Genomic DNA, 72,089 nt, shown 5'->3' with positions numbered 1-72,089 from the left:
GGTAAACACAGTGGGAAATCTCCCGGGATGTCGTCCCATAGTTCCCAATAAATATGCAGTACATGGGGGATCTCCCAGAATACGTCTGTAGTCCCAAAGTAAATATGCAGTGATGGGGGATCTCCCGGAATACGTCTGTAGTCCCAAAGTAAATATACAGTGCTGGGCGCACAGAATGTCAAATAGGTAGTTAAAATACGTAAGCATGCTTTTCTAGTCTAAACTACACAATTAAACATATTAGTACAATTTAATAAGAGAAGCAATTTATGATTTAAAAAGGATAAACAAGATTTTTGCAATAATAGCCCGTGTACGTACTCGTCACCTCGCGTACACGGCGCCCACACACCAAATAATATCAAGATATCCTAAGGAAGAAGTCCCCAACACAAGGTTAGGCAAGCCACTTACCTCGAACCGCTCAAATCAACTCGATATCACGTTCTTGCTACGAGTATCCGAATCCAAATGGCCCGAATCTATTCAAAACAGTACAATATCATCAATACGCGCTAATGCAATGAATCCCACAAGAAAAACTACAAAATTAGGCTAAAATCCGAAATTGGCTCAAACCCGCCTCCCGGGCCCACGTCTCGAAACCTGACAAAATTCACAAAACTAGAATTATCAAATTTACTAAAATCCGACACCAAATGGTCCTCCAATCCACAATTCAAACTTCCAAATCCCTAGCCTCCAACTTTCAATTTCCACCTTAAATACACATTAACTAGGTGGGAAAATACATGGCAAGGCAAGATTATTGACCAAAAAGAAGCACAAGGAACTTACCTCAAGAAATGCCCCGACAATGCTCTAAAGAATTGCCCTAATCCGAGTTTGCAAAGCCAAAAATGATAAAAATCGTGAAGCCCATCGATTTTAATCACTGCCCAGGTATTTTCGCACCTGCGGAACCTGGGCTCGCACCTGCGGATGCGCTTGTGTAGAAAACGTGCGCATCCGTGCAATTCACTTGCACCCTGCCTTCACACCTACGACGAAAGGGCCGTACCTGCGAACATCCCTTCCGCTTCTGCGCATCTTGCGCATTTGCGAACAGCCTTGCGCATTTGCAGGCATATCCTCGACCAGCTGACCTCTCCACTGGACCTTTACTGAAGCAATATTCTTTGACCTAAGCTTTCTGACCTGCCTGCCCAAAATGGCTACTGGCTCCTCAACATAAGATAGATCTTTCTTTAACTAGACTGAGCTGAAATCCAATACATGAGTCGGATCACTGTGATACTTCCGGAGCATAGATACGTGGAATACCGGGTGAACTCCTGCTAGGCTGGGAGGCAAGTCAAGCTCATAAGAAACCTCCCCAACTCGCCGCAATATCTCAAAAGGACCAATGAACTTCGGGCTCAGCTTGCCCTTCTTCTCGAACCTCATGACGCCCTTCATAGGCGATACCCGAAGCAAGACTCGCTCACCAACCATAAATGCCAAATCACGAACCTTCTGATCCGCATAACTCTTTTGCCTGGACTGGGCTGTGCGAAGTCTCTCCTGAATCACCTTCACCTTATCCAGGGCATCCTGGACCAAATCCGTACCCAATAATTGAGCCTCGCCCGGCTCAAACCATCCCACTGGGGACCGGCACTGCCTACTGTACAAAGCCTCATACGGTGCCATCTGAATGCTGGACTGATAATTGTTGTTGTAAGCAAACTCTGCAAGTGGCAAGTATTGGTCCCATGACACTCCAGACTCCATCACACAAGCACGAAGCATATACTTAAGAATCTGAATCATGCACTCGGACTGCCCGTCCGTCTGAGGGTGAAGGGTTGTGCTCAACTCCTCCCTAGTACCCAACTCCTGTTGTACGGCTCTCCAAAACCGGGATGTGAACTGTGTACCTCTGTCTGAAATGATAGATACTGGAATACCATGAAGGCGGACAACTCTCTGATATAAATCTCAGCCAATCTCTCTAAAGAGTATGTAGTCAACACTAGAATGAAATGGGCTGACTTGGTCAGCCGATCCACGATCACCCAAATAACATCAAACTTTCTCAAAGTCCGAGGAAGTCCAACCACAAAGTCTGTGGTGATCCACTCCCACTGCCACTCTGGGATCTCTAACCTCTGAAGTAATCCACCCGGTCTCTGATCCTCATATTTAACCTGCTGACAGTTGAGACACTTGGCCACAAACCCAACTATATCCTTTTTCATTCTTCTCCACCAATAGTATTGCCTCAAGTCCTGGTACATCTTCGCGGCACCCAGATGAATGGAGTACCGCAAGCTATGGGCCTCCTCAAGAATCAACTCTCGAAGTCCATCTACATTGGTCACACAGATCCGGCCATGCATCCTCATCACACCGTCATCACCAATAGTCACATCTCTGGCATCACCTCGCCGAACCCTGTCCTGAAGAACTAGAAGATGAGGATCATCATACTGGTGCTCCCTGATACGGTCATAAAGAGAAGACCGAGCAACCACACAAGTTAATACCCGGCTAGGCTCTGAAATATCCAATCTCATGAACTGGCTGGCTAAGGCCTGAACATCCAAGGCTAAGGGCCTTTCAGCTGCCGGAAGATATGCCAAACTCCCCAAACTTTCTGCCCGGCGACTCAAGGCATCGACCACTACATTGGCTTTCCCCGGGTGGTACAATATAGTGATATCATAGTATTTAAGTAGCTCCAACTACCTCCGCTAACGCAAATTAAGGTCCTTCTGCCTGGACAAGTACTGCAAACTCCGGTGATCTTCAGGGCGTGAACAATAGCTTCTAACTCGAGATCATGAACTGGATAATTCTTCTCATGCACTTTCAACTGTCTAGATGCATAGGCAATCACCCTACCGTCCTGCATCAATACCGCTCCAAGGCCAATCCTCAAGGCATCACAATAGACAGTGTAGGACCCCGAACCTGTAGGCAATGCTAATACTAGGGTTGTAGTCAAAGTTGTCTTGAGCTTCTGAAAGATCTCCTCACACTCCTCGGTCCACCTGAACGGAGCACCCTTCTGGGTCAGCCTGGTCATAGGTGCTACAATGGATGAAAATCCCCCCACAAAGCGACGGTAATACCCCGCCAAACCAAGGAAACTGCGGATCTCCGTAGCTGATGATGGTCTAGGCCAACTCTGCACTGCCTCCACCTTCTTCAGATCTACCTTGATCCCATCACAAGACACTATGTGGCCCAAGAATGCCACTGAATCAAGCCAGAATTCACACTTAGAAAATTTTGCATATAATTTCTTCTCTCTCAAAGTCTGAAGCACGATCCTTAGGTGCTGCTCATGATCTTTCCGAGACCGGGAATATACCAGGATGTCATCAATAAACACAATGACGAAGGAGTCAAGATAAGGCCGGAATACATTGTGCATCAAATGCATAAAGGCTGTTGGGGCATTGGTCAGCCCAAATGACATGACAAGAAACTCATAGTGACCATATTTGGTCCTGAAAGTAGTCTTCGGGATATCCGGCTCCCGAATCTTCAATTGATGATAGCCAGAACGCAAGTCAATCTTGGAAAACACCCTAGCACCCTGTAACTGGTCAATTATGTCATCAACACGAGGCAATGGATACATGTTCTTCACTGTAACCTTGTTCAACTGCCAAGAATCAATACACATACGCATAGAGCCATCCTTCTTCTTCACAAATAAGACAGGAGCACCCCAAGGTGACATACTGGGCCGAATGAAGCACTTATCAATCAACTCCTACAACTGCTCCTTCAACTCCTTTAATTCAGGAGGAGCCATACGATATGGAGGAATAGAGATGGGCTGAGTGCCCGGCAACAAATCAATGCCAAAATCAATATCTCTGTCGGGCGGCATGCCCGGAAGATCAGCTAGAAATACATATGGGAAGTCCCTCACTACTAGAACTAACTCAACTGTAGGGGTATCAATACTGACATCTCTCACATAGGCCAAATACGCATCACACCCCTTCTCAACCATTCGCTGAGCCTAAAGAAATAAAATGACCCTGCGGGGAGTATACTCTAAGGTACCTCTCCACTCTAATCTCGGCAAGCCTGGCATAGCCAGTGTCACGGTCTTAGCGTGACAATCAAGAATAGCATAATGAGGTGACAACCAGTCCATGCCCAAGATAACATCAAAATCTACCATACTGAGTAATAACAAATCGGCTGTGGTCTCAAAACCACTAAGAGCAATCAACACATGACTGATATACACGGTCCACAACGAGAGAATCTCCCACAGGAGTAGATACATAAACAGGGGAACTCAAAGAATCTTGAGATATCCCCAAATGTGGAGCAAAATAAGAAGACACATATGAATACGTAGAGCCTGGGTCAAATAATACTGATGCATCCCTATGACAGACAGGGACGATACCTGTGATGACTGAATCTGAAGCAACGGCCTCTGAATGGGCTGGAAAGGCATAGTACCTGGCCTGGCCCCCCTCTAGGGCGACCTCGAGCTCTCGGACCTCTACCTCGAGCTGGCTGAGGAGGTGGGGTGGCAGCTGGTGCTGGAAGAATGGCCGGAGGACCTGGTGGAGCACATGGAGGCTGATAAGTTTATGGACGAACCCTCTCTCTGACTGTAGCAACCAGAGCTGGCGCATGGCGAGCTAACTCACTAAAACAGACTGCATACTCTGACACAGTCATAGCACCCTGATACAACTGCTCAAACTCTGCGCGCCAAGCATCCCTGAGGTTCTGAGGAAAATACTCACGCAAGAACATCTCTAAAAACTGAGTCCAAGTGAGTGAGGCTGCCTCGTCCAGACAAATCAGCTCATAGGCACGCCACCATTGATATGCTGCTCCCCTCAGCTGGAAAGCGGTAAAAGAAACCCCACTCATCTCCACAAATCCCATAGTGCGGAGAATACGATGACACTCCTCAAGAAAAACCAGAGCATCATCTGAAGCTAGTCCATTGAAAGTAGATGGGTGGTACTTCTTGTATCTCTCAAAACACATTCCGGATTATGCCTTAGAGTTTAAGACACTGGTCCTCCGAGAGGTTGTTTTGAGTGTGGTGACACTCGTCACCTGGTTAGAGATTGCCCCAAAGCCAGGAGGGGTGCACCTCCACAGGCTTATCAACCTCCATGTGCTCCACCGAGTCCTCCGACCATTCTTCCAGCAACAGCTGCCACCCCACCTCCTCAGCGAGCTCGAGGTGGAGGTCGGGGAGGTCGAGGTCGCCCTAGAGGGGGAGGCCAGGCCAGGTACTATGCCCTTCCAGCCCTTTTAGAGGCTGTTGCTTCAGATTCAGTCATCACAAGTAACGTCCCTGTCTGTCATAGGGATGCATCAGTATTATTTGACCCATGCTCTACGTATTCATATGTGGCTTCTTATTTTTCTCCACATTTGGGGATATCTCGGGATTCTTTGAGTTCCCCTGTTTATGTATCTACTCCCGTGGGAGATTCTCTTGTTGTGGACCGCGTGTATCGGTCGTGTTTGATTGCTCTTAGTGGTTTTGAGACCAGAGTCGATTTGTTATTACTCGGTATGGTAAATTTTGATGTTATCTTGGGAATGGACTGGTTGTCACCCCATTATGCTATTCTTGATTGTCACGCTAAGACCGTGACGCTAGCTATGCCAGGTTTGGCGAGATTTGAGTGGAGAGGTACCTTAGAGTATACTCCTCGCAGAGTCATTTCATTTCTTAGGGCTCATCGAATGGTTGAGAAGGGGTGTGATGCGTATATGGCCTATGTGAGAGATGTCAGTATTGATACCCCCACAGTTTAGTTAGTTCCAGTAGTGAGGGACTTTCCAGATGTGTTTCCAGCTGATCTTCCGGGCATGCCGCCCGATAGAGATATTGATTTCGGCATTGATTTGTTGTCGGGCACTCAGCCCATATCTATTCTTCCTTACTGTATGACTCCTCCTGAGTTAAAGGAGCAGTTGCAGGAGTTGCTTGATAAGGGTTTCATCAGGCCCAGTGTATCACCTTGGGGTGCTCCGGTCTTATTTGTAAATAAGAAGGATGGTTCTATGCGTATGTGTATTGATTATCGGCAGTTGAACAAAGTTACAGTGAAGAACAGGTATCCTTTGCCTCGCATCGATGATTTATTTGATCAGCTACAGGGTGCCAGGGTGTTTTCCAAGATTGACTTGCGTTCTGGCTATCAGCATCTAAAAAATGCAGGAGCCGGACATCCCGAAGACTGCTTTCAGGACCAGATATGGTCACTATGAGTTTCTTGTCATGTCATTTGGACTGACCAATGCCCCAGCAGCCTTTATGCATTTGATGCACAGTGTGTTCCGACCTTATCTTGATTCCTTTGTCATTGTGTTTATTGATGACATCCTGGTATATTCCCGGTCTCGGAAAGATCATGAGCAGCACCTAAGGACCGTGCTTCAGACTTTGAGGGAGAAGAAATTGTAAGCAAAATTTTCTAAGTGTGAATTCTGGCTTGATTCAGTGGCATTCTTGGGCCACGTAGTGTCTTGTGATGGGATCAAGGTAGATTCGAAGAAAGTAGAGGCAGTGCAGAGTTGGCCCAGACCGTCATCAGCTACGGAGATCCGCAGTTTCCTTGGTTTGGCGGGGTATTACCGTCGCTTTGTGGGGGGATTTTCATCCATTGCAACACCTATGACCAGGCTGACCTAGAAGGGTGCTCTGTTCAGGTGGACCGAGGAGTGTAAGGAGAGCTTTCAAAAGCTCAAGACAGCTTTGACTACAGCCCCGGTATTAGTATTGCCTACAGTTTCGGGGTCCTACACTATCTATTGTGATGCCTCAAGGATTGGCCTTAGAGCGGTATTAATGCAGGACGGTAGGGTGATTGCCTACGCATCTAGACAGTTGAAGGTGCATGAGAAGAATTATCTAGTTCACGATCTTGAGTTAGCAGGTATTGTTCACGCCTTGAAGATCTGGCGTCATGTTTTGTACGGCGTTCCCTGTGAGATTTACACTGACCATTGGAGTTTGCAGTACTTGGCTAGGCAGAAAGACCTTAATTTGCGTTAGCGGAGGTGGTTGGAACTACTTAAGGACTATGATATCACTATATTATACCACCCGGGGAAGGCCAATGTAGTGGACGACGCCTTGAGTCGCCGGGCAGAGAGTTTGGGGAGTTTGGCATATCTTCCGGCAGGTGAGAGGCCCTTAGCCTTGGATGTTCAGGCCTTAGCCAACCATTTCGTGAGATTGGATATTTCAGAGCCTAGCCGGGTATTAGTTTGTGTGGTTGCTCGATCTTATCTTTATGACCATATCAGGGAGCACCAATATGATGATCCTCATCTTCTAGTTCTCCAGGATAGGGTTTGGCGAGGTGATACCAGAGATGTGACTATTGGTGATGAAGGTGTGATGAGGATGCAGGGCTGGATCTGTGTGCCCAATGTAGATGGGTTGAGGGAGTTGATTCTCAAAGAGGCCCACAGTTCGCGGTACTCCATTCATCCCGGTGCCACGAAGATGTATCAGGATTTGAGACAACACTACTAGTGGAGGAAGATGAAGAAGGATATAGTTGGGTTTGTGGCCAAGTGTCTCAACTGTCAGTAGGTCAAATATGAGCACCAGAGGCCGGGTGGATTACTTTAGAGGTTAGAGATCCCAGAGTGGAAGTGGGAGAGGATCACCATGGACTTTGTAGTTAGACTTCCACGGACTTTGAGAAGGTTTGATGCTATTTGGGTGATCGTGGATCGGCTGACCAAGTCAGCTCATTTTATTCCAGTGTTGACCACTTATTCTTCTGAGAGGTTGGATGAGATTTATATCAGAGAGATTGTCCATCTTCACGGTATTCCAGTATCCATCATTTTAGACAGAGGTACATAGTTCACATCCCGGTATTAGAGAGCCGTACAACAGGAGTTGGGTACTAGGATGGAGCTAAGCACAACCTTTCACCCTCAGACGGACGGGTAGTCCGAGCGCACGATTCATATTCTTGAGGATATGCTTCGTGCCTGTGGCTTACAACAACAGTTACCAGTACTTGACACTTGCAGAGTTCTCTTACAACAACAGTTACCAGTCCAGCATTCAAATGGCACCATATGAGGCTTTGTATGGTAGGCGGTGTCGGTCCCCTATGGGATGATTTGAGCCGGGCGAGGCCCGATTATTGGGTACAGATTTGGTCCAAGATGCCCTGGATAAGGTGAAGGTGATTCAGAAGAGGCTTCGCACAGCCCAGTCCAGGCAGAAGAGTTATACGGACCGTAAGATTTGTGATTTGGCATTTATGGTTGGTGAGCAGGTCTTGCTTCGGGTATCGCCTATGAAGGGCATCATGAGGTTCGGGAAGAAGGGAAAGCTGAGTCCGAGGTTTATTGGTCCTTTTGAGATATTGCGGCGAGTTGGGGAGGTTGCTTATGAGCTTGCCTTGCCTCCCAGCCTAGCAGGAGTTCACCCGGTATTCCACGTGTCTATGCTCCGGAAGTATCATGGTGATCCGACTCATGTATTGGATTTCAGCTCAGTCCAGTTGGACAAAGATCTATCTTATGTTGAGGAGCCAGTAGCCATTTTGGAAAGGTAGGTCAGAAAGCTCAGGTAAAAGAATATTTCTTCAGTAAAGGTCCAGTTGAGAGGTCAGCCAGTCGAGGAGGAAACCTGGGAGACCGAGCAGGATGTGTGCAGCCAGTACCCTCATCTTTTCTCAGTTTCAGGTATGTCTTTATACTCGTTCGAGGACGAACGATTGTTTTAAGAGGGGGAGAATGTAACGACCCGACCGGTCATTTTGAGAATTTGAGCCCCGATCCCCTAATATCTGCTTTCCCCATATTTGTTTCTGCTTTTGGGATTTGCCGGAGTGTTTGGTTATGGAATTCGGGGAATTTTGGGACACTTAGTCCCTAGTTGTGAGTTTAAGCCTTAGAGTTTGGACCGTAGTCGGAACTATATGAAGACGGATCCGGAATAGAATTCTGTCGACTCTGTTAGCTCCGTTGAGTGATTTTGGGGTTAAGAACGCATCCGGAATGTGTTTTGGAGGTTTGTAGTAGATTTAGGCTTGAATTGGCGAAAGTTAGTTTTTCGGCGATTTCGGCCGATAGTGGAAATTTTGATATCGAGCTCGGAATGGAATTCCTAAAGTGGATGTAAGTTCGTAGTGTCATTTGTGACCTGTGTGTAAAATATGAGGTCATTCGGACTAGATTTTATGTGGTTCGGCGTCGTTTGTAGAATTTGGAAAATTTTAAATTCTTAGGCGTGAATCCGTGCTTAATTCATGATTTTGGTGTTGTTCGATGTGGTTTAAAAGCTCGACTAAGTTTGTATGGTGTTTTAGGAGAGGTTGCTATGTTTGGTTGAAGTCTCGGGGGCCTCGGGCGTGTTTCAGATGCTTAAAGAGAAGAAATTTGGACTTAGGAAAATCTGGTGCTTTGCTGGTTCTGGTATTTCGCACCTGCGGAGGGGAGTCCGCAGGTGCGGACTCGCAGGTGTGCTTGAGAGTTCGCAGATGCGGAAATGGACAGGGCATGTTGGGCTCGCAGGTGCGGCTGGTCATCCACAGAAGTGGAGCCGCAGATGCGGCCCAGGGGTCGCAGATGCGGACCCAGCCCAATAAGTGACTTTCGCACCTGCGTTGATTTTTCTGCAGGTGCGAGACCGCAGATACGGCCCCATGAGGGCAGATGCGAAAATCGACGGGCAAAAAAGAGGATTTCGAGGGTTTGAAATTTCATAACACAAAATTCAATTTGGAGATCGGTGGGAGACGATTTCTCGAGGGATTTTGAAGGAGAACTATTGGGTAACGAATTCTAACTCTATTTTGATCATAATACAATAATCTATTGTTGTTTTCCTCATCTAATTAAGAAAATTGAGGGTAGAAGTTTGGAAATGGGGGAAAAGGTTCCCCAATTGAAAATCTGAGATTTGAATGGGAATTTGACGTCGGATTTAGATGATTTTTGTTCGAGTGAACTCATGAGTGAATGGATGTTTATAAATTATAATTTTTACCTGATTCCGAGACGTGGGCCCAGGGTGACTTTTTGGGCGTTTTTCCTAATTTCACGCTTTAGCTTCGATTAATTAGCTAAATTAGTTACTTGTAGTTATATTTACATTATGCAATTTATTTGAAATAGATTCGGGCCATTTGGAGTCGGATACTCGTGGCAAGAACGTGATATCGAGTTGATTTGAGCGGTTCGAGGTAAGTGGCTTGCCTAACCTTGTGTTGGGGACTTTCCCCTTAGGATATTTCGATATTATTTGGTGTGTGAGCGCCGTGTACGTGAGGTGACGAGTACGTACACGGGCTGTTATTGTAAAAATCCCATTTATCCTTTTTTAATCATAAATTGTTCCTCTTATTAAATTGCACTAATATGTTTAATTGTTTAGTTTAGACTAGAAAAGCATGCTTACGTGTTTTAACTGCCTATTTGACATTCCGTGCGCCATACTCAGTTAAATCCCTATTTTCCTTGTCTGTGTTCAGTATAAACTGTATAACTCAATGCCATACCTGCCATTTCATCTTGCACTGCATATTTACTTGAAATTCAAGTGATAATTAATTTGTAAATTATTGCAAGATGCATTTGCTGACCTAAAGCTAAATGTCATATTTCAGTTGCTAATACTCCAAATAGAATAAAGTCCATGAGGGACAGAGTCTATGGCACGCAAGAAGCGTAACAGACCAATCAGTTCCAAGGATAAAACTCCTTGAAGAAGGAGATGAGTAAATGTTCAAGATGGTCATAATAAGGAGGCGAGCGCTCTAGAAGAGCACCACGACATAACACTTCATAAGACCTCATGGGAGAGGCTCAAGTACCTGAAAATAATGAGATCTTGATAAGTTATGTCTTTATTGAGTGATGATGGAACCGATGCAAAATGATTGTCTATAATGTTGTTAATATAATGTAGCGCTCAATATTATTAATATTGATGAGGATCTTGAGCTCAAATCTGTCATGAAATTTGGATAGATAAATGATTGGCTAAAATGGAAAAACGTAATTCAAGCGAAATTGGCTTCACTAGAAAAACGTGAATTTTTGAACCCGTAGTCTGAACTCCTGAAGCTGTCAAGCCAATGGGGTACAATGGGTTTTTGTGCAAAATCGAAATGAGAAAGCTGAAGTCGTAAGATATAAAGCACGACTTGTGGCACAAGGGTTTTCGTAAAGGCGTGGTATTGATTATATGGAGACATATTCTCCTGTGGTATATGTGATTATCTTCAGATATCTAATAAATCTGGCAGTCCATGAAAAGCTTGATATGTGATTACCTTCAGATATCTAATAAATATGGCAGTCCATGCAAAGCTTGATATGCGGTTAATGGATGTTGTCACATCACACTTATATGGCTCATTGCACAATGAAATTTTTATGAAAATCCCTGAAGGATTTAAGTTCCTGAAACACATAAAAGTTCAAGGGAAACTTGTTCAATAAAGTTTCGGAAATCCTTATACAGATTGAAGCAATCAGGGAGGATGTGGTACAATCGTCTTAGCGAGTATTTTCTAAAGGAAGGGTACAAAAATGACCCTATTTGCCCCTGTGTCTTTATTAAGATGTCTGGATCTGAATTTGTCATCATGACTGTGTATGTTGATGACTTGAATATCATTGGCACTTCTATAGAGCTTTGAAATGCTATAGAGTATTTGAAGAAAGAATTTGAAATGAAAGATCTTGGTAAGACAAAACTTTGTCTTGGCCTACAAATTGAACATGTAACAAATAGAATTTTTGTCCATCAATCAACATACACTAAAAAGGTTTTAAAGCGATTTTACATGGATAATGCACATCTATTCAGTACCCTAATGATTGTGAGATCGCTTGACATAAATAAAGATCCATTTCGGCCTCAATAAAATGATGAAGAGCTCGTTGGTGATGAAACTCCATATCTTAGTGCAATTGGGGCACTGATATATCTTGCCAACAATACCCGGCCAGATATTGCTTTTGCAGTAAGCTTATAAAATGATGAAGAGCTCGTTGGTGATGAAACTCCATATCTTAGTGCAATTTGGGCACTGATGTATCTTGCCAACAATACCCGGCTAGATATTGCTTTTGCAGTAAGCTTATTAGCAAGATTCAGCTCCTCTCCAAACAAGAAGATATTGGAATGGTGTTAAGCATATATTTAGATATCTTCGGGGAACTCTAGATGTGAGATTGTTTTATTCTAATGAATTTAAGTCAGAAATGATTGGCTATGCCGATGCAGATTATTTGTCTAATCAACATAAAGCCCGATCTCAAAGAGGCTATTTGTGTACATATGGAGGTACACCTATATCATGGCGTTCAATGAAACAAACAATAGTTACCACATCTTCAAATTATGCTGAGATAATAGTTATTCATGAAGCTAATCGGGAATGTATTTGGTTGAGATCAATAACTCAGCATATTCAGGAAATGTATGGTTTTCTTATGAAGAAAGATAATCCAACTACACTATATGAAGACAATTTTGCTTGCATTGCTCAACTGAAAGGAGGATACATCAAAGTAGACAGAACAAAGCACATTTCACCAAAGTTTTTTTTCACGCATGATCTTCAACAAAATGGTGAAATTAATGTTCAACAGATTCGTTCGTGTGAAAATTTGACTGATATATTCACTAAGGCATTACCAACTTCAACATTTGAAAAATTGAGACAGAATATTGGAATACGCCGTCTTCGAGAAATAAAGTGATGTTTTCATGAGGGAGAGTAAGATACGCATTGTACTCTTTTTCCCTTAGCTTAGGTTTTGTCCCACTGGGTTTTCGTGATAAGGTTTTTAATGAGGTAGCAAATAAAGCGTATTACAGATATGTGTACTCTTTTTTCTTCACTAAGATTTTTTCCCATAAGGTTTTTTCTTTGTAAGGTTTTAACGAGGTATATTATCTATGGACATCCAAGGAGGAGTATTATAAAATCTTGAATTATGGTGGATGTCCATAACCACCAAAGGAGTAATGATCACTACTCTTCTTCATTATCTCCATAACCTCCCCCATGATTTTCCTCCATAATCTTCCCATCAAATTCTTAATGACATATTCATGTAAAATATTTATGTAGTGACCATTCCACTAAATAGTGGTCATTCTACTAAATAGTGGCCATTGTACTCACTATTTTACAATAGTGATTCTTCACTTTTGATGCCTATATAAAATACTTGTAATAAATAGGAAAGACAACAAAATTGAAGAAGAAATAAAAATCTCTCATCTTTCTCTCTATATCTCTTAACTTATTTTTCCTTGTTCTATATTATTATTTTGAGCTATCGTTATCAACACGAATTGCTAAATTCCTCGTATACTTCCTATAAGAGACGAAAGCCTTCCATGGGAGCTACAATTGCTTTTGCTACCTTGCTAAGTGATAAGTTGACTGATACTTATTTGTTCTTTTCAGTTACTTTCTTTGATCTCATTTTTGGCACAACAAAGATTAGTTGGTTATGGGCCTAATGGCTCTTGAATGAATTAATATTTGGTGCAAACAACCATGTCAAATCACATGGCTAAATTGTTACTAGAAATGCATGATAAAGACAGTAGTACAGTAAGAGTATTCACATATCATCCAGTGTTGTTACAAGATGCATGTGGTATCTTAAGTTATGCTAAATGGCTTTTATAATTTAGTGATTGCATAATATAAGCTAAGGTAACTGGATATATTGACAGTTTATATATGTTTTAGTGTTATATAATATACGATTTTCGTTAAGGTATTATTTTAATTTTATAGCATATTTGTGAACTACATCGCTTTATTCACATTAATTACCAACATTACATTTATGTTTGGTTACAGATATGTTGATATCTAATTTTTGGCCAACACTACTTTTATTGCTTTTGTAATGTGGAATAATTATTTTATATTAGTTCATATGAATCATCAAATATGATAACATTAGACTGAACGATTTTATGCCTATGGTCATTATAAGTGGGTAATATTTTTAAATGCTTGAGGGTGAGCCTCAACACACTTTAGCCTATTATGCTATTGGTCGAGGGTAAGACATCGAGTTTGAGTCCTAGTGTACCACGGTGATAAGGTCATGATATTGGGTTTGAGTCCCAACATATTTAGCCTAACACGCTTTTGTATGGGGTAAGACAATGAGTTCAAGTCTCAATGCACCATATTAATGATATAATGATGAATGATGCAAAATAATGTGCTTTTGATGAAAAAAATCATAAATCTTGTCCCACTTGATTTGCCTCATTTTTGAAGTGAATGCGGTAGCAGTGCATAATAAGTCTAATGAAGACAAATGGTTGACGAATGAACGTTTGCGTGCCAAAGACCAAAATAATAATAGTCATCATTATGGTCATTGTAAAAAGGAGAACAATAATGGTTCTCAAAATAATCCTTCAAATGTGAAAGAAATATGTATCAATGTGGTTTGTAAATATGAGACACGTTCAAACGATTATAGTTCATTTATAAAAGAATACGACTTGTGATAAGCATTGTAAATGCAGACTCATTCCTGAAAGTGAATGTGAAAATATATATGTGATATAAATTTTGCATAAGAATGTGCTTATGCATGGTTGAATAAATACTACAACTCACCTCTACTGAGAGGTTTGAGATAAAGAAAGATAATGAATATTACTGTGTGGTTACATAAATATGTCATTGGTTGCTACATGTGGTACGCCAAAATATTTTTGTCGTGCCTTATAAAAGATTATTAAAGTTTAAGTTAAAGCAAGAAATGATTTTGATTATGATGATTTTGACCATGACAATTATTATGATATGATTTTCTTCGTGAATAAGACATTCACTATATAGATGGTGCGACAAAAGATCTTGTAGTACAAAAATTAATTACGAGCTTCGGAAAAATTAATTTGTTACTACCCGGATGAATAAAATTGTTCGTGACATTGATATTGTGGTAAGTCTCTAAAGAAACTTTTTGAGTTTCAAATATATTAGCTAAAGTGGTTGGTATTTGAGACTATAAATGAAAGAAAGATTAAATATCTTCATATTACAATAATTATATCGGGTAAATATGAAAGGTTACCCAGTTTTTCTTCTATTTGTACTACACAAGTATAGGCATGATGATGGAATCACATGCCACAAGTAAACTAGATGTTTACTGAAATAAATATTAGTTGGCATGACCGGTTGGCCATCCCGGTTCAATTATGATGCGGAAATTGATTGAGAATTCACATTGGCATATATTGAAGAAATAGAAGATTCTTCAAGACTTCTCTTGTGCTGCTTATTCTCATGATATACCAGTTAAGGTTGGGATTGAATCCCTTGATTTTTGGAACGAATAAAAGGTGATATATATATGGGCCCAGTTACCTACCATGTGGATCATTTACTAATATATGATTTTAATAGATGCATCTATTGTATGGTTACATGTTCGTTTGTTACCAACTTGCAGTTTGGTTTTTGCAAGGTTGTTTGCTCAAATTATTAGAGCACAATTCCAGAATATAAATTATGATAATTTATCTTGATAATGCTGGTCTAAATCCAAGTTGGTTTAAAAGAAATTGTATGCCTCCAATTATAGCTAAACCATTGGTTATGAGAATAAAACTCCCAAAAAGAAATTTGGTATGAGGTGTATTATTTAATAGACAGTGGCACTTGTACGCATCAGGAAACAAGTTATGATAAATACTCCCTATTGCAATCGGTTCAGGGTCAGGAACCAAATAATTTCCATCTAGAAATATGGATGTGCTATATGATTTTATTATGCCACCACAATGCACAAAGATGGGTTCCCAAAGAAGGTTGGGAAATGTGTTGTTGATCCCAACATTAGGGGGATAAAATGGGCAGCCGAGAAAGTGATACATGAAATGAATTATTATGAATACATATAGATCCTCGTACAAGAAAATATGAACTTGAAATTCAAGTGATAATTCATTTTCAAATTATTGTCAGATGCATTTGCTGACCTAAAGCTAAATGTCATATTTCAGTCGTTAATACTCCAAATAGAATAAAGTCCATGAGGGACAAAGTCTATGGCACGCAAGAAGCATAACAGACCAATCGGTTCCAAAGATAAAACTCCTTGAAGAAGGAGAGGAGCAAGCGTTCAAGATGGTCATAATAAGGAGGCGAGTGCTCTAGAAGTGTACCATGACATAACACTTCATAAGACCTCATGGGAGAGGCTCAAGTACCTCAAAATAATGAGATCTCGATAACTTATGTCTTTATTTAGTGATGATGGAACCGATACAAAATGATTGTTGATAATGTTGTTAATATAATGTAGCGCTCAATATTATTAATATTGATGAGGATCTTGAGCTCAAATATGTCATGAAATTTGGATAGATAAATAATTGGCCAAACTGGAAAAATGCAATTCAAGCGGAATTGGCTTCACTAGAAAAACGTGAAGGTTTTGGACCAATAGTTCGAACTCCTGAAGCTGTCAAGCCAATGGGGTACAATTGGTTTTTGTGCAAAATCGAAATGAGAATAATGAAGTCGTAAGATATAAAGCATGACTTGTGGAACAAGGGTTTTCGTAAAGGCGTGGTATTGATTATATGGAGACATATTCTCATGTGGTAGATACAATTACCTTCAGGTATCTAATAAATCTGGCAGTCCATGAAAAGCTTGATATGCGATTAATGGATGTTGTCACATCATACTTATATGGCTCATTGCACAACGAAATTTTATGAAAATCCATGAAGGATTTAAAGTTCCTGAAACACATAAAGGTTCAAGGGAAACTTGTTCAATAAAGCTTCAGAAATCCTTATATGGATTAAAACAATCATGGAGGATGTGGTACAATCACCTTAGCGAGTATTTGCTAAAGGAAGGGTACAAAAATGACCCTATTTGCCCTTGTGTCTTTATTAAGATGGCTGGATCTGAATTTGTCATCATAAATGTGTATGTTAATGACTTGAATATCATTGGGACTTCTAAAGAGCTTCGAATATTTGAAGAAAGAATTTGAAATGAAAGATCTTGGTAAGACAAAACTTTGTCTTGACCTACAAATTGAACATGTAACAAATAGAATTTTGGTCCATCAATCAACATACACTAAAAAGGTTTTAAAGCGATTTTACATGGATAATGCACACCCATTGAGTACCCCAATGGTTGTGAGATTGCTTGACATAAATAAAGATCCATTTCGGACTCAAGAAAATGATGAAGAGCTCGTTGGTGATGAAACTCCATATCTTAGTGCAATTGGGGCACTGATGTATCTTGCCAACAATACCCAGCCAAATATTGCTTTTGCAGTAAGCTTATTAGCAAGATTCAGCTCCTCCCAAACAAGAAGATATTGGAATGGTGTTAAGCATATATTTAGATATCTTCGGGGAACTCTAGATGTGAGATTGTTTTATTCTAATGAATTTAAGTCAGAAATGATTGGCTATGCTGATGCAGATTATTTGTCTAATCAACATAAATCTCGATCTCAAAGAGGCTATTTGTTTACATATGGAGGTACATATATATCATGGTGTTCAATGAAACAAACAATAGTTACCACATCTTCAAATCATGTTGAGAATATAGCTATTCATGAAGCTAGTCGGGAATGTGTTTGGTTGAGATCAATAACTCAGCATATTCAGGAAATGTGTGGTTTCCTTATGAAAAAAGATAATCCAGCTACAGCTACACTATATGAAGACAATTCCGCTTGCATTGCTCAACTGAAAGGAGGATACATCAAAAGAGACAGAACAAAGTACATTTCACCAAAGTTCTTTTTCACGCATAATCTTCAACAAAATGGTGAAATTAATGTTCAATAGATTCATTCATGTGAAAATTTGGCTGATCTGTTCACTAAGGCATTACCAACTTTAACATTTGAGAAGTTGAGACAGAAGATTAGAATACGCCGTCTTCGAAAAATAAAATGATGTTTTCATGAGGGGGAGTAAGATACGCATTGTACTCTTTTTCCTTTAGCTTAGGTTTTCTCCCACTGGGTTTTCCTGATAAGGTTTTTAACGAGGCAGCAAATAAAGCGTATTACAGATATGTGTACTCTTTTTCCTTCACTAAGATGCTTTCCCATAGGGTTTTTTCTTAGTAAGGTTTTAACGAGGCATATTATCTATGGACATCCAATAGGGAGTGTTATAAAATCTTGAATTATGGTGGATATCCATAACCACCAAAGGAATAATGATCACTACTCTTTTTCATTATCTCCATAACCTCCCCCATGATCTTTCCCATAATCTCCCTCTCAAATTCTTAATGACATATTCATGTAAAATATTTATGTAGTGACTATTCCACTCAATAGTGGCCATTCTACTTAATAGTGGCCATTCCACTCACTATTTTACAATAGTGATTCTTCACTTTTCATGCCTATATAAAGGCCATAGGGAAGACAACACAAATGAAGAAGAAATAAGAATCTATCCTCTCTTTCCCTCTATATCTCTTAGCTTGTTTTTCCTTGTTCTATATTGTTATTTTGAGCTATATTTCATAACAGAAAAAATATTTTCTAGGTAGCGTAAGATATTTTTCTATATGACGGAGATGACCATGCTAGTTTGTGTTATTTCATTAAAGGTCATTTAAAATTGGGTAAATCTTTGGGGGATCCGGGTTCAGGCACCTGGGTCCATGCATATGGCGTGTGATATAGCAAACAAAAATCTGAAAAACTTATAGGGAACTTGTGAGAAGGGGAAGTAGTAGGAGGGAAAAGGATGTGGAAATTCATAGAACAACCAAGTGTTGGGCTAAAGTGTTTGTATCACTTGTTATAAGTTATAACCTCCAAACATCTTGGAGTTGCTGATTTCTGTAGGCTTAGTTTCCATTTTTACAGTTTAAGGATGAAACTCAAATCAGTGATGATGATTGTTGAAGATGAGCAAAACACGTACTGAACGTGTCATTCTTTATCATAGAAGAATTATCTAGGGTTGTACTAGTACTAGATTAATAACTGAGACACACGTGTCACTATCTTTTTTTCATGTTTTTTTTAATATGCATCCTTTGGAAAATTAGAAAGGAAATAAATGAGATTTTTTTAGGTAGCGTCAATTTTTTTTGTATTTTTTTTGTATTGTTTTGTATGATGGAGGTGTCCATGCTAGTTTGTGTTATTTCACTGGGTAGTTGCACCAGCCATCAACACAAGTATTACATAACTGTGCTCACTTGTCCACTAATCATACCATTAAGTACTGCTAGAAACTCGATGATTGATAGTTGTTGGCTACTATTAAGTATTAATCATTCTTTACTTAACTACAAAGTTTTGTCTGTTGTAGAGTTCGAACTCGTGATGTACACCTAACATATATATCATGTATTGTGCTCTTATTACTAGATTAAAGCCTTTGGAGCTGGATAGTGATTTAGGCTGGCATGAATCTACTAAACTTTTGCGGGCATATAGAAAAAGACCTAATGAACAATAGTCATCGCTTCGCCATGACAATTCCTTATTTTTGGCGTTTTAGGGTAATAAAACAAGAATTCACGACGATTCCCAGATTTTCGTATGTTATAGTCCACGCCTTCAACATGAATTCAGGCGACCGTCTCCGAATATATCCTTAAATTTTACGGGCACATATAAAATGACCTAATGAACATTAGTCATATCTTCGTCATAACCATTTCTCATTTTTACCGTTTCGGACCATAAAATAGGAATTCAGGACGATCCCCAGATTTTCGTGTGCTATATAGTCCATGCCATCTGCATGAATTCGGGCGACCGACTACGAAACTCCTAAAATTTTACGGGCCCACCAAAAGCTACCTAATGAATAACAGTCACCATTCCTCATTTTTTGGTATTTTAGGGCCATAAAAGAGGAATTCAGGACGATTCCCGGATTTTGGTATGCATAGTCCACGCCATCTGCATGAATTCGGGCAACCGGTCCCGAATCTCCTAAAATTTTACGAGCCCATAAAAAATGACCTAATGAATAATTATTATCAATTCGTCATAGCCATTCCTCATTTTTTAACATTTTAGGACCATAAAACAAGAATTCAGGACGATTCTTGACTTTTCTTGTGCTGCCATCTGCATGAATTAGGGCGACCGGCCCCGAAACTCCTAAAATTTTACGGGCTCATAAAAATGACCTAATGAACAATAGTCATCGTTTCGCAATGATCTTTCCTCAGTTTTTGGCTTTTTAGAGCCATAAAACAAGAATTTAGGACGATTCCCAAATTTTTGTGTGGTGTAGTCCACACTATCTGCATGAACTCGGGCAACCAGCTCCTAATCTCATAAAATTTTGCGAGCCTATAAAAATGACCTAATGAACAATAGTCATTGCTTCACCATGACTGTTCCTCATTTTTTGGCATTTAGTACCATAAACAGGAATTCCAAACGATTTCGAGATTTTCGTGTGCTATAGTCCATGCCATCTGCATGAATTTGGGCGACTGGATCCGAATCGCCTAAAATATTGAGGGCCTATAAAAATGATCTAATGAACAATAATCATTATTTTCCATGACCATTCTTCATTTTTGGCATTTTGGGGCCAAAAATAGGAATTCAATACGATTCCCAGATTTTCGTGTGTTGTAATCCACGCCATCTGCATGAATTCTGGTGACGGGCTCTAAATCTCCTAAAGTTTTGTGGACCCATAAAAAATGACCTAAGGAAATATAGTCATCGCTTCGCTATAACGGATCCTCACTTTTTGGCATTTTAGAGCCATAAAACAGGAATTTCGCACGATCCCCAGATTTTTATGTGTTATAGCCCACACCATTTGCATGCATCCAAGCGACCGGATCGCCTAAAATTTTATCGGCCAATCAAAAATGAACTAAGGAACAATAGTCATCGTTTCTCCATGGTTGTTCCTCATTTTTTGACATTTTAGGGCCATAAAATAAGAATCTCTAGATTTTTGTGTGTGATAGCCCATGCCATCTCATCTATATGCATCCGGCCACCGGACCCGAATCGCCTAAAATTTTTCCAGCGCATAAAAAAGACCTAAGGAACATTACTCATCGCTTCTCCATGACTGTTCCTCATTTTTGACGTTTTAGGGCCATAAAACAGAAATTCCATACAGTCCTTAGATTTTCGTATGCTATAATATGCATCCATCCGGGTGACCGAACCTGAATCACCAAAAATTTTGTCGGCCCATCAAAAATGACATAAGGAATAATAGTCATCGCTTCACCATGATTGTTCCTCATTTTTTGGCATTTTAGGACCATAAAATAGGAATTTCGCATGATCCCCAGATTTTCGTGTGCTATAGCCTACGCCATCTGCATGCATCCGGGCGACCGGACCCGAATCGCCTAATATTTTGCTAGCCTATAAAAAATTACCTAACAAACAATAATCATCTCTTCGTCATAACCGATCCTATGTTTTTGGCTTTTTAGGCCCATAAAATAGGAATTCCGTACGATTTCCACATTTTCGTGTGCTATAGCCCACACCATCTGCATGCATCCAAGCGACCATACCCGAATCACCTAAAATTTTGTCGACTATCTAAAACAAACTAAGGAATAATATTCATCGCTTCTCCATGACCGTTCTTCATTCTTTTGGCGTTTTAAGACCATAAACATGAATTTCGTACGATCCCCATATTTTCATGTGCTACAGCTCATGCCATCTGCATGTATCCAGACGACTGGACCCGAATCGCGTAAAATCTTTCTGGCCTATAAAAAAGGACCTAAGGAACAATACTCATCGCTTCTCCATGACCGATCCTTATTTTTTGGCGTTTTAGGGCCGTAAAATAAGAATTATGTACGATCCCTAGATTTTTGTGTGTTATAACCCACATCATTTGCATGCATCCGGGAAACTGGACCCGAATCGCCTAAAATTTTATCGGCCCATCAAAAAATGACCTAAAGAAAAATACTCATCGCTTTACCATGATTGTTCCTCATTTTTTGGAATTTTAGGGTCATAAAATAGGAATCCCGTACGATCCCCATATTTTCGTGTGCTTTAAATGCATCTGGGCGACCGGACCCGAATCGCTTAAATTTTTTCCAGCCCATCCAAAATGACCTAAGGAATAATAGTTATCACTTTCCATGACTGTTTCTCGTTTTTTGGCATTTTAGGGATATAAACCGTTCCTCGTTTATTAGGTCATTTTTATGGGCTTGCAAAATTTTAAGAGATTCACAACCGGTCGCTTGAATTCACGCAGATGGCGTGGACTATAGACACGAAAATTTGAGAATCGTCTTGAATTCCTCTTTTATAGCCCTAAAGCGCCACAAAAAAGGAACAGGTATGGCGAAGCGATGATTGTTGTTCATTAGGTTATTTTTTATGGGCCCGTAAAATTTTAGGAGATTCGGGTCTGGTCGCCCGAATTCATGCAGATGGCGTAGATTATATAATACGAAAATCTAAGAATCGTCCTAAATTCCTGTTTTATGGCTCTAAAATACCAAAAAAGAGAAACGATCATGGCAAAGCGATGAGTATTGTTCATTAGGTCATTTTTGACGTCCCATAAAATTTTAGGAGATTCAAAGTCGGTCGCCCAAATTCATGCAGATGGACTGGATTATAGAACATAAAAATCTGGGAATCGTCCTAAATTCTTGTTTTGTGGCCCTAAAGTGCCAAAACCGAGAAATGATCATGGCGCAACGATGAGTATTGTCCATTAGGTCATTTTTTATGGCCCGTAAAATTTTACGAGATTCGGAGTCGATCGCCCAAATTCATGCAGATGGCGTGAAATATAGCATACAAAAATTTGGGAATTGTCTTGAATTCCTATTTTATGGTCCTAAAATTCCAAACAATGAGAAACGGTAATGGAGAAGGAATGGCTATTATTTATTAGGTTAGTTTACGACCCCGCAAAATTTTAGGAGATTCAGAGTCGGTCTAGGAATCGTACTAAATTCTTTAGATCATTTTTGATGGACCTAAAATGCCAAAAACTTAGGAACGGACATGGAGAGGCAGTGATTATTATTCCTTATGTTGTTTTTGATGGTCCGACAAAATTATAGTTTGTTCCAGTTCTGGTGGTCCAAGCCCATGCAGAAGGCGTGGGCTTAGCACACGAAAAATCTGAGAATCTTACGAAATTCCAGCTTTATGGCCTTAAAATGCCAAAATATGAGTAACGGTCATGGCGAGGTTTTGACTATTATTACTTAGGTCATTTTTGATGGTTCAACAAAATTTTAGGCAGTTCGCGTCTGATGGCCCGGGCCCATGCAGAAAGCGTGGGCTAGCACATGAAAATCTCGTAATCGGGCAGAATTCCAATATTATGGCTCTAAAACGCCAAAAAGCGAGGAACGGTCACGGAGAAGCGATGACTATTATTACTTAGGTCGCTTTTTATGATCCGGTAAAATTTTAGGTGGTCCGGATCCGGGACCCAAGACCATGTACAAGGCTTAGGCTATAGCACACGAAAATTTAGAAATCGGGAGGAATTCAATTTTTATGGCCCTAAAACGGCAAAAAATGAGTAACGATCATGGCGAGGCGATGAAAATTGTTCCTTTGGTCATTTTGGATTGTTCGGAAAAATTTTAGACGGTTCGTGTCCGATTGCCCGGGACCATGCAGAAGGCATGGGCTATAGGACACAAAATTTGGGAATCAAATAGAATTTCAGTTTTCTTGCCCTAAAATGCCAAAAACGAGTAATGGTCAAGGCGACGCAGTGACTATTGTTCCTCAGGTCATTTTTGATGTTCCGACAAAAATTTTAGGTTGTCCGGGTCTTGTGTCCTGGGCTCATGCAGAAGGTGTGGGTTATAACACATGAAAATCTAGGAATGAGGCGAAATTCTAGTTTTATGGTCCTAAAATGACAAAAAATGAGTAACGGACGAGGCGAGGCGAGGCGGTGATATTATTTTTAGGTTATTTTTTATTGTCCGGAAAAATTTTAGGCTGTACGGGTCCGGTGGCCGAGCCCATGCCGAAGGCGTGGGCTATAAAACATGAAAATTTGAGAATCGAGCGGAACTCCAATTTTATGGCCCTAAACGCCAAAAAATGAGTATCGATCATGGCGAGGCGGTGACTATTGTTCCTTAGGTTATTTTTTATGTTTAAAAATCTTTTTAGGCGGTCCAGGTCAAGTGGCTCAGGCCCATGCAAAAGGCATGGGTTATAGCATATGAAAGTCTGGGAATGAGGCGCAATTCTAGTTTTATGGCCTTAAAATGCCAAAAAACGAGTAACAGTCATGGAGAGGCGATGACTATTGTTCCTTAGGTCAGTTTTGTTGGTCAGGAAAAATTTAGGCAATCCTGGATGGGCAGCACGACCCAATGCAGAAGGCATGGGCTATAAGACACAAAAATTTGATAATCGGGTGGAATTCAAGTTTTATGGCCCTAAAACGCTAATAAACGAGTAACAGTCATGGCTCGGTGGTGATTATTGTTACTTAGGCCATTTTTATGGTCCGATAAAATTTTAGGCTGTTTCGGTTCTGTGGCCCAGGCCCATGCTGAAGGCGTGAGCTATGCACACGAAAATCTTGAAATCAGGTGAAATATCAGTTTTATGGCCCATAAACGCCAAAAAACAAGCAACGTTCATGGCGAGACAGTGACTATTGTTTCTTAGTATATTTTTATGGTCCATCAAAATTTTAGGCTGGTCCGATGGCCCGGGCCTATACAGAAGGCGTGAGCTATACTACACGAAAAATGTGATAATCGGGTGAATTCCAAATTTATGGTCCTAAAATGCCAAAACACGAGTAACGGTCATGGAAAGGTGGTGACTATTGTTCCTTAGGTCATTTTTAATGGTCCGGCAATATTTTAAGCGGTCCGGATTCGGTGGCCCTGGCCCATGCAGAAGGCATGGGCTATAGCACACGGAAATCTAGGAATCAGGCAGAATTTTAGTTTTATGGTGCTTAAATGCCAAAAAATGAGTAACGGTCATGGCGAGAAGGTGACTATTGTTCCTTAGGGTTGTTACACCCTAAACTTGGGGAGGCGTGGCCGGCACCCGGTACCATATTTGGCCCGAGCGTACCACTCTCTAACTGTGAACTCTGGAGGGGTAACTCTCAACTTAGGCCGACGAGGCCTACCTGCAAGCTAACAATACCAATCAAGGACGACGAGGCCACCATGAATGTCTACAACCAGCAATATCAAACTAACATGTACACAAGGTTGACAAGGCCACAATATCGATATACAAAATATACAAGACTCGTATGTAAGTCTCTAGAGATAACTAAACTGTATCATAGTCGGGACAAGGCCTCGACCTACCCATCAAATCTGTATATATAAAATGGACTCCAAGGTCTAGACCTGTTAAATCCAAGGAAGTGGAGCTTACCAACAAAGCTTATGTTTGGCTCTGTCTACTAAGAAGGTCTATCCAGCTGTCTATTAGGACCTGCAGGCACGAAATGCAGCGTCCCCAGTAAAAGGAACGTCAGTACGAATAATGTACTGAGTATGTAAGGCATAAAAATCAGTATATAAAAGACTTGAAAGAAACATGGAGTAAAACACTCAACCTGTAAGTCTGAATAGCTCCAAGAACAGTGAAACATTTATAATGTCATTCATATGTGTACAAATGTCGTATCATGCATAGGTATATGCGTGTATAACATCATCAACCTCTAAGGGCATCCCATCATATCATCTCGGCCTCAGTGGGCGAAATCATCAATGTATGCCAGCTGATCAGGTGGTGGTGCATATATAACGCCATAACCTTTCCCCATATCCCATGTACATATAATACAATCAAACTTCTCTATAACAGTCTCGTTTGTTCTGAATATTTTTGGATGTTATAGCGAAGTGTTGTTATAGAGAACATATATTATAACATAACATGAAAATTGGTTCCGAAAAACCTTAGCTTTTATAGTGAAGTGTTGTTATATAGGGATGCTGTTGTAGAGAGGTCTGACTGTATACGCGTATATAACGTCATCTAGTCATGGTTCAATATACATGTATAAATGAATGCAATGCATAATGAAGTAAGTCAATAAGATCTCTCGAAATGTCATAAGATCAATATGCCTTCGGTTAATATCACAAATAAACTTTATCAACTTACGTATTTTCGATACCCATGAACATACTACATGATAATAGGACATATGGGGAATCAAGAACATAGGCAGCCCAAGTACTTCTAAGAATAGAGTCATTTGTGAAAGTTGCATGTTTCGTTGTATCATATGGATCATGCCAAAAAGAAAGAAGGAATAGCCTTAACATACCTTGTCAACGAAGTTGCAACTGTTGCACAAGTCCTTGCACCTCTTACGGATGGTAATCTATATCATACAAAGGATTGGTATCAATATCGACTTCATATTCTATAGGGAAGTTCATTTAGTCATTTTATCGAACAACTTATATGCATAACTTCATAGGGTATTTTGTAGCTCCAATTCAACACGTTCTAGCACAATGATCTTCATCTTCACTCCCCCTCATCCTTATCATGATATCCATACCTTTACAATTTCATTTGGTATCTTAAAACATGTAAAAATAGCCCACACAACATAGCTCAACTTCAAGTTTCATAGTTACTAGTTCTTCAAGAATCCTCCAACAAAATTCAACCCAACACTTGTACAAACTTAAGATTAGGTTATGGAAGATGAAAATTACCTCAAATATACCAAGAACCCTCTGTTCTTAAACTCACTTCAACACCAAGTAACTTCCTAAGTCGTCACAACGAGAAGGAAATGGAGTTAATGGCAACCACGATATTCTTTACGTCGAACTTGCATGGTTTATCTTTGGATTCACCCTTGGAGAGCATCTAGGAGGTTTTATGAATTGTTTTGTTCGAGAAAAATGAGTTAAAACAACTTAGAATTGACTTATATACAAGCTGGAGTTTTACACCGATTTTGTGGGTCCCAAGGGAGCTGCTTGTGCAGTCTCGCAAAAATATGAATATCTCTCAACTCCAATGTCTTATCGACAAATGGTTTAATGCGTTAGAAACTAGACTTGTAGATATTGAATTTTGTAGGTGGAGAACCCCATAATTCAAAGTATATTGGGAGAAAAGCTCAGCTATATTTGACCTAATATTCAACACATTTATGAATGCAACTTGTGATGACCTTTGCCAACTTTTGTTCCATAACTCGCTTGACTTCAAACATAACATATGACTATCATACGACTAAAATAACTCATAACATAAATTTCTTATCATGTTAAGCACACTAGTCTCACCCGAAAAGTACACATTATAATATTCCCAACTTGTCGACTTTCGACGAAACTTATTTTCTTCAATTCGTTTAGCTTCTAAGCCTTCCAACTCTCTTGGCACTTGTTATCTATGATCTCTAATATTTGTATCCTCCAAAGTAAAATTATTAACTTACTTTATGTACTTTCAAAGATGATCTCATTTCTAAGCTTACATAAATTGACTTACGATGTACTTTTACGTACACAAATATGGGGTATAACATTTGTTTTTTATTTTATGGAAACACTTTAGGTGGTCCAGGACCGGGATTGGTGGTTTGGTCCCATACAGAAGGCATGGGCTATAGCACACAAAAATCTGAGAATTAGGTAGATTTCAATTTTATGGCCGTAAAATGCCAAAAAAACGAGTAACGGTCATGGTGAGATGGTGACTATTGTTTCTTAGGTCATTTTTGATGGTTTGGCAAAATTTAAGGCAATCCGGGTCCGGTAGCCCGGCCCCATGCAGAAGGCATGGGCTATAGGACACGAAAATCTAGGAATTAGGTGAAATTCCAGTTCCATGGCCCGAAAAAGCTAAAACATGAGTAACGGTCATGGCGAGGCGGTCTATTGTTCAATAGGTCATTTTTTATGTTTCGGCAAACTTTTATACGGTCCGGGCCCGGTGGCCCATGCCCATGCAGAAGGCGTGGGCTATAGCACATGACAATCTAGAAATCGGACGGAATTCCAATTTTATGGCCTTAAAACGCCAAAATATGAGTAACTGTTACACCCCATGTTTTTGTACGTGAAAGTACGTCGTAAGTCAATTGATGTAAGTTTGAAAATGAGATCCTGTTTGAAAGTATATAAAGTGATTTAACGATGTTGCATCCCATTTTTGCAAGCCTTTAAGAGTTATCATTCGGGGAAAAATATTTCTAAGGGGACATGTTGTTACACCTCGTACTTCAGATGTCATTATCATCATAGGATTATCTAATGTGAGCTCAAAAAGGACGAAATCCTTATACAAGGATAAGAAAGGTTTACCGAAGTTTTAAGTACGTTAAGATAAATATGAGACTTGTTAATCATGGTTTAAATGAGTTTAAAGTCATGATATTACTATATATGATGTTTGGATATAAAATATAAAGTTTGAAAAAAATCGGATTTAAGTTGCGAAAAAACCGACTAAGGATTTACCTTGTAATAGAGGTTTTGAGCAATATATTTTGTGTGATATATAGGGTATTTTTTGGGACATATTATATACCAAATTGAAGGTCTTGGAATGTAGTTTCCAATGCTCTTAACCGTTCATTCATACGACGTTCGGATAAAACGATATAAGCGTCTGAAGAATGGTCAATCATAGGGTGCCAAGTAGCACCTTTTTGACTTTTTAAATAATGGGATATTTACATCCCATAGATCGTCTCTTTCTCCTTTTTTCCAGAGATCACTCCCAAATAACACCCCTAACCTTACCCTTAATCTCTCTACAAGTGCTTTAAACAAGATTATCATCCCTGGCACGAAATCAAGTAGTGATAACATTAAAACGAACCCTACGACGTAAGTATCGCTATATTGCCTCTCTTTTTCTTTGTAGTTTGAGTTTTGAAATATATTTAATTGTTAATAATATGCCTACATTCTGTATTTAAGCTTTTAAATATCAAGAAAGATTGATAAATTCGTTTCCTAATAGTTAGAACTCACGGGACGGTGATCGAAAGTCGTGAGTTCGAGTTATTTGAGTTGTAGTGGACTGTTTTGTGGGATGTTTCGTGTTGCCTTTGGGCTGTCTATTTTGCTACTATTTAATGGAGTTTTGGATGACAAATTATGTGTATAAACACCACATAATGACGGAATGATGGATTGTTCATTCGTCGTTACATTGTTTAGGTTGTTTGACACTACTTTGATTGTCGTTTTATGTATGAAGTGATTGGGGGGTGTGGACTGTTTTGTGGTATATTGTGATGGACATAAGGTTGGAAAATGATGCTTACATGTTGTTATTTTTGCGTTCTTGTTGTTTTTGTTGGTATATGGTATTGGAGGAGGGCCTAGTTACAGGGAAGATGCTGCCCAAATTTACGTGAACGAGCTACTAGTTTAAGTTGCGGACTTAGCCTTTACTCAGCACTGATTTTGAATCTCCTTATGTTGTGGTAGATTGAGTTGAGTTGTTTGAAGAATTTCTTGGAAGGTATTAAGGACTCAACGTAGTTAAGGTATGTTAAGGCTAAACCTTTCCTTCATTTTGGCATGATCCCTTAACTACATATGTTTGACAACGAGACATAAAGAGAAGCTCATATTCATGAATTTATTCACATTATCCTAGTCTCATAAGTTGCAGTATTCTCCCTTATCGGGACTTTATATTTAATTGAGTATTGTCTTCTTCCAGTCAATAGAGCAGATGGTCTATATATATATATATATAGTATTACTGTATTTTCACCACCATCGAGCTATAATCGGTGGGCAGGCCCCTATTGGGCAACCTCTGATCAGATGGTAAGTTATATACCGAGCTTACTATGGCCGAGCGACTATAAGCGAGCCCAGGATGGCCGAGATACAGAGCCTAGTATGGCCGAGCGCCTATGAGCGAGCCTACTACGACCGAGCAGTTACACGTACCGAGCCTTATAGGTCCGGACATTTATTTTACTTACTATATTGAAGGAGTTGAGTCAGTATCATCAGGTAAGTATATCTCCATATCATCTTTAACTCCTAGTTACTTTCAGTTATTATATTATCAGTTCAGTTTCAGCTTTCAATTATGTTATTGCCTTACATACTCGGTACATTATTTCGTACTGACGTCCCTTTTATGGGGACGCTGCATTTCATGCGTGGAAGTTCAGATAGACAGACAGGTAGACCTCCTCAGTAGGTGTTTCTCGAGTTCAGCCTAATCTGTAAGCTCCACATCCTTCGGAGTTGCCGGGTCTAGGGTTTTGTGTACATCTTCTGTATATATGTATATATGTTATGGATAGGTTGGGGGCCTATTCCGATCACAATACATCCATCAGTAGAGGCTTGTAGACGAGTCCTGTATATTTTGTGATCATAATACATCCATAAGTAGAGGCTTGTAGACGAGTCTTGTATATTTTGTATATCAATAGATGTTCATGGCGGCTTAGTCGGCCTGCACAGTTATATATATCAGCTTTTAGGTATGTTTACCCCACATATAAGAGAGACGTTATTTTCAGACGATTCAGAATATGGCCTCATCGGCCTAAGTTGAGGGTTACTCCTCCAATATTTACAGTTACAGAGTGGTACGCTCGAGTCGAGTATGGCACCGAGTGATGGCCATGCCTCTTCAGGTTTGGGGTATGACAAACTTGGTATCAGAGCAGTTCTGTCCTAGGGAGTCTACAAGTTGTGCCTACTAGAGTCTTGTTTATGGGTGTGTTATGCACCACACTTATAAGCAGGAGGCTACAGGGCATTTAGGACTGTCACTCTTTCATCTTACTCTAGATCGTGTGGTAGAACTCAGTTGTAAGAATTCAAACTCCTAAATTTTATTTTATCGTAATGCAACGATACCTACATCCAGAAAGACTATTTTTAATAGATTGAATGTAGTTGTGGAAGAGTTGAGTCAGAGGAACTCGATTTTACATCATGCTTATGATGAGTAAATGTGAGGTCTTCAGCAGATCATGTGTGTACTAAGATGTGTAAGCTTCTTGATAAGGACCCCTAAGGTAAGAATATCTATCCACCCATATGGTAAAAAGAAATAAGAGAATCAGAAGGTAGATACAAGTTTCGGCAAGTAAAAGAAGCAAGATGAAGAAGGGCACGAGGTACCTAGTTAATTAAGATTGTCAATATTTGCAATTCAGACAGAGAAATACAAGCATTATGAGTTACTTTCAACAGTAATAGAGTTATATACAATTAGCCACACTCATCTTAATTATTCCTTATGGGCCCCAATAAATATAGTTTAAGAGAAGGATAGGATATCAAAATCCAGTTGGGGTTAGAGTAACCCAAAAATAGTGGATGGATTGTTATCATTAGCTAACATTTCCGAAGATAGTGCAAATATGGTAATAGATCTCCCCGTGAGACACCCAGATGGTGAACTATAGAATAGTACAGTTAGATATGAATACTAGAATTTTTAAAAATTTCAGAAGATAGGTAGTGGAATCCCAGAAAGGATAAATATTTACCTTAGTATGATTCCAGCCCCGAGTAAAAAAAAAAGGAGAATGTTAGGCATTCCGAAGAGCCAGTGAGATGAAGCAAGGGGAGATAAAAGTGAAAGAACATTTTGTTGAAGTTTTCAGAATAAAGTGATAGACAAAAATATTATCCGGAGAATAAGAAGGGAGTAAACGAAGCATCATGAGTAAGATGTGATATATGGGTGATAAAGTTAAATCAAAATACGACACGATGACAGAGTCTATAGTCAAGTGAAGAAAAAGATAAGAGGAGACATGCCTTGAAACAATAGAAGAGTATAAGCCATAAAGTAATATTCTTCTTTCGAGAAATAAGTTGGTGACTTCAACGTGATTGCCAGAAGGAAACATTAGACCCCGGGGTAATTGAAATTAGCATGAGCTGGTGAACAAGATAAAATGAATATGAATTAGGGACCGAATGATTTGACAATAGCCGGTATCATGAGAGTTTTAGCGATCATGTTCCGGCGATAATAGAATGGACAACAGAAGAATAACCTTTAAAGATCATTCAGGAAGACGCTTCCCTAAAGAGAGCACTGTGAGCAAAGTTAAGCTTAAGGGACTAAGTGTGCCAGTTACACTAGGTGTCACCCTCGTGCGTAAGAACTTTAGTTATCCTTGGTATATAAGGGTTACCGCAAGGCGGGTAAGATGTCAGTAAAGATGTGAAAAGACGCCAAAGATGAAGAGGTAACTATGGAATAGTAAATAAAGAATGCGGTAAAAAGGTGAAAGGAATGAGATTGCATTTATTCAGGTCCTACAGATATGATACGACTCCAGAAAATTATGCAAGCATGATGCCGGGGAGAGGCAGTAAAGGTTCCGCACCAGATGATACTGATAAATAAGTGGGAATGAACACTCGATACATAAGGAGCCAGTACGAGAGGTAAGTTAAGACAAAGGACATAACCCAAAAAGGGTTACGCAAAATATAGATATGAAAATAGACCAACGAGTAGTCTATAGTGGATTTAGGAAGATTCTAGTTATGGCTAGACAAGAGGATATAAATAAATCAACAGATCGTGCAAGATAAACATAGTGAACCCCAACATAGGGAATCCAGTCTCGCAGATACGAGATCGGAATTGTTGAAAATATTTCAGATAGAAGTTGGGGTAGTTAAAGGTACTATATAAGTGTTCTAAAAATAAAAGAGAGTGCCACTGGGGAGACATTCAAAATTTCATTTTAGAAGCAACCCTACGAGCACAAGGGCGCGGAGGTATGTAACTAAGGATAATTATAGGCTAGTAAGAACATCAAAGATTCTTTCGGGTATGCGATGTAATAAGCTCGTAGCTTTACAGGAGTCAGAGGGTCTCCACTATGTACTACCCCGAAAGACTAGCTGAGAAAATAAGGAAGAAGGCTTCAACCTAAGCATAGTGACATAAAGAAGAAATGGTCTTGTAACAATAGTCTCACTACAATATTGTATACAATCCATAAGAAAGTGGCGCCATTGTGGCTAATGAACGAGAAGTAAAAGTCAAAGGTGATATTTGAGATCATATGAGTTACAGGAAATTCCAGTATTCGTGGACAACAAGATAAGCCAAGTATTCATGAAACAAGTGGCAAAACGACCAGGAAAAGTAATTGCTTACATTTAAAGACAACCGAGAAGGCACGAAATGAAATCTATGGTGCTAGAAATTTAAAGGAAGATTGCGAGTAGTATAAATAGATATGTGTAGGTCACAAGATAAAGTATGATAGAGCGACAAGGTTTTAGGTAGACACGAGTAAGATTATGAAAAGGTGAGTGAGAAGGTGACGAGAACAAGTAAGGCCTCATGATTAAGCCTATCAAAACAAGAGAGTTGATGGTTTCCATAAGTTATAGAAAGCTCGGTACAATCTAAAGGAACTTAGAGGAGTCCAAGAATATGAGCAATTAGAAGAGATGAAATGATGCCCTGGTAATAGAATACAGGGTGTAACGGTGATAGATAAGTGGATGACGTTTAGGCTTTTGAATGAGTAATGATTTTAAGAAAAGGGATTTCATGAATTGCATGGAATTAGAATAACCATATAAGATGAATCGCACCGGGATGCTATGAAATACGGTTATTGAGGTATAGTATCACCCCTAGGTAGATCAGGAAAATCACTTCAGATGTTCCCCGATAAGACGTGAGACCTAGTGACAATGTATTACGTAAGAGATCTTAAGTTATCAGTGGTAGATACAGATAAACATTAAGGAGAATCAACAATAGATGGATAAAAATTCCAAAGTATAAGAGGAGGTTATAATTCCATTCTTTAGATGAACAGTAATAAGGAAGCATTAAAGAACTTAGATTTATGCATATGGGGTAAGAAGTGAGAGAGTAACCTAGAGTTGTGTAGCACACCTTGGTAATAATAAGCTGAAGTAAGTGTTATAGTACAGTACGACTTACCTAGATGCACTAAAGCCATAAGGAGAGATAACCAAGGCTAGGAAATAAAATATAGCAATAGTGGTACATTCGACAAAGTACCAAGTAAAGAACTTCAGTACACCTATATATGCCCCGAGGGACATCTTGTCATAATTCTATATATGTTCACAAAGTGAGGTCAAGAGATTGACAAAAAGCTGGAGATAAAAAAAGAGAAGATCCGTGCATAAAAGAACAAAGTCACACAAGCTGCATCACAGAAGGTAGTCAAAGTTACAAGATTAGAAGAATACGATCACAAGTCGTGATGTAAGAAGAGGCCTATAGGGTAAATGCCTTGGTCTTTGAATTTATTCACAAAACAATTGCCAAGATGGCAAGGACAATATTAAAGTATTCGCAAGAGCTATAGGTTATGAGACTGATAAGCACATCAGTCAGCATTCGAGGATAAATATTCCAAAGAGGGGAATAATATTACACCCCATATTTTTGTACGTGAAAGTACGTCGTAAGTCGATTGATGTAAGTTTGAAAATGAAATCCTCTTTGAAAGTATATAAAGTGATTTAACGATGCTACGTCCCATTTTTGCAAGACTTTAAAAGTTATCATTCGGGGACAAATGTTTCTAGGGGGAAATGCTATTACACCTCATACTTCAGACGTCACTATCATCATAGGATTATCTAATGTGAGCTCAAAAAGGACGAAATCCTTCTACAAGGATAAGAAAGGTTTACCGAAGTCTTAAGTAAGTTAAGATAAATATGAGACTTGTTAATCATGATTTAAATGAGTTTAAAGTCATGATATTACTATATATGATATTTGGATATAAAATATAAAGTTTGGGAAAAATCGAATTTAAGTTGCGGAAAAACCGACTAAGGATTTGCCTTGTAATGGAGGTTTTTGAGCAATATGTTTTGTGTGCTATATGGGGTCTTTTTCGGGACATACTATATACAAAATTGAAGGTCTTGGAATGTAGTTTCCAACACTCTTAACCGTTCATTCATATGACGTCCGGATAAAAAGATATAAGCGTTTGAAGAAGGGCCAATCATAGGGTGCCAAGTAGCACCTTTTTTACTTTTAAAAAAATAGGATATTTACATCCCTTAGCTCGTCTCTTTCTCCATTTTTCCAGATAGCACACCCAAATAACACCCCTAAACTTACCCTTAAAATATCTACAAGTGATTCAAACAAGATTATCATCCTCGGCACGAAATCAAGTAGCGATAACATTAAAACGATCCCTACGACGTAAGTGTCGCTATATCGCCTCTCTTTTTCTTTGTAGTTTTAGTTTTGGAATGTATTTAATAGTTAAGAATATGCCTACATTCTGTATTTAATCTTTTAAATATCAAGATAGGTTGATAAATTCGTTTCCTAATAGTTAGAACTCACGGGACGGTGATCGGAAGCCGTGAGTTCGAGTTATTTGAGTTGTAGTGGACTATTTTGTGGGATGTTTCATGTTCCCTTTGGGCTGTCTATTTTGCGACTGTTTAATGGAGTTTTGGAGGACAAATGGTGTGGAAAAATACCACATAATGATGGAATGATGGGCTGGTCATTTGTCGTTATATTTTTTAGGTTGTTTGACACTACTTTGGTTGTCGTTTTATGTATGAAGTGATTGGGGTATGTGGGCTGCATTGTGGTATATTGTGATAGACATAATGTTGGAAAATTATGCTTACATGTTGTTATTTTTGTGTTCTTGTTGTTGTTGCCTGGGCCTATACAGAAGGCGTGGGCTGTAGCACACGAAAATCTAGGAATCAGGCAAAATTCCAGTTTTATGGCCCTAAAATGCTAAGAAATGAGTAACGGTCATGGCGAGGCGGTGACTATTATTCCTTAGGTCATTTTGGATTGTTAGACAAAATTTTAGGTGGTCTGGGTCCATTGGCTCGGGCCCATGCATAAGGCGTGGATTATAGCACACGAAAATCTGGAAATCGGGCGGAATTTTAGTTTCATGGCCTTAAAATGCCTAAAAACGAGTAACGGTAATGGAGAGGCAGTGACTATATTTTACTTAGGTTGTTTTTAATGTTCTGGAAAATATTTAGGCGGTTCGGGTCCGGTGGCCAGGGTCCATACTGAAAGTGTGGGCTATAACACACAAAAATCTGGGAATCAAGCGGAATTTCAATTTTATTGCCCTAAACTGCCAAAATATGAGTAATGGTCATGATGAGGCAATGACTATTGTTCATTATCTCATTTTTGATGGTCCGAAAATTTTTTTGGCAGTCTGGGTTCGGTAGCCCGGCTCCATGCAGAAGGCGTGGGCTATAGGACATGAAAATTTGGCAATCACGTGGAATTCTAGTTTAATAGTCCTAAAATGCCAAAAAATAAGTAACGGTCAAGGCTAGGCGGTGAATATTATTTTTTATATCGTCTTTGATGTTTCGGCAAAATTTTAGACGGTCCAAGTCTGGTGCACGGGCCCATGCAGAAGGCGTGGGCTATAGCACACAAAAATCTAGAAATCAGGCGAAATTTTAGTTTTATTACCCTAAAACACAAAAAGATGAGTAACATTTATGGAGAGGCGGTGACTATTATTCCTTAGGTCATGTTTTATGGTCCAGCAACATTTTAGGTGGTCCGGGTCTGGTGTTTGTGCCCATGCAGAAGGTGTGGGCTATATCACACAAAAATATGCGAATTAGGTGGAATTCTAGTTTTATGGCCCTAAAACGCCAAAAATGAGTAACAGTCATGGCGAGACGGTGACTATTGTTCCTTTGGTAATTTTTTATGGTCCGACAAAATTTTAGGCAGTCCGCATCTGGTGGCCCGGGCCCATGCAGAAGGCGTGGGCTATAGCATACGAAAATTTGAGAATCTGGTGGAATTCCAGTTTTATGACCCTAAAATGCCAAAAAACGAGTAACGGTCATAGCGAGATGGTGACTAATATTCCTTAGGTAGTTTTTGATGTTCTTGCAAAATTTTAGGGGGTCCTGGTCTGTTAGCCCGGGCCCATGAAGAAGGTGTGGGCTATAGAACATGAAAATCTAGGAATCAAGTGGAATCCCAGTTTTATAGACTTAAAACGCTAAAAATGAGTAACAGTCATGGCTAGGCGGTGACTATTGTTCCTTAGGTCATTTTTATGGTACGGAAACTTTTTGGATAGTCCGGGTCTGGTGGCCCGATCCCATGTAGAAGGCGTGGGCTATAGCACATGAAAATCTGAGAATAGGGCGGAGTTCCAGTTTTATGGCCCTAAGACGCCAAAATATGAGTAACGATCATGGCGAGATGGTGACTATAGGTCATTTTTGATGGTTCGACAAAATTTTTGGCGTTCCGGGTCCATGCAAAAAAAAAATTTGAGAATCGGGTGGAATTTAAGTTTTAGGCCCGAAAATGCCAAAACAAGAGTAATGGTTATGGCTAGGATATGACTATTATTCCTTAGGTCATGTTTGATTGTCCGAAAAAATTTTAGGCGGTCCAATTCCGATGGCTCGATCCCATGTAGAAGGCGTGGGTTATAGCACACAAAAATCTGGGAATTGGACGGAATTCTAGTTTTATGGCTCTAAGACGCCAAAAAATGAGTAAAGGTTATGGACGAGCGGTGACTACTGTTCCATAGGTTATTTTTGATGGTCCGACATAAATTTAGGCGGTCCGGGTGCAGTGGCCCGGGCCCATGCACAAGTCGTGAGCTATAGCATATGAAAATATAGGAATCGAGCGGAATTCTTGTTTTAATGCCCTAAAACGCCATAAAATGACTAACGGTCATGATGAGGCGGTGACTATTGTTCCATAGGTCATTTCTTATGGTCCGACATAATTTTAGGCGATGCGGATCCAGTGGTCGGGGCCCATGCAGAAGGCATGGGCTATAACACACAAAAATCTTGGAATCAGGTAGAATTCTAGTTTTCTGGCTGTAAAACGCCATAAAATAAGTAACGGTCAAGGCGAGACGGTGACTATTGTTCCTTAGGTCATTGTTGGTGGTCCGACTTTTCATAACGGTCAAGGCGAGATGATTTTCGTATGTCATTAGACGATCCGAATATGGTGTCCAAGGCCCATGCAGAAGACGTGTGCTATGACATATGCAAATCTAGGAATCATGCAAAATTCCAATTGTTTGACCCTAAAATACCAAAAAACGTGGAACAGACATGACGAAGCAGTGACTATTGTTGCGTATATCATTTTTGATGTTCCAAAAAATTTTAGGCGGTTAGGTCCGGTGGCCCGGATCCATGCAGAAGGAGTGGCCTATAGCACACAAAAATAGGGGAATTGGGCAAAATTTCAGTTTTATGACCCTAAAACGCAAAAACACGAGTAACATTATGGCGAGGCGGTGATTATTATTCCTTAGGTCCTTTTTGATGATTCAAAAATTTTTTAGGCGGTGAGGTCCGGTGGCCCGGACCCATGTAAAAGGAGTGGACTATAGCATACGAAAATCTGGGAATCAGACAAATATATGGCCTTAAAATGGCAAAAAACGAGTAACGATCATGGTGAGGCTGTGACTATTGTTTCTTAAGTCATTTTTGATGGTCGAGAAAAATTTTAGGAGGTCCGGGTGCGATGGCCCGACTACATGCAGAAAGAGTGGGCTATATAACACACGAAAATCTAGGAATCGGGCAGAATTCTAGTTTTATGGCCGTAAAACGCCAAAAAATGAGTAACGGTTATAGCGAGGTGGTGAATGTTGTTTCTTAGATCAATTTTGATGGTCCGACAAAATTTTAGGCGGACCTGGCCCTAGCCCATGTAGAACGCGTGGGCTATAACACACGAAAATATGAGAATCGGGTGGAATTCCAGTTTTAGGCCCTAAAATGCAAAAAAAATAAGTAACGGTCATGGAGAGGCGGTGATTATTTTTCATTAGGTAATTTTTGATCGTCCGGATCCGGTTGCACGATCCCATGTAGAAGGCAGTGACTATTGTTACTTAGATCATTTTTTATGGCAAGGAAAAATCTTAGGCGGTCCACGTCCGATGGTCCGAGCCCATGCATAAGACGTGGGTTATAGCACATTAAAATCAGGTAATCGGGCAAAATTCTAATTTTATGGCTATAAAATGCCAAACAACAAGGAACGATCATGGAGAGGCGATGTCTATTATTACTTAGAATTTTTTTTATGGTCCAACAGAATTTTATTCGATCCAGGACTGGTGGCCCAGGCCCATACACAAGGCTTGGGCTATAACACATAAAAATATGGAAATCGGGCGGAATTTCAATTTTATGATCCTAAAATGCCAAAAAATGAGTAACTGTCCTAGCGAGGCGGTGACTATCAATCCTTAGCGCATTTTGGATGTTCCGGCAAAATTTTAGGCGCTCTGGGATGGATAGCCCTGCCAAATGCAGAAGACGTGGGTTATAACATACGAAAGTCTGGGAATCAGGCAGAATTTCAGTTTTATGGCCCTAAAACGCCAAAAAACGAGTAACGATCACGACAATGCGGTGACTATTGTTCCTTAGGTTATAATTTATGGTCCGACAAAATTTTATGCGGTCCGGGATCGGTGGCCCGGTCCCATTCAGAAGGCGGGGCTATAACACATGAAAATATGGGAAGCAGGCGGAATACGAGTTTTATGGCCCTAAAATGCCAAAAAATGAATAACGATCATGGAGAAACGGTGACTATTGTTCCTTAGGTCATTTTTGATGGTCCGAAAAAATATAAGACGGTTCGGGTCCGGTGGCTCGGGCCTATGCAGAAGGCGTGGACTATAGGACACGATAATCTGGAATGAGATTTCAGTTTTATGGCCCTAAAACGCCAAAAAATGAGCAATCGTCATGGCGAGATGATGACTATTGTTCTTTATGTCGTTTTTGATGGCCTGGCAAAATTTTAGGCAGCCCAGGTCTGATGGCTTGGGTACATGCAGAAGGCGTGGGCTATAACACAGAAAATTCTGGGAATCGGGTGGAATTCTAGTTTTATGGCCCCAAAACGCCAAAAACGAGTTACGGTCATGGCGAGGCTGTGACAATTGTTACTTAGGTCGTTTTTTATGGTACGACAGAATTTAGACGGTCGAGGTCCGGTGGCCCAGGCCCATGTAGAGTGCTGGGGCTATAGCACATGAAAATCTAGGAATCAGGCGAAAATTTAATTTTATGGCAGTAAAATACCAAAAATGAGTAACGGTCAGGACGAGGCGGTGACTATTGTTCCTTAGGTTATTTTTGATGTTCCAATAAAATTTTAGGCGGTGTGGATCCGGTGGTCCGGGCCTATGCAGTACATGAAAATGAGGCAGAATTCAAGTTTTATGGTCCAATAATGTCAAAAAAGGAGTAACGGTCATGGCGAGTGTGAGAACCTAATTTTTGACCATTTTTAGATTTTTTTTACTATCTTTTAGTATGTAAATATCTTTAAATTTAATCTAGATATTTTAACTTTTGTTTTACCTTTTATAGGTTAAAAAGAACAAATTAAATTAAAATGACAAAAAAAAAATACGTCCTCTTTTAATTTCAGAAAGATTAGTGATTTTGCAAGTGTTCCGTAGCAGTAATTGTAAATGTTTTTAATCTACAAGATAGTTTAGCTATTATTTTTATCTTTCTGTTTCTCTTTATTTGTCTTCAAAAAGGAAAGAAATTGAAAAATGAAACAAAAAACAATAGTCAATCAGAAATGACCAAGTGGTAAAAATTCTTTTTGTAACAAACTTTACACCTGCCCTCACGTTTTGGACTCACATGCAGAATAATCCCCATTTTCCTCTCCTATTTTCTTGGGAGACTTGATCACGTTTTGGGTAGGGGGCCTTTTCTTTCTTTTTCATTTTTATATAGCGGGGGGGGGGGGGGGTGAATCTATACAAAAACGAAGAGAACACGTGAAAGGAGGGAAAAACAGAGGCTGGAAAAAGAAAACGAGAGGGGAGGAGAGTTAAGAAAAAACGCAGCAGGAAAGGCTAGACACCAGAGCTCTTCCTCTTCTTCATCCCTAACCTCTACTCCTCAATTCAAAAACACCAAAATCAGCAAAAATCATCCATATAAACCACCCATTTTTCTCTAGATCTCAACCTCCTAACATCCCATTAAATCACCTTAAATCCAATTTGAAAATCAGCACCAAACCTGACAGTGAAATAGGTTGAAAAACAATCAGAAACCACCCAAAAACGACCTGAAAAACAAGCTGAAACTCCTTGAAAACGCAGCCACGAATACCAGTCCAAAGCTCACCTTAAAGCTTCCATGGAACAAACCCAAAACGACCCTAAAAACACCTCCAAAACCAGCTCTGAAAATCAGTCCAAATCCACCCAAAATCAGCCCCCAAACCACCCCGAAACAGCTGTAACTCCACTAGTTCATCGCTACTGCTTCAGCTGTACAACCACCAGCGAAACACCACCCAAAACAGCCCTTTTTCTCTGTTAAAACCTAGATGTAAATGACCACGAAACAACCAAAATATGCAGTAGTCTTCATTTCCAAAAATTGAACCGCGTTGCACCACTTGAACCATCCAAAGTAGTTCGTTTCCACCGCAGTTAACACGTAGTCGAAGTTCGAATTCCGAAAATCCGTTCGAGTCGAGATTGTCGAGGCCATCGTTCGAGTTTGCCGGACGTAGATTCTAGCTTCTGTTTTCGTTTTCGGCAAAGTTTGCCGATGTCAAATTCCTTTGTGCCAAGTTGTTATTGAAAGCTAAAGAAAGGTTCGTTCTTCACCTATTGTACTCATCTTAAATGTTTGCTTCAGTCATTTTTCTCTTTGAAACTTAATGCTTTCGTTGATAGCTTGTACTCTGTTTTTTATTTCTTTGGTCATTCCCTCATGATTGCTTTGATTTACTTGTTTCTTTATCTTAATTTAAAGTTTGATTCATGTTAGTCTATTCTTCACTTAGATAATTATTAGATATTATGTAAATTAATCGAATTATTTGATAAATTGGAACCTAACACTGGTTTGGTTTTCTTAGAACAAATGGGTCAATGTTTGGCTTTTCCAAGTTGAAGTGGGTCGTGGGCTTGTGACTTTTAAAAAAATGTACTGCCTCCGTTTTAGTTTACGTGAATCTATTTTCTTTTAGATCCGTTAAAAAAAGAATGACTCTTTTCTAAATTTGGAAATAATTTTACTTAAACTTACAATTCTACCCTTAATGAGAAGCTTTTATAATCACACAAATACTCTGGGTCCCTTTTTGAATTGTTTAGAACCACAAATTCCAAAAATCTTCATTTTTTTTCTTAAACTTCGTTCCAAGTCAAACAGGTTCACATAAATTGAAACGGAGGAAGTGTTGGATTTAGGTTGATTTGAGCCATTAAGTGGACCAAGTTGTATTGGGCTTGAGTTTAACTAATTGATCAGCTTATCATTTAATCCATAATTGTTAAATAACTCTTAGAGATGTCTTTTATCCCGTTACTGACTTGTTATGTAGATGATCTTATCAAATATAATACTCCCTCCGTTCCAGTTTATGTGGACCTATTTCCTTTTTGGTCTGTTCAAAAAGAATGATTCCTTTCTAAATTTGGAAATAATTTAGCTTAAACTTCCAATTCTACCCTTAATGAGATGCTTTTATAACCACACCAATACTCTGGACCCCTTTTTGACTTGTTTAAGGCCACAAATTCTAAAAATCTTTATTTTTTCTTAAACTCCGTGCCCAATCAAACATGTTCACATAAATTGGAACAGAGGGATTAATAGTTAAAACCTTCACCTACAAATGACTTCCATAGACTTTTGGCCTCACCATAATCTCAAAATTAGTTTAAAAAGAACAATTCAAATCGTTAGAATGCTCTAAGCGCGCTCTTAATTAATCAAGTCATTGTGATTATGTATACGTTCACGTGACATAGTTACGATTTCCAAAATTAAAGGCAAAGTATGTGTTCGCGCGACTTTGGCAAAACAATCTTAAAATAATTAAGTGTTATTAATTGTGTACACGTACGCGCGACATGATTTTGACACCCAAATAGAACGGATGCACACACGTGATTCGTTTCAAAGATAATTCCATAAATAATAATAAGCAAGTAATTTAAAAGCGGTAAAAGGTAAAAATGCACAAAAATCCTTAAAACATGTAGAATCACCGATAATCAGGCCAAGTTATGATTGTAAAGCGACCTTGCTAAAAACACAAAATTCGGGAGTGCCTCACACCTTCTCATGTGTTAACGGAATTCCTTACCCGATTTTTTGTGTTCGCAGACCATAAATAGAGTCAAACTTCCTTGAATTGGGATTCCAAATTTGGTGACTTGGAACACCGTAAATAATTATTTCAACTGGCGACTCTTAAAAAATAAAATAATTCCATTTTAAATAATATCACTTAAATTGGAAAAACTCCCCTATCTTCGGAAAAAGGAGGTGTGACAGCGAGGCGGTGGCAATTATTTCTTAGGTCATTTTTTATGCTCCGGCAAAAGTTTAGGCTATTCGGTTCTGGCGGCCTGATCCCATGTAGAAGGCGTGGGCTATAACACATAAAATTATGAGAATCAGACGGAATTCTAGTTTTATGGCCCTAAAACGATAAAAAAATGAGTAACAGTCATGGCGAGGCGGTGACTATTGTTACTTTGGTTGTTTTTGATGGCCCGACAAAATTTGGCAGCGCGGGACCATGCAGAATACGTGGGCTATATAGAACACGAAAATCTGAGAATCGGACGGAATTTTAGTTTCATGACCCTATAATGCCAAAAACTGAGGAACGGTCATGGCAACGCGGTGACTGTTGTTCCTTAGATTGTTTTTGATGATCCAAAAAAAATTTAGACGGTCGTGCCCGGTGACCAGGGCCCATGCCGAAGGCGTGGGCTATAGCACACGAAAATCTGGAAACCAGGCGGAATTTCAATTTTTTGGCCCTAAAACGGTTATGGCGAGGCAGTGACTATTGTTTCTTAGGTCGTTTTTGAATCCAGAAAAATTTAACGATCCGGGTCCGGTGGCCCGGGAACATGTAGAAGGCGTGGGCTATATAGCATACAAAAATCTAGGAATCAGGCGGAATTCCTGTTTTATTGCCCTAAAATGTTAAAAACAAATGAGTAACGGTCATGGTGAGGCAGTGACTATTGTTCCTTAGGTTATTTTTGTGGTCCAACCATATTTTAGGCGGTCCAGGTCTGGTGGCCCAGGCCCATGCAGAAGGCGTAGGCTGTCGCACACGAAAATCTGGGAATCGAGCGGAATTCCAGTTTTATGATCCTAAAAAGCTAAAAATGAGTAAAGGTTAAGGCAAGGCGGTGACTATTATTCCTTAGGTCATTTTTTATGGTTCGGCAAAATTTTAGGTTGTCCGGTTTCGGCGACCTGGGCCCATGCCGAAGGCGTAGCACACAAAAATCTGAAAATCAGGCAAAATTCCCGTTTTATGGTCCTAAAACGCAAAAAGCGAGTAACGGTCATGGCGAGGCAGTGACTATTGTTCCTTAGGTCATTTTTTATGGTCCGGCAAAATGTTAGGCATTGCGAGTCCGGTAGCTCAGCCCATGCTGAAGACGTGGGCTATAGTACATGAAAATTTGGGAATCCGGTAGAATTCCAATTTTATGGCCCTAAAATGCCAACAAATGAGTAACGGTCATGGCTAGGCAGTGACTATTGTTCCTTAGGTCATTTTTGATGTTTCAGTAAAATTTTAGGCAGTCCGAGTCCGATGGCCCGGGCCCATGAATAAGGGTTATAGCACACGAAAATCTGGTAATCTGGCAAAATTCTAGTTTTATTGCCCTAGAACGCTAAAAAAATGAGTAACAGGCATGAGAGGTGGTGACTATTGTTCCTTAGGTCGTTTTTGAAGGCCCGACAAAATTTTAGGCGGTCTGAGTCAGGTAGCCCGGCCCCATATAGAAGGCGTGGGCTATAGGACACAAAAATCTAGGAATCAAGTGTTATTCAAGTTTTATAGCCCAGGTCCATGTAGAAGGCATGGGCTATAGCACATGAAAATCTTGGAATCAGGAGGAATTCCAGTTTTATAGCCCCAAAACGCCAAAAAATGAGTAACGATCATGGCGAGGCTGTAACTATTTTTACTTAGGTCATTTTTTATGGTACGGAAAAAATGAGAATCAGGCGAAATTTTAATTTTGTGGCACTAAAATATCAAAAATGAGTAACGGTCATGGTGAGGCAGTAAATGTTGTTCCTTAAGTTATTTTTGATGTTCTGGCAAAATTTTATGCAGTCTGGGTATGGTGGCCCTGGCCCATGCAGAATTGCGTGGGCTATAGCACACGAAAATTTGAGAATCGGGCGAAATTTTAGTTTTATGGCTCTAAAATGCCATAAAACAAGTAACGGTCATGGGGAAGTGGTGACTATTATTCCTTAGGTTATTTTTAATAGTCCGGTAAAATTTTAGGCGGTCCGGTTCCGGTGGCCCGAGCTCATGTTGAACTTGGGAATCAAATGGAATTTCAGTTTTATTGCCCTAAAATGTCCACAAATGAGTAATTATCATGGCGAGCCGGTGACTATTGTTCCTTAGGTCATTTTTGGTGGTCCAACCAAATTTTAGGCGGTCAAGGTCCATTGGCCGGGGCCCATGTAGAAGACGTAGGCTATAGCACACGAAAATCTGGGAATCAGGCAGAATTTCGATTTTATGGCCCTAACACGCTTAAAACAAGTAACGATCATGGAGAAGATGTGAGTATTGTTCCTTAGATCATTTTTATGGTCCGATAAAATTTTAGGCGGTCCGGGTCCGGTGGCCCTGGCCCATACAGAAGGTGTGTGTTATAGCACACGAAAATCTGGGAATCGGGCGGAATTCCAGTTTATGATCCTAAACGCTAAAAATGAGTAAAGGTTAAGGCAAGTCGGTGACTATTGTTCCTTAGGTCCTTTTTGATGGTTCGACAAAATTTTAGGTGGTCCGGTTCTGGCATCCCGGGCCCATGTCGAAGGCGTAAGCTATAGCACATGAAAATTTGAGAATCGGGAGAAAGTCTCATTTTATGGCCCTAAAATGCAAAAAAAGAGTAACGGTCATGGGGAGGTGGTCACTATTGTTCCTTAGGTCTTTTTTGATGGTCCGACAAAATTTTAGGCGGCCCAGGTACGGTGGCCCGTGCCCATAAAAAGGCGTGGGCTATAGCACACGAAAATCAGGGAATCAGGTGGAATTCTAATTTTATGCCCCTAAAATGCCAAAAAAGAGTAACGCTCATGGCGAGGCGAGGACTATTTTTTCTTAGGTCATTTTTTAAGGTCCGACAAAAGTTTTGGCGGTCTAGGTCCTGTGGCCCCGCCTCACGCAGAAAGCGTGGGGTATAGCACATGAAAATCTAGGAATCATGCAGAATTTCAAATTTATAGCTCTAATATGCCAAAAATGAGTAATGGTCATGGAGAGGCAGTGACTATTGTTCCTTAGGTCATTTTTATTGTTCTGGCAAAATTATAGGCGGTCCGGGTCGCATGGTCCGGGCCCATGCAGAAGGCACTGGGCTATAGTACATGAAAATCTGGGAATCAGGTTGAATACCAGTTTTATAACGCTATAACGCCAAAAAAAAATATAACTGTCATGTCGAGGTTGTGACTATTGTTCCTTAGGTCATTTTTGTTGTTCCGGCAAAATTTTAGGCAGTCCGGGTCCGATGGCCCAGGCACACGCAGAAGGCGTGGGCTATAGCATACGAAAATCTGGGAATGCCAAAAAACGAGTAACGGTCATGGAGAGGCGGTAACTATTGTTCCTTAGCTCGTTTTGTTGTCCCGAATTTTTTTTAAATGGTCTCGATCCGATGTCCCTTGCCCATGTAGAAGGCATTGGGCTATAGCACACTAAAATCTGGGAATCGGGCGGAATTCCAGTTTTATGGTCCTAAAATGCCAAAATACGAGTAACGGTCACGGCGAGGCGGTGACTATTGTTTCTTAAGTCGTTTTGTTGTTCCGGCAAAATTTTAGGTGGTCCAGGTTCGATGGCCTGGGCCCATGAAGAAGGCATTGGGCTATAGCACATGAAAATCTTGGAATCAGGCGGAATTCCAGTTTTATAGCCCTAAAACGTCAAAAATCGATTAACGGTCATGGCGAGACAATGACTATTGTTCCTTAATTCGATTTTGATGGTCCATTAAAAAATTTGGCAGTTCGGGTTTGGTGGCCCGGGCCCATGCAGAAAGCGTGGGCTGTAACACACAAAAATTTGAGAATTAAGCGGAATTCTAGTTATGGCCCTAAAACGCCAAATAACGAGTAACAGTCATGGTGATGCAGTGATAATTGTTACTTAGGTCATTTTTGATGGTCTGAAAATTTTTTAGGCGGTTCACGTCCAATGGCCTGGACCCATGCATAAGGCGTGGGCTATAGCATACTAAAATATGATAATCTGGCAAAATTTTGATTTTATGGCTATAAACTGCCAAACAACGAGAAACGTTCATGGCGAGACGGTGTCTATTGTTGCTTAGGAATTTTTTATGGTCCGGCAAAATTTTATTCGGTCTAGGTCCGGTAGCCCAGGCCCATAAAGAAGGCTTGGACTATAGCACATAAAAATATGGGAATCATGTAAAATTTCAGTTTTATGATCCTAAAATGCCAAAAACTGAGTAACGGTCCTGGCGAAACGGTGACTATCAATCCTTAACTCATTTTAGATGTTCCAGCAAAATTTTAGGCGGTCCGGGATGGGTAGCCCAGCCCAATGCAGAAGACGTGGGCTATAGCACACGAAAGTCTAGGAATCGGGCAGAATTTCAATTTTATGGCCCGAAAACGCCAAAAAGGAGTAACGGACATGGAGAGGCGGTGACTATTGTTCCTTACATCATTTTTGGTGGTCCATCCAAATTTTAGGCGGTCCGGATCCGGTGGCCCGGGCCCATGCAGAAGGCGTAGGCTATAACACATAAAAATCTAGGAATCGAGCGGAATTCCAGTTTTATGGCCCTAAAACGCTAAAACATAAGTAACGGTCATAGCGAGGCGGTGACTATTGTCTCTTAGGTCATTTTTATTGTCCGGCAAAATTTTAGGTGGTCAGGGTCCAGTTGCTCGGTCCCATGAAGAAGGCGTGGGCTATAGCACACGAAAATATGGGAATCAGGCGGATTTCTAGTTTTATGGCCCTAATATGCTAATAAACAAGTTACAGTCTTGGCGAGATAGTTACTATTGTTCCTTAGGTCATTTTTTATCGTCCGACAAAATTTTAGGCAGTATTGGTCCGGTAGCCCGACCCCTTGCTGAAGGCGTGGCTATAAGACACGAAAATTTGGGAATCATGGGAAATTCCAATTTTATGGCCTTTAAAGGCCAAAAAAATGAGTAACGATCATTGTTAGGCGGTGACTATTGTTCCTCAAGTCATTTTTGATATTTCAGTAAACTTTTAGGTAGTCCGAGTCCGATAGCCCGGGTCCATGTATAAGGCGTGAGCTATAACATACGAAAATCTAATAATCAGGCGAAATTCTAGTTTTATTGCCCTAAAACGCTAAAAGAATGAGTAATGGTCATGGCGAAATAATTACTATTGTTCCTTAGGCTTTTTTGATGGTCTGGCAAATTTTTAGGCGGTGCGGGCCCGGTAGCCCGGTCCCATGTAGACACGAAAATCTGAGAATCATGTGTGATTCAAGATTTATAGCCCTAAAATGCTAAAAACGAGTAACGGTCAAGGCTAGACGGTGATTATTGTTCTTTAGGTCATTTTCGATGGTTTAGAAAAATTTAGACAGTTCGGGTCTGGTGGCTCGATCCCATGCAGAAGGCCTGGGCTAGAGTACATTATAATCTAGGAATTAGGCGAAATTCCAGTTTTATGGCCCTAAGACACTAAAAAATGAGTAACGGTCATGGCGATGCGGTGACTATTGTTCCATAGGTTATTTTTGATGGTCCGACATAATTTTAGGTGGTCCGGTCCAGTGGTCGGGCCCATGTAGAAGGCGTGGGGGTATAACACACAAAAATCTAAGAAGCGGGCGGAATTCTTATTTTATGGCCCTAATACGCCATAAAACGAGTAACGGTAATGGCGAGGCGGTGATTATTGTTCCTTAGGTCATTTTTGATGGTCCAATAAACTTTTATGTGTTCCAGGTCCAGTGGCCGAGGCCCATGTAGAAGGAGATAACTATTGTTCCTTCGGTTAATTTTGATGCTCCCTGCAAAATTTTAGGCAGTCCGGGTCCGGTGGCCCGGGCCCATGCTGAAGGTGTGGGCTATAACACACGAAAATTTGAGAATCTGGTGGAATTCCAGTTTTATGGCCCAATAATGCCAAAACAAAAGTAACGGTAATGGCAAGGCGGTGACTATTATTTCTTATGTCATTTTTGATGTTCTTGCAAGATTTTAGGTAGTTCGGGTCTGGTAGCCCGGCCCCATGAAGAAGAAATGGGCTATAGGACACGGAAATTTGGGAATCAAGTGGAATTTCAGTTTTAGAGCCCTAAAATACTAAAAAAACGAGTAACAGTCATGGTTAGGCGGTGACTATTGTTCCTTAGGTCATTTTTGATGGTCCAAAAAATTTTGGACAGTCCGGGACTGGTGGCCCGATCCCATGAAGAAGACGTGGGCTATAGCATATGAAAATCTGGGAATCGGGCGGAATTCTAGTTTTATGGCCTTAAAACTCCAAAAAATGAGTAATGGTCATGGCAAGACAATGACTATTGCTACTTAGGTCATTTTTTTTGGTCCGGCAAAATTTTAGGCGGTTCGGGTCCGATGGTCCGGGTCCATGCAGAAAGCGTGGCCTATAGCACTCGAAAATCTGGGATTCAGGCAAAATTCTAGTTTTATGGCCCTAAAACGCCAAAAAATGAGTAATGGTTATGGCCAGACGGTGACTATTGTTTTTTAGGTCGATTTTGATGGTCCGACAAAATTTACGACGGACTGGGTCCCATGGCCCCGACCCATACAGAAGGCGTGGGCTATAGCACACGAAAATCTAGGAATCGGGTGAAATTCAAATTTTAGGCCCTAAAATGCCTAAAAATGAGTAACGATCATGGAGAGGTGGTAGCTATTTTTCGTTAGGTCATTTTTTATGGTCCCACAAAATTTTAGCCAATCTGGGTTAGATTTTTCGGGCCCATGCAGAAGGCGTGGGCTATATAACACACAAAAATCAGGAAATTTGATGAAATTCTAGTTTTAGGCCCTAAAATGCCAAAACACGAGTAACAGTCATGGCTAGCGATGACTATTATTCCTTAGGTCATTTTTGATTGTCCAACAAAATTTTAGGCGGTTCGATTCCGCAGGCCTAATCCCATGCAGAAGGCGTGGGCTAGCAGACGAAAATCCGAGAATCGGGCAAATATGGCCGTAAAATGCCAAAAAATGAGTAACGGTCATGGTGAGGCGGTGACTAATATTTCTTAGGTAGTTTTTGATAGTCCTACAAAATTTTAGGAGGTCCAGATCCGATGACCCGGGTTCATGCAGAAAGTGTGGGCTATAATAGAAGAAAATCTAGGAATCGGGCAGAATTCTAGTTTTATGGCCCTAAAACGCCAAAAAATGAGTAACGGTTTTGGCCAGGCGGTGACTATTATTTTTAGGTCGATTTTTATGGTCCGACAGAATTTTAGGCGTATCGGGTCCGTAGGTACCGACCCATATACAAGGCGTGGACTAAAGCACACAAAAATCTGAGAATAAGGTGGAATTCCTGTTAACGGTTATGGTCAGGTGATGACCATTGTTTCTTAGGTCGATTTTGATGGTATGACAGATTTTTAGGCGGACCGGGTCCGGTGGCTCGGGCCCATGCAGGGCTAACACACGAAAATCTGGGAATCAGGTGGAATTCTAGTTTTACGCCTTAAAACGCCAAAAAATGAGTAACGGTCATGGCGAGGCGATGACTATTTTTCCTTAGGTCATTTTTGATAGTTTGAAAAAATTTTAGGCGGTCCAGATTCGGTTGCCCGGGCCCATGCCGAAGGCGTAGGGTATAGCACACGAAAATCAAGGAATAAGGTGAAATTCCAGTTTTAGGCCCTAAAATGCCAAAAAAATGAGTAACGGTCATGGCTAGGCGTTGACTATTGTTCCTTAGGTCATTTTTTATTGTCCGACAAAATATTAGATGGTCCGGTTCCGGTGGCCCGATCTAATGCAGAAACGTGGGCTATAGCACACGAAAATATGAAAATCGGACGAAATTCTAGTTTTATGGCCCTAAGACGCCAAAATATGAGTAACGGTCATGGCCAGACGGTGACTATTGTTCCATAGGTCATTTTTTATAGTCCGACATAATTTTAGGCGGTCCGGGTTCAGTGGCCGAGGCCCATGCACAAGGCGTGGGCTATGCACATGAAAATCTTGAAATCGGGCAGAATTCTTGATTTATGGATCTAAAACACCATAAATTTAGTAACGGTCATGGTGAGGCGGTGACTATTGTTCCTTAGATCGTTTTTAATGATCCAACAAAATTTAATATGGTCAGAGTCGTGTGGCCCGTGCCCGTGCAGAAGCGTGGGCTATAGGACACGAAAATCTTGGAATCTCGCAAAATTCCAATTTTTTGTCCTTAGAAGGCCAAAAAATGAGTAACAGTCAAGGCAAGACGGTGACTATTGTTCCTTAGGTCATTGTTGATGGTCTGGCAAAATTTTAGGAGGTCCGGGTCTGGTGACCCGAGCCCATACATAAGGTGTGGGCTATAGCACAGTAAAATCTGGTAATCGGGCAAAATTCCAGTTTTATGGCTATAAAATGCCAAACGACGAGGAACGGTCATGGCGTGGCGGTGACTATTGTTACTTAGGACATTTTTTATGGACCAACAATATTTTAATCGGTCCAGGTATGGTGGCCCAGGCCCATACAAAAGGATTGTGCTATAACACCTAAAAGTGTTGGAAGCGGGCGAAATTTTAGTTTTCTGGTCCTAAAACGCCAAACAATATGTAACGGTCATGCCGAGGCAATGACTGACATTCCTTAGATCATTTTGGATGTTCCGATAAAATTATAGGCGGTCCGGGATGGGTAGCCCAGCCCAATGTAAAAGACGTGGGCTATAGCTCACGAAAGTTTGGAAATTGGGCGGAATTCCAATTTTATGGCCCGAAAATGCCAAAAACGAGTAACGATCATGGAGAGGCAGTGACTATTGTTCCTTAGGTTATTTTTGATGGTCTGACAAAATTTTATTCGGTCTGGGTCCGGTGGCCCCGGCCCATTCAGAAGGCGCACACGAAAATCTGGAAATCAGATGGCATACGAGTTTATAGCCCTAAAACACCAAAAAGAAGTAACGGTAATGGCGAAGCGGTGACTATTGTTCCTTAGGTCATTTTTGATGTTCCGAAAAAATATAAGGCGGTCTGAGTCCGGTGGCTCGGGTCTATGTAGAAGGCGTGGGCTAGCACACGAAAATCTGGAAATGAGATTCTCATGGCAAGGTAGTGACTATTGTTTCTTAGGTCGTTTTTGAATCCAGAATAATTTTAGGCGATGCGGGTCTAGTGGCCCGGGACCATGGAGAAGGCGTGTGCTAAAATTAGAGAATCTAGCAGAATTCCAGTTTTTATTCCCCTAAAATGTCAAAAAATGAGTAACAGCCATGGCGAGGCGGTGACTATTGTTCCTTAGGTCATTTTTGGTGTTCCATCCAAATTTTAGGCGGTCCAGGTCCGGTGTCCGGGCCCATGTAGAATGCGTAGGCTATAGCACATGAGAATTTGGGAATCAGACGGAATTCCAGTTTTATGGCCCTAAAACGCTAAAAACGAGTAACAGTAATGGTGAGGAGGTGACTATTGTTCCTTCTATCATTATTTATATTTCGACAAATTTTTTAGGCGGTCCGGGTCCTGTGGCCCGGGCCCATGCAGAAGGCATGTGCTATAGTACATGAAAATCCGAGAATCAAGCGAAATTCCTGTTTTATAGCCCTAAAACACAAAAAAAATGAGTAACGATCATAGCGAGCTGGTGACTATTATTCCTTAGGTTTTTTTGATTGTTCGGAAAATTTTAGGCGGTCAGGGAACGGTGGCCCGGGCCCACGCAGAAGGCGAGGGTTATAGCACACGAAAATCTGAGAATCGGACGGAATTCCAGTTTTATGACCGTAAAACACTAAAAATGAGTAAAGGTCAAGGCAAAGCGGTGATTATTGTACCTTAGTTTATTTTTTATGGTTCGGTAAAATTTTAAACGGTCCGGTTTCGACGGCCCGAGCCCATGCCAAAGGCGTAGGCTATAACACACGAAAATTTTGGAATCAAGCGAAATTCTTGTTTTATGGCCCTAAAACGCAAAAATAGAGCAATGGTCATGGTGAATGTGAGCACGTAATTTTTGCCCTCCATAAAATTACCCCTAAAAATTCAAAAAAAAATAAAAATAATAATAGTCTTGTAATTATGTTTTGATTTTTTTTAGTTTTTGTTTACATTTTTCGTGACATCTAATTGCATTTGCATAATTAGGAAACATTTTTAAATCATAAAATCACCAAAAATATTTCATCATTTTATTCGCCTTATTTATAATTTTAAATTGCATTATTAGCATTTAATTGCATATAGTAGTACTCAAAAAGAAAAATAACAAAATCACATTAGTTGCTTCCTTCACACATTGACGGTTCAATTAGTTTTTTTTTTTTTAAAAAAACAAACGCTAATTAGGCCATCTTGGCAAAATGGATTCAATTAGACTTAATTTGATTATATTTGAAATTAAGGAAAGAAGAGAAGGGAAGAGCCCAACTCCTTAGGTCAAATTGGGCCAATTCTATCAGCCAAGTTCCCTTTCAACAAGCTGAAATCCGTCCAAAATCCGCTCCAGTCCACATCCCCAATCCGGTCCCGCCCCAAAGACTCCCAAACAGCATCGTTTTACTCCTCTCAATCTCGGCCATTGATCTCCTCTCATCCAACGGCTCAGAACTCACCTCTCAAATCCTTATAACTGTTTGCCCCCCCCCCCCCCCCAAAACTCTAGAGACTACCCCCATTTTCTCTCGCTCTCAACCCTAGTCGCCTCTCATCACCAAATCCATCTCTGCCGGCGGCCAAGCTTCAAACTCCCTCAAATTAATACCCTACAATCCTCGTCTTCTCCCCATCCCATATCTCTTCTTAATTTCATTCAAAACATCATAGATTTCCTTTATTTTCCAATCTGAGAAATTTCAAAACCTAGTTTTATTCCTCTTCGATTTCTTCAGTGATTCTTAATCGTTTTGACTTGAAACTGTCATTGATCAATTGCTCTTGTCAAGAGCAATCGATTAATGTAAGTTTTAGCTCATTTCGAAGCCATCAAAATTCGGCCAAACCACTGTTGGCCGGCAAGTTGCTCGTCAATTATTCCGTTCTGCTTCTTTGGCTCGCCGGGATCGCTTTCATCAATCCATTGGACCTTAATAGGTATAAATCCTCCCATTCTCCTCAATGTTTTTCAGTCCAGTATCTCATTGCCTTATTTGAACCCGTCGAGTTTGATTTGGTTATTCAAACCTTAAAGGAGCTAGTAGTTTTTCATACATTTTCTTGCTCATATTTGTTTGATTGATGAATTTTAATTAGCCGTTTAGGCTATTTGGTTAATTAGTCTTAATTCAGTATGCGTTTTTGCTTAAGTGGCGATTGCTTGGTGATTTAAATCATCTTTAGTGGTTCATTATAAGTTTGGGTGTTTTGAGCTAGTTTGTTTGTCAAGAACGAGGGAAGCAGTAGGTTAGGGCCCAGGTCAATACAGTCTTTTGTATTAGGCCCATCAATAAAGCCTGTGATTTTAAAAATAATGGATGAGATGAAAGAAAGTTTTTAAAAGGTGATGAGTGGTAAATACAGGAAATTTAAGGGGATAATTAGGAAAGCAAAAATAGGGAATCTTAGGTAGTTATGTAGGAAGCTTCTAGAAAGGGATTAAAATTCAATATGACAAAGGAATTAGGTCAAATTTGGGGTGAAAAAGGGGTAAATTCAGAAGTTAAAGGGGCTGTAAAATCAGAAAAGAATATCTTAACAATAGCTATACAAAAATCTGTTGGAAAAGATGCTCTTTTCCTTATATTTAGGGCTGACACATTTTTCAGATTTTTCTCTCATATAACACACCCTCACATTCTATATAAGGACACACATTCCTTCACTCACACAGTTCTGATCCTCTGCAGAATTCTCACACATTCCTTCACCTTTACTGATTTTCACTAGTCACACGCAGAGAAACACCTAAAAGCAGGTTTTGAAAAGGATTTCTATATTATATTCAGGATTGGAAGCTGGTTTTCTACTATTTTCTGGGGTTTGGGTGAGCTACGTTCTTCAATATCTGCCTTTATTTGACTTATCCTAACTTGTTTCAAGGTTAGGTACACATCTATGAACTTTTGTACACTTGGAATTTAGCATAATCAAGCTTCTATGTTTTCTTCTGTGAATTTCAGATGTTTGTTGTGTTTATATATGTTGTGTTTTAGATGTTTTTGTGAAATATTCCAAAATGTTTGAGTGACTTGAATTGAAATCAGTTCAACCTTGTCATTTTACTGTTGCTCACAAATGCCTCTAAGCATGTGCTGTCTTTGTTAGTTTATGTCCTTTGAGCATGAATTTCAGTCCAAATATGTTCCTAATGCTTTGTTAAGTAATGTTTGGTAGTAAAATCGTGATAAAGAAGAGTCATCAGTGCAATGAACACGGCTGCAGTTCATAAATTTGGCCACTTATTGGTCAAATCTATAAATCGCAAAGCCAAACGTTAGAGCATCAGAGGTTTTTGGAGTCACTGCAAATCAGCTCACTCAGATATAAGTGTGAATGTCTATGTTTGTAATTGTACTACTAATTTGAAGGAAATGTATTTCATCATATAGCGTAATTGAGTAGATATTGTAATAAACACTGAAATTCCTTTAGTTGATTGTTAATCGCCTATTCCTGTTGGTATGTAATATATTCTGAAATTAGTGAAGATCCAGCCAAACATGTGAATAATAGTTAATTTCTGTTAATTAGTAGGTGTAATTTCAACTAGAATTGTGGCCTTACATAAAGCCTGACTTTGGGCTTAAACTCAAGGAGTATAAAATCCATCTCTGTCGTCCATCATGTCGACTGGGTCTGTCACCTGCCCATTCACCCCTCTTGTTTGATCCACCATAAATTCAAAAAGGTAAAAGAGAATTGCGTAACCACTGTGGTCAGTTTCCTTTCATTATTAATTGATTGTCTTTCATAGAATTAAGTAACCACTAAAACGTTTGTAACTTTACGACATAGACGAGATGCTTTAGAAATTAACCAACAACACCAATTAGCTTAATAAAATGTACATCTCGTCCAAAATATAAATTGTTCCATAACTGTGACACTTACACAATAAATTCAAAATTTAGAAAAATAATTAGTTAATTCTTTAATACTCGCAGAATGCTTTAGGCGCGCCTAATCTACTATCGTGATTATGTACACGTTCGCGTGACATAATTATGATCCCAAAAATAAATAAAGGTACGCATTCGCGCGACTTTGGCCAAAAAATTTTAATAATTAATAAAGTATGATTAATTGTGTACACGTACGCGTGACATGATTTTAGCGCACTAAATAAAACGGATTTATGCACATGTGATCCATTTTAAAGATAAATCCATAATGCCATAATTAAAAGCGATAAAAGGTAAAACACACATATGTTCTAAAATTATGTAATTAAATAATTAATTTAGTCAGGTATGATTAAAGCGACCGTGCTAAAATCACAGAATCCGGGAATGCCTAATACCTTCTCCCGAATTAACAGAATTTCTTACCCGAGTCTTTTGTGTTTGGCGAACTTTAAAACATAGTCAATTTCCTCGATTTAAGATTTTAACACAAACTTGTGACTTGGGACACCATAATAAATAATCTAAGTGGCGAATCTAATTAAATAATCTCATTTTGAATAATGTTACTTTAATTGAAAAAACTCTCTATCTTCGGAAAAGGAGGTGTGACGGTTCTGGAGACTCTGTTGGGGATAAGAACCCAGAATCTCTGGTTCAGAGTGTAGAATTCGAGCATGTAATATGATCTATATTTGGCTTTCTTGATTTTTGATATTACTGTATTTGTGGGCCTAATGTGCTAATTGCCGCTCATTTACCGCTTTGATATTATTTGAACGGTATAAACTGCCATTTTACGCCTCCCTTCTAAGTCTTCTGAATTTATGGTGCACACGTGTGCATGACCCACTTTTATGTTAGAGGTCATACCAATTAAAACGAGGTTGGATTAGTAACTAGGCCGGGTAGACTTTCGTACTCCCGGTACATTGCCCCCACCTCGGCTCGAGCTATCCGGTTGGGTAAGCCACGTCTAAAACACACCCTCAGGATTTTAAACCTAGAATAACATAGCTTCATGTCGGATCCCTAGTAGGAATGTTTGTTTGCATTACGTGCATTTGACTTTGGGGACCCAACACATGGGTTGGGTCCGTCTAGGACAGGTATACCCAAAATAAAAGACCTTCCCGATGTATCCTACGTGCTATTTGTGCATTTTGTTTTATCTGGTTGCATCCCCAGCCGTTTCTGTCGGAATAGCCTTAGAACATCTCCAAAATTGTCGAAGGGCTATTCTCGCAAAAATGGGCGTGTCTATCAATTGGGCATCACTTTTGCCATCATGCCCTTCCCCGGCCTCAAAACGTTCCTTGAAAGTACGAAGGGGCTATTATTGCAAAAATAGCCATATTTGCTTTGGCTAATTATGCATAAATAGCCACATTCCCTTTGGTTTTCCTTAGAAAATTGAAAGATTGATTTGCAAAAAGAGTCCATTGGTTTGTCTTTTGGAACTAGTGTCAACCCTAACCATCCACAGGTACGAAATAAGCACTGTCCAGAACCCGCCATTAACAGTTGTAGATTAGGCTCCACTACAACTTTAGATGTGGTGGTATGACTTAGGGAAAGATGGTCAGGATTGGGTAACAAAATACATGGGCACCCTCACAGATATTATGAAAGTTAAACCACTGGACGGTTTGATTGAGGCACTAGTGACCTTTTGGAATCTCGTTCACAATGTCTTCCGCTTCTCAGATTTTGAGCTTACTCCTACTTTAGAAGAAATAGCTGGATATTCCGGTTTCGGCAGGGACTTGAGAAGTCAGCAACTTATATTCCCAAGGACTCTCTCTATGCATCGATTCTTAGATCTTCTGAATATCAGAAAGCAAATCAGGAAAACCAATGTAGACGGAGTATGTTGTTCTTTCTACTTCTTGTACTCTAGGTTTGGGCATCCAAATGGTTTTGAAATGCATGAAAAGGGCCTTAACAACAAGCAAAACGACACATGGAAAATCCACCGCCATTTCGCCTTCATAGTGGCATTTCTGGGAGTTATGGTCTTCCCAAATGAAGAGCGGACAATTGATATCCGCATTGCCAGAATTGTGCAGATCCTCACTACCAAATAGCATCACACTCTTGCTCTGATTATTCTATCAGACATTTATCGGGCATTGACGTTGTGTAAATCCGGGGCAAAGTTCTTCGAAGGGTGCAATATTTTGTTGCAGATGTTGTTGATTGAGCATATCCGCCATCACCCCAAATTCACGAGTTATGGCCCGAGTAAGAACAACTTCATCGGGAGTTACGAGGAAAGAGTAAAAGATTACAATTCTCCAGAAGGGGTGGAAGCATGGATATCCCATCTTTAAACGCAAGCCAAATTGAGTGGACTTTGGGATGGCTCCTGGTAAGGGAAGTGATACCCATGTCGGCTTTAAAAAGCTATCTGTTCCTGATGGGTTTAAGAAGTGTCCAACCATATGCACCGCAAAAAGTTCTATGACAGTTGGGAAGGTACCAAGCGATGCCCGAGGATGAAGATTTGAGTACCCAAGTCATTGAGCTACACCCAGAAGCTCCACTCCCCAAAACTTTAATCCAACAAATTTGGAATGGTTGCCGGTACTTGAAAGATGATACCCAGGTGCCAGATCCGCAAAAGGTGAGGTAGACCTAGGTTATGCTATGTGGTTCGGGAAAAGGTCTCGCGTGGATGATGCGCCAGAGCCCGAAAGGCCCGCCAAAAGGCCGCATGTTCAGGCTTTTGATGATAAAATCTAAGAACGGTTGGCCAAGGGAGAAAAAGAAAAGGGATACCAAGCAACCATCCGCGCCCTTGAAGAAAAGCTGAGAAACCTCAAATTTGAGAATGATTTACAAGCGCAAGAGGCTGAAGGTGAAAATAAAAGTCTGACCCGTGAGAACGAGGCACTCCGAGCCCAACTCCAGGAAATAGGAATAGCCGCTGAAACGCCTGTGAGAAATGAAAGAGACGAAAAAATCATGAGCAACTTGAGGCAAAAAGTGCAAGACTATGCGGCCGACATAACAAAGGCTGAGAAAGATTTAGCAAAAGCTCATGCAAGGATGATCCAGCTGGGGAAAGATGCAGAAGAACAAACAAGATTAGCCTACCAGGCGAAGCAAAGTTATGACAGAGAAGTTGCGGTCTTAAGGAAAGAGTTGGCCATTTTCGAAAAAAAAATAGGTCAACAAGTGAAAGACTTCAGGGTGGAGAGGGAGCATTGATACTCCTTGATCAACAAATTGGAAGAGAGTGTGTTGATTTTTCAAAACCAAAACAACAAGTCCATGCAAATAGTGGAAGTTCGGGAATAACAGATTGGACGATTGCTTCAGGAGAAGGGCGTTATTAAGCTTAGAATCAAAGAAATAGCTGACTACAATGCAATGAAATGCAATGAGTGTGAAAATATGACTCGAGCTATGTTCTTTGCTTCACTGCTGTCTTTCGCTCGCTAGGTCATGGCCGACCTCGAGTTCCTTTAGGAAAAGCTTACAAGCAGGCCCGCACCGAGACCAACTGAAGTCACCCAGGCTCCTGGAATAACATTTGAGAGCCATCTGTGTTCTTAATTTTCCAATCATCTAGTCCGTATTTTACTTTCCTTTTAAGTCAGTTATCGATGTCTTTGAGTCCTTGTAATGAAAAACCCAAAAAGATTGTATTAATGTAATATTGAAAACCCCAAAAAATTTCTTTGCTTTCATTTTTAGATTTATTCCCCTGAACTACATAATGGTTTGATTCATGCGGCGTCATGATACGTAGGCAATCCCCATCGGATGCGATCATAGCCATAATTAATCTAAGTGAAAATCAACAAAAAAAGAGAGAAAATTGAGAGAAAATAAGTAAAGGAAAAGGAAGAAAAGTGTGATAAAAACAAAAGAGAAAACCAGTATGACAAAAACAAAGAGACAAAATCAGGAATGACAAAACAAAAGAGAAAAAGAGAGTAGAACTGAAAGGAAAGAGTTACAGAGTGGGAAAGAGATAGTGAAAGTTGGGATGAAGCACGCAACCGTTCAAACACATGGTATAAGCATTTAACTGTTTAGGTGCATTGCATCCCCAACGTGCGATTTTCTATTTGTTAAATACCTCAAAACTAACAAGGTTGTTGTGTGTGCAATTTAGCCAGGTTCTTGTTCAGGTGGTTGGTTTTGTCGGTAATCTGGCTTCTCACCTCTATTTTACAAGATCCAAAGGAAAGGTTCCAATGGACTTTGAAAGCAATCTCCGCATTATTAATCCTGAGGATAGCCCTGCACCAGCTATTTCACAACCGGAATCGACAACTGTCGAAGAAAATAAGATGATGCGTCCGCATGTTAGAAATATGGGACGCCTGGTCTAATGGTCGGGAATCGCCAAGTGCAATTCCTAGATTCCCCGAGCTGATCCCAAGGAGAGGTGGGACCACCAACATCCCTATGACCAACCCATTTATCCCGTGCGGGTACCCTACAATATCATCTAACTTTATCGGCATGCCTTCTGTGGTTCACCCCCAGGCACTGTTTTCCGGGGCACCTTTAACATTGTTCTCTGCACCACCAGTTTTCACCATGGCACAACCAACTATGCCTAGATCATGCTTTGAACCCCCAACATTCACCTTCCAAGGTCCGCAATTTCAACCTGATATGACTCATGTCACTCTAGACTCATACGCCCAACAACCACAGTATGAGTTTTCGATTGAGCCAGAAAGAACAGTTAAAAATCCCGAGCAGGAAGAAATAGCTCGGAAGATGAAAATCTTGGAACAAATCTTGAAAAACATGCAAGGCTTGAGTGGCCAAAACAATGTCTCCTATTCGGATTTGTGCATGTTTCCCAATGTTAATTTACCTGCTGGTTTCAAAATACCGAAGTTCGAAAGTATGACGGGTACGGAGACCCAATCGCCCATTTAAAGAGATACTGCAATCAGTTGAGAGGGTTGGTGGAAAAAAAGAGTTTCTGATGGCCTACTTCAGAGAAAGTTAACAAGAATCGCTTCCGATTGGTACATGGATCAAGAAATCACCCATTGCCACGTGTGGGACAATTTGACCCTAGATTTTGTCTGACAATTCCAGTATAATGTGGACATCGCTCCCGACAGAAACTCATTGTCCAATTTGAAAAAAAAATAGTGGAAAGTTTTCGTGAGTATGCCGTCAAATGGCGCGAGCAAGCCGCTAGGGTAAAACCGCCAATGGACGAAGCAAAAATGGTTACCGTCTTTCTACAGTCCCAAGAGGCGAATTACTTCCAAAATATGATGCCCTCTATGGGAAAGTCATTCATTGAGGCTATCAAGATTGGGGAGATGGTCGAAAACAGTTTGAAAATGGCACGGATCTTGAGTCAAACCGCCTTGAAAGCTACATCACAAGCCATCCAGAATGGTTCAGGGGGTTTGTCTAATCACAAAAAGAGAGAGGAGTGAGCCATGATGGCTTCGAGTTCAAGGGGGTCTCTCCGTTCATTTGAACATTCTTATGTGCCACCAAGAACCCCACAACACTATTACCCACATCAAGATGCAGCTTATGTCGTGGCACCGCCTCACTATGCAGTGATGAATGCCCAACCCTACACGCGGACCCAGCAACACTACAACCAAACCCGAGATCCACCTCCCAGAAACAACCATCCCTACCAAGCTCTATATAATCCTTGCCCACCACAAAATACATACCAGCATAATCCACATCCTCGAGAGCCTCCCAGAAGAAACTATTTCACCCCCATTGGTGAATCTTACTCCAGTATACTTCAAAAGTAAATACAACTGGGTCTATTGCAACCCGTGGCTCCCAATCGGCAAAATCCTGAGTCTCCATCATACAGGGCCAGTGCCAGATATGCATACCATTCAGGAATAGAAGGCCACGATATAGAAGATTGTTGGGCCCTCAAGAGAGCGGTCGAAGGCCAGATCGAACTAAAAAAGAATTCTGCTAAGGGACGAGGAGATCCCTAATGTGACCAACAATCCATAACCTGCTCACAATAATAGGCCGGTCATTGGTATTATTTTTGATGACAAAGAGTTTGACCCGACATTAAAGGCCATTGTTGCCATCGCCAATTCATAGGCAAAACCTAAAGTGTCGTCAAAACTAGCCAAAACCGAAAAGAAAGTAGCTCTGGTTCCTAAGGCCGTTGAAACTAAAACTGGGTCGCTACCTGCCAAGGATGCGGTTCTTTACGTTCCTAAGGACCCGAGAAAAGAACATTTTGCCCTCAAAACGCTAAAGGAGTTCGATGAAAGGAGAGCTATATTGAATATGCCAAGATTATATGTACCAAAGGGAACATATGTGGCACAGGCGTCGGTACTTTCACCAAGGCTGATTGAGCCCGTGGTTATCAGTCCCCTACCACAGAGTCCTATGAAAGATCCTACCACAGTTCCCTGGAACTTTAACAGAACCGTGGTTACATACAAAGGGAAAGAAGTTATGGGGGAAGTGAATGAGATGAATCAGTCTGGGAGGTACCATACCCCAGAAGATCTAAATAAGTCCAAATAGAACAGGGATAAAAATATGCCATCCAAGAAGCTTGTAAGCAATGAGGAAGCGGAAGAGTTCTTTAGAAAGATGAAAACCTTAGAGTACTCAATAGTTGACCAACTCCGGAAGACTCCTTCACAAGTCTCACTCTTATCTCTGTTGCTGAGTTCGGATGAACATCAAAAAGTGCTCCTCAAATCATTAAATGAAGCGTATGTCCCGGTTGATACTTCTATCAAACAATTAGAAAGGATGGCCGGAAGATTTTTCGAGGTCAATCAGCCACGATGATTTTTCCGCAGAGGGAGCTACCCACAACAAAGCCCTCCACCTGACTGTCAAATATGAGAGCTATTATGTAAAAAATGTGATGTTAGATGGTGGGTCCGGAATAGATATTAGCCCTCTCTCAACAGTCAGAGAATGGAGATTGGAACAGGAAAAAATTCGGGCTAACAATGTCTGCGTACGAGCTTTTGATGGGGGTCAAGAGAGACATAATAGGAAACATTGATCTGATTCTGACTATTGGCCCTGTAGACTTTGAGGTAACCTTCCAAGTTTTGGACATGGAAACCCCGTACAATTTCCTCCTGGGTAGACCATAGATTCATATTGTCGGAGCTATTCCGTCCACTCTTCACCAAATGGTCAAGTTTGAATATGATAATCAAGAGATTGTTGTCCATGGAGAAGACGAGCAATCCATCTACCGGGACCCTTCAGTCCTGTGTCTTGAAGCTAGGGAGGGCAGTGAGCATATTGTGTACCAAGCTTTCAAAATTATGGTCGCTGACCAATTTGAAGAAGGCCCCCCTGTCTAATGCTTCAATCATGGTCGCCACCCAAATGATTAGAAATGGGTACAAGCATGGAAAGGGGCTCAGAGTATCTCTACAGGGCATTACTGAGCCCATTCCCCAATCGTCAATGAGAAGTGTTTTCGTTTTGGCTTTTCGAGCTACAGAGACCGAAAAAACATGGGCCAACCAGCGCAAAGAAAACGGGTGGGTCCTATCCCAGCCCATTCCACATCTCGCCCAATAAATTTTCAAACCAAAGTATGTGGAGGAAGAAGAAGAGGCCTTCACGGCTGAAGAAATCGATGATATCTGCGAAGCCTTGAAATAAATTTTATATGAGTCCCACATGATCCAGCCAGGGGAAGGCATGATCCATGCCGAGGTGCAGTATATGGGACCGGATTTCAAGCTCCAGAACTGGGAGGCTATCCCATTCCATGTCAGGCGGGAGTCCCGGTAGTTCTGTCTTGCCATCTCTTCTGCATTACTAGTTATTTTAGGGTTTAACTCGAATGTTTTACTTTATTGTCTTTTAATTCTGATGTAAACCCTCATATCTTTCAATTCAATAAAATGGAATCAATATTCATCATCCATAGATGTCTCTCCTGATTTTGCTATTTTTCTTATCTTTTTCTTTTCAGTTCTAATAGTGCAGACTTAAATAACATGACATGCTTGCAGACTTCATGCCCAGATCCTAAAATGTTATCTAACTTTGAAATAATGAATCAAGAGCTAGAATATGATGAAGATGAGGCTTTTAGGAAAATAAATCGAGAATTGGAACAATTTGAGAATAAGACTAAGCCAAACTTAAATGAAACCGAGCCAGTTAATTTAGGCAATTATAAGCATTCACGTTGATGAAAGAACTAGAGAAGCCTTGATCCAACTTTTTTTTTGAATTCAAAGACGTGTTTGCATGTTCTTATGATGATATGTCAGGGCTGAGTGTTGATTTGGTGGTACATAAATTACCTACCTATCCCGATTATCCACCCGTCCAACAGAAGCAAAAAAAGTTCAAAACTGACATCAGTGATAAGGTCAAGGAAGAAGTCACCAAACAACTGAAAAATGGTGTGATCTGAGTAGTCCGATACACCATATGACTGGCTAATGTAGTACCCGTGCCAAAGAAAGATGGAAAAACCCAAGTGTGTGTGGATTATCGATATTTGAACAAGGCAAGCCCCAAGGACAAGTTTCCATTGCCAAACATCCACATTTGCGTTGACAATTATGCTAAACACGAGATACAATCTTTCGTGGATTGTTATGCTGGATATCACCAGGTTCTGATGGATGAAGAAGATGCAGAATAGACTGCTTTTACCACAACCTAGGGCACTTACTGTTACAGGGTCATTCCATTTGGTCTGAAGAACGTCGGGGCAACCTACATGAGAGCTATGACTGCCATTTTCCATGACATGATGCATCAGGAGATTGAGGTATATGTGGATGATGTGACATTAAATCCAGAACACAAGAAGACCGTGTGCGAGATATGAGGAAATCTTTTGAGCTTCTGCGCAGGTATGATCCGGAGGGGTATCAAATTAGATCCAACAAAGATAAAGTCTATTTGGGACTTGCCATCTCTGAATAGCAAGAAAGAGGTCATTAGTCTCTTAGGGAGGTTGAATTACATCAGCAGATTCATCGCAGCTTACTACCACTTACGAGCCCATATTCAAACTGTTGAAGAAAGACACGACAATCAAATGGACAGATGCGTGTCAAGAAGCTTTTGATAAAATCAAAGAATATATGTCGAATCCACCGATGTTGGTTCCACCCAAGCCAGGAAGACCTTTGTTCTTATACCCGATAGTCCTAGAAAATTCTTTCGGCTGTGTCTTGGGGCAACACGATGTAACCGGGTAGAGAGAACAAGCCATGTATTATCTGAGCAAGAAATTCACCAGTTATGAAGCCAAGTTCACTTTGTTGGAAAGAACTTGTTGCGCCCTAACTTGGGTCGCCCAAAATCTGAGACACTACTTGTTGGCTTACACAATGTATATCATAACCAAAATGGATCATTTGACGTACATATTCGAGAAGCCAATGCCCATTGGAAGGTTAGCAAAATGGCAGATCCCGCTCACCGATTTGAGATTGCCTATGTCACTCGCACGACGATAAAAGCCCAAGCCTTGGCGGATCATCTAGCTGAGAACCCGATCAATGATGAATACCAACCCCTAAGCACTTACTTTTCGGACGAGGAAGTAAACTCGGTTGAAGTAATTGTAGAGAACACCAATGCTTGGAAAATGTTCTTTGATGGGGCTGTAAACGCAAAAGGCATCGGGATCAGAGCAATTCTGATTTCGCCCACAGGTCAACACTACCCGGCCATAGCCCGGCTCTGGTTCTTCTGTACAAACAACACCGTCGAGTATGATACGTGCATCATGGGCATGAACATGGTTGTTGATCTGGATGTATAGGAATTATTACTCATGGGGGATTCTGATTTAATCATTCGGTAGGCCCAAGGTAAATGGGAAACTTGAGACATCAAGCTTATCCCTTACAAGCAACACGTGGAGGATCTCAGCAAACGATTTAAGTCCGTCGAGTTCAGGTATATTCCTCGATTCCACAATGAGCTAGATGATGCACTAGCTACTTTGGCCTCAATGCTGCCATACCCGGTTAATGTTCACATTGACCTGCTGGAAATCCAGGTTCAAGAAAAGCATGGTTATTGTAACGCAATTGAAATGGAGCCAGATGTTCAGCCATGGTATTATGATATCAAAATGTTTTTGAAAACAAAAGAATATCCCGAGCAGACCAATGGAGGTCAAAAGAGAAATATCAGAAGGCTCGCAAGCAGTTTCTTTTTAAATGGAGAGATCCTACAAAAGAACTCCAGATTTGAATCTTTTAGGATGCGTAGATTCTCGAGAAGCCAAAAAGATCATGAACGAAGTGCATTCAGGGGTATGTGGGCATCACATGAACGCATATGTCCTTGCAAAGAAAATCCTTCGAGCATGTTGTTATTGGATGACCATGGAAAAATATTGTTTCAGTTTTGTCCGGTAACACCATCAGTGTCAGATACACGGTGACCTGATTCATGCACCGCCTTCAGAGCTACATCCTATGTCAGCATCGTGGCCATTTATTACCCGGGGCATGGATGTTATTGGGCCAATCGAGCCAAAAGCTTCAAATGGGCACAGATTCATCTTGGTTGCCATTGATTATTTCACAAAGTGGGTCGAAGTTGTCACTTTCAAAGCTGTCACCAAGAAAGCAGTGGTGGACTTCGGGCATTCCAATATTATTTGTCGTTTTGGTATTCCTAAAATTATCATAACGGACGATGCTGTAAATCTCAACAACCATTTGATGAGAGAGGTATGCGAACAATTTAAAATTATGCACCGTAATTCTACCCCTTATTGGACCAAAGCTAATGGTGCCATTGAAGTGGCAACCAAGAACATCAAAAAGATCCTCAGGAAAATGGTTCAGGGTTCTAGACAATGGCATGAAAAGTTGCCTTTTGCACTATTGGGATATCGCACATCAGTTGGGGCCACTCCCTACTTATTGGTTTATGGCACTGAAGCTGTAATACCTACAGAAGATGAGATTTCCTCTCTCCGGATCATTGTTGAAGCCAAGATCGAAGATGATGAATGGGTCAAAACCCGGTTGGAATAATTGACTGTGATTGATAAAAAGCGGATGGCCGCAGTTTGCCATGGGCAGTTGTACCAACAAAGAATGGCTCGTGCCTACAACAAGAAAGTGCGGCCCAAAAAGTTCTCCCGCATCATGAAGAAGCCAAAGGAAAATTTGCTCCAAATTGAAAAGGTTCGTACATTATAAGAAGAGTATTGCCGAAAGGAGTGCTGTATTTGGGAGACATCGAAGGAAATGACCTCGAGACAGCTGGCAATGCAGATGCGGTCAAAAGGTATTATGTTTGACCCTTTTTTCACAGATTTAACATACTCTGATTGGGATGACAAAGGCTTTTCTTGCTACCCAAACACTATCAACCCTTTGCAAACCCTTTGAACCGGTTCCCTTTCTTTGATTACCCTCTTTGGAACCTTGAAGTTATGTTCGAAAAAAGAAAAAAATGATGAAAATGAAAGAAAACAAAAAAGAAGAATAAAAAACAAAGTTCATTGAACTACGTTCGACTTGATTTCTAAAGAATACGTAGGTAGCCTCTATCTGGGGTTCAGTCACACCAAAATAAAATTCCACATTCCCCCAAAAGTTGAAACTGGGGAAGATGTTACAATGGTTTCGCCTGAAAGGTTCCAAAATTGTAATTCAATCCAAATTATTTTTACCCAAATCCTTTTCAAGTCCTTCCGATCAATCGGCAAAGATGTTCAAAATTGGAGGATACAGTTACTTGGATCTGATGCAACCAAAATGAGAGAAATAAAATGAGTGAGTCTTATTGGTGAAAACCCTCACGGGCACCATAAGACGACGAGAAGTTAAGGAGATGCTCTTCACCTCACGTACACGACGCTCACATATCACAACAATACCAAATCTTAAGGGGATTTCCCCACACAAGGTTAGGCAAGCCACTTACCTCGATTATCTGACTCTGAATGTCCCAAATCTAGCCATAAATAATTACATATCATAAATACAACTATAATAGACTAATCTAATTAATGAAATCAAGACTTTAACAAAAATTCTAAAATTCATCCTAAAAGTCGACCAGGGCCCACGTCTCGGAATCGGGTAAAAGTCATAAAATACAAACACCCAATCAACCACGAGTTCACTCGTACCAAAATTATCCAAATCCGATATCAAAATCCGAATCAAAACTCAAAACCTAGTTGAAGAACTTCCAACCTTTCCCCCCAAATTTCTCAACCAAATTCCTTAATTAAATAATAAAAACAACTATAGATTAGTGGAATATAACCATAAATGAGTTAAGAATCATTACCCCAAAGTTCTCTCTGAAAAACAAATTGAGTTATCGCCTCAATCCGAGCTCTCAAAGACCCAAAATTGAAAATGGGATAAAACCCTCGAACTTGGCCTTTTCTGCCTAGTGATTTCGTACTTGCGGGCTTCCAGTCGCACCTGCGGAAATTCCCTCGCAGGTGCGGAAATGACTTAAGGGGGGGTTGGGTCCGCATCTAAGCGCCCGCTCCTGCGGATATCTTCCGCTTCTGTGATCCACATGTTCCAGGCCCCGTCCGCTTATGCGCTCCATCTTCCGCAAATGCGGCTCCGCTTATGCAAGTCAATCTCGCACCTGCGCACACAGACCAAGCTTGACCAAACCGCACTTGCGCTCCTCCTTCCGTATGTGCGAGTCCGCACCTGCGGTCTCCCCACCGCAGGTGCGAAAACACCAGAAACCAAAAACCTCCAGCAATTTGCATAAGTCCAAATTCAATCCGTAAAGCATCCGAAACACACCCGAGGCCTCCGGGAGCTCAACCAAATATACCAACAAGTCCTAAATCATCATACGAACTTAGTCGAGTCCTCAAATCACATCAAACAACGCTAAAAACACGAATTACCCTCAAATACAAACTAAATGAACTTTGAAACTTCAATTTCTACAGTCGATGCCAAAACATATCAAATTATGTCCGATTGACCTCAAATTTTGCACACAAGTCATAATTGAGATTACGGACCTATTCCAACTTCCGGAATCAGAATTCGACCCCGATATCAAAAAATTCACTACCAGTCAAACTTCCCAAAAATTCAACTTTTGCCATTTTAAGCCTAATTCAGCTACAGACCTCCAATTCATATTCCGGACACGCTCCTAAGTCCAAAATCACCCAACGGAGCTAACGAAATAGATGAAACTCCATTCCGGAGTCGTCTTAACACAGTTCCAACTACGGTCAAAAATCCTAGAACTTAAGCTTTCGTTTTAGGGACTAAGTGTCCCAATCACTCCGAAACCACAACCAAACCTCCTGACAAGTCACATAAGCAGAAAACGATACGGGGGAAGCAGTAAATAGGGGATCAGGGCTAATACACTCAAAATGACCGACTGGGTCGTTACATCATCCCCCTCTTAAAACAATCATTCGTCCTCGAACGAGCATAGAGACATACCTGAATTGGTGAAAAGATGAGGATAGTGGCTATATATATCCTGCTCGATCTCCCAAGTCGCCTCCTCGACCGGCTGACCCCTCCACTGAACCTTCATGGAAGCAATGTTCTTCGACCTCAGCTTTCGAACCTGCCTGTCCAAAATAGCCACTGACTCCTCAACATAAGATAAATCCTTGTCCAACTGGACTGAACTGAAATCCAATACATGAGACAGATCACCGTGATACTTTCGGAGCATCGAAATAGGGAATATTGGATGAACTCCTGCTAGACTGGGAGGCAAGGCAAGCTCATAATCAACCTCCCCAACAAGTCGCAACACCTCAAATGGGCCGATAAAACTTAAGGCTTAGCTTGCCCTTCTTTTCGAACCTCATAACACCCTTCATGGGTGACACCCGGAGCAGGACCCGCTCTCCAACCATGAATGGAACATTGCGAACCTTCCGATCCGCATAACTCTTCTGTCTGGACTGGGCTGTACGAAGTCGATCCTGAATCAATTTAACTTTCTCCAAGGCATCCTGAACCAAGTCTGTACCCAATAACCTAGCCTCACCCGGCTCAAACCAACCCACTGGAGACCGGCACCGCCTCCTATATAAGGCCTCATATGGTGCCATCTGAATCCTCGACTGATAACTGTTATTGTAAGAAAACTCCGCAAGTGGCAAGAGCTGGTCCCAAACAACCCCAAAGTCTATCACATAAGCACGGAGCATATCCTCCAGTATCTGAATAGTGCGCTCGGACTGTTCGTCCGTCTGAGGGTGAAATGTTGTGCTCAACTCAACCCGAGTAACCAACTCTTGTTGTACATCCCTCCAAAACCGTGTTGTAAACTGCGTACTCCGGTCAGAGATGATATATACCGGTACGCCATGAAGCTTGACAATCTCGCGGATATAAATTCGAGCCAACTGCTCGGAAGAATAGGTAGTCATCATAGGAATGAAGTAAGCTGAGTTGGTCAGCATGTCCACAATCAACAAAACTTCATCAAACTTCTGTTGAGTCCGTGAAATCCCAACAACGAAATCCATAGTGATCCGCTCCCATTTCCACTCCGGAATCTCTAACTTTTGAGGCAATCTGCCTTGTCGCTGATGCTCATACTTTACCTGTTGGCAATTCAGACACCTAGCTACATATTCCACTATGTCCTTCTTCATTCTTCTCCACCACTAATGTTGTCTCAAGTCCTGATACATCTTCGCGGCACCCAGATAAATGGAGTACCGCGAACTGTGAGCCTTCTGGAGAATCAACTCACACAACCCATCTATATTGGGCACACATAGCCTGCCCTGCATCCTTAATGCACCATCATCTCCATTAGTGACCTCCTCAGTATCACCATGCTGAACCATGTCCTTAAGGACAAGCAGATGTGGGTCATCATACTGTCGCTCCTTGATACGATCATAAAGAGAAGACCGAGAGACCACACAAGACAATGCTCGACTCGGCTCAGAAATATCCAACCTAACAAACTGGTTGGCTAATGCCTGAACATCCAACTCCAATGGCCTCTCTGCTGCTGGTAGATATGTTAAGCTCCCCAAACTCTCCGCTCAGCGACTCAAAGCATCGGCCACTCAAGGTTATGGACAGGATAGTTCTTTTCATGCACCTTTAGTTGTCTGGACGCGTAGGCAATCACCCTACGGTCCTGCATCAACACCGCGTTGAGACCAATCCGCGACGTATCAAAATATACAGTATAAGACCCCGAACCTGTAGGCAATACCAACATTAGGGCTATAGTCAAAACTGTCTTGAGCTTCTAAAAGCTCTCCTCACACTCCTTTGTCCACCTGAACGGAGTACCCTTCTAAGTCAGCCTGGTCATAGGTGCCGCAATAGATGAGAAAACCTTCTACAAATAGACGGTAATACCCCTCCAAACCAAGAAAATACTGGATCTCCGTAGCTGAGGACGGTCTGGGCCAACTCTGCACTGCTTCAACCTTCTTCGGATCCACCTTGATCCCATCACTCGATACTACATGATCTAAAAATGCCACTAAGTCTAGCCAAAACTCAAACTTTGAAAATTTTGCATATAACCTCTTTTCTCTCAGGGTCTGAAGCACAGTCACCAGGTGCTGCTCATGATCCTCCTGAGTCCAGGAGTACACCAGAATGTCGTCAATAAACAAATGATGAATGAGTCAAGACAGCGTCGGAACACACTGTGCATCAAGTGCATAAATGTTGCTGGGGCATTGGTCAGCCCAAAAGACATCACAAGAAACTAGTAGTAACCATACCGAGTCCTGAAAGCAATCTTCGGGATATCTGGCTCCCGAATCTATAATTAATGATAGCCTGAACGTAAGTCAATCTTGGAAAACACTATGGAACCCCTATAACTGATCAAATAGG

General features: G+C 40.7%; 1 protein-coding gene and 1 long non-coding RNA gene across 2 annotated transcripts; both read left to right on the top strand.

Annotated features, from left to right (window-relative positions):
- Nucleotides 1-17,260: 17,260 nt before the first annotated feature.
- LOC142177590 (secreted RxLR effector protein 161-like) lies at nucleotides 17,261-17,827 on the top strand. The gene has a single exon (XM_075246785.1). It carries the CDS (start codon nucleotides 17,261-17,263, stop codon nucleotides 17,825-17,827), a length of 567 nt encoding a protein of 188 aa, XP_075102886.1.
- Nucleotides 17,828-40,811: 22,984 nt separating this feature from the next.
- LOC107771699 (uncharacterized) lies at nucleotides 40,812-55,911 on the top strand. The gene is made up of 2 exons (XR_001644865.2): nucleotides 40,812-54,319; nucleotides 55,559-55,911. It is a non-coding gene; the product is annotated as an uncharacterized LOC107771699 (long non-coding RNA).
- Nucleotides 55,912-72,089: the final 16,178 nt, after the last annotated feature.

The sequence above is a fragment of the Nicotiana tabacum genome, chromosome 23, assembly GCF_000715075.1.
Source record: "Nicotiana tabacum cultivar K326 chromosome 23, ASM71507v2, whole genome shotgun sequence".
Taxonomy (NCBI): domain Eukaryota; kingdom Viridiplantae; phylum Streptophyta; class Magnoliopsida; order Solanales; family Solanaceae; genus Nicotiana; species Nicotiana tabacum.
This window is presented reverse-complemented; position numbering and strand designations above follow the sequence as displayed.

Coding starts and splice junctions, on each gene's coding strand:
- LOC142177590 (XM_075246785.1), top strand. CDS start 17,261: ATGTATCTTGCCAACAATACCCAGCCAAATATTGCTTTTGCAGTAAGC.